The sequence below is a fragment of the Eucalyptus grandis genome, chromosome 8 (assembly GCF_016545825.1).
Source record: "Eucalyptus grandis isolate ANBG69807.140 chromosome 8, ASM1654582v1, whole genome shotgun sequence".
NCBI classification, from domain to species: domain Eukaryota; kingdom Viridiplantae; phylum Streptophyta; class Magnoliopsida; order Myrtales; family Myrtaceae; genus Eucalyptus; species Eucalyptus grandis.
The window spans coordinates 44,292,008-44,364,096 of NC_052619.1; the positions used below are offsets into that span (position 1 = coordinate 44,292,008).

Below are 72,089 nucleotides of genomic sequence, written 5' to 3' on the forward strand. Positions count from 1 at the left end.
ATCATAAAAGAAAAACATGGACGTGTCTAAAACGAAAAGAGACTCATCAACATTCCCTAATAGTAGTAATTCCACAAGAGACGTGTCTAAAACCTGGACAGTGCTCTCCTTCTTCTCCGGCGAAGCAGCAGGCTATACTCTGCTACGGGTGAAGGATGTGGCCGACGGCGACTCAACCAGGATCGGAGCCAAACTCCGGCGATCCCTCTTTGTCTACTCCCGGGGCCAACGTTTCTCTCTGTAAAGTGTGAACCTTTTCTCTCCCTCTCCCTCCGCAATCTCATTCCTCTCTCTGTTCACGATCTGGTTCTTTCTTGTAAAACCCGTCCCGCCCGGCCGAGCCCTGCTCTTTTCTTCAGCGAGAATCCGCTTCTCTCCCCCTCGCGAACCTTTTCGGTTACGCGCCGTTATCCCTCACGGCTTCTAGAAGGTGCGGACTCGCTCCCATCACCCACCCGTCGCTCCTCTCTCGCTCACGGGCTCTTCCTCTTCGGCCTTCATCTTCTTACGTCACAGACCGCCTGCTTTGATGGGAAGGGGGCAGCGCGTGGGAAAGGGCAGGAGAAGAGTTGGGTTCGGGCCTTGTCGCAACTCCGATGGGCTTAATAAGAATAAAAGTTAGAATAAAAGAAATGGGACGATGATTGTCATGAAGGACTTGGAGGCCTCGAATGTGGTGGTAGTAGTGGCATTTGACCACGAGGCCCTCTAAGCAGTTCATCCCTGGAGGTTGTCTAGCCTCAGCCTGAGAGACTCCGACAAGAGCTCCAACAGCAACACGCCTAAGCTCCTCGCTCTCTCGGAGTAGTCCATGAATGTCCCTAAAATTTTCAGAGTCCGAGCCCATCAACATATTTAATTGGATCTACCTTCACTCAAAAGTTTAAATTAATGAGTTATGATTCAACCAATATATATATTGACTGATTTACATCACACGAATTATTCAATGTGGGATTTCTCAAGTAAAACCAAAAAGTTTGCTTTGTCCACGTGAAAAACAACATATTTTAACTTCGCAGGTGAAAAAGGCATTGTCGCCTCCGGGACCGCATTAGTGGAGTTAAATCTTTCTTCCTTGCTCTCTCTTACAACGAAGATTACAAGACTGACAAGCAGGAATACAATGAAGATGTTGCTTGGAGTTGTAGAGGAAGACGCAGCAGAGAAAAGACGAGGACAAGTTATCTTGAAAAGAATGATGCTGGGAATTTCGGGATCCTCGCATTGTTGGAACTCGGAGAAACAACAATGGGAGGATCCTGAAAAATGGAAGCCCGAGAGGATTTCTCAATGAGCAAGTCATGCTGGTATTTGTGCAGCAATTGGAAGACTGGGACAGGGATTCAAATGGTGAGTTAAAGACGACGAGCAAGGAATGTTGATAAGAGGAATCTGATGACTCGTTACCTATATTGAATACAAGCAATAATAAAGCCAAGACGGCGACTACTCCAAGCTTGAAGTGACTGAGAAAAGACATGGAACGAGGAAGCAAGTTAATACAAAGATATGTATTTGCCTCCGAAATAACTGAAACTTCAATTGGAAGTGGCCTTGTATCATCCCCTAAACTATACTTAAAATGAGGGAGAAAGGCATACCCCAATGTTATGTGATCAAAACTGACTAGAAACTCACCAAAGTGGCGATTTAGGCTAGCCAAATGCCCCATGAGAACGCTCCTAAAAAAGGGTTGTTCTACTGTGTCATGCCCCTGCGCATGGCAATCCATCGTGCCCGAGCTGTAGGCTAACATAAAAACATTAGTGATCTAACCATCAAAATTGTTAATGACATTCGACTGCTAATATCGTAGATAAAGCGTTACACTCTTAAGTAAGATAGGAAACCCTGCCACAAGTGTGAAAAATACGTGAAGCATTAAAACACCGATTTCAAAAGAGTAGTCTTCCTTATGATAGTTTATTTGAAATATAATCCAAGTAATTATCCACGACCATCAAAACAAAGCTCACAAATGAGCACTTCCAATTCCCTCCCCCCTCTTCTTCTTCATTCATGATCTAAACATCATAGATCAATCGAACAAGATAATCCTCTACAGAGTTTCACTCTGGATCAGTAAACTCGGCGACTCAGGCAACTCACGGATTGATGGGATCGACAAGAACAAATATGGTAAACCTAACCATGATTCCATTTCTTATTTTTACTTCGAAAGCATAAAGCCTCTTCTAAATGCACAATAGTTACATAAGCACGAGCTTGCCAGGCACTACAAACATATACTCTATTCAATTTAACTACATCTGGATGCTTTGCCGGGGAGCTAATGCTTTGAAAAGCTACACAGATCAAATGTGTCCAACTGTCATTCAAGAGAGAACATCCTTGAATTGTCGTAGACAATATATTTCATAGCTTGAAATGTTCTAGTGCAGATACGCCATTAAGTCCTTTTGCATAGTAGTGAGTGACAAGGTCCTTCACCGTAGTTTCCCAATAAATTGGGGAATTTTCTTCTGATAGCAGCTCCTCAACAGGGCCATACAACCTTGAAGAATTCTCTGGAGGGAGATGCTGCCTCATTAAACACGCCACTGAAATCCTTGGCCCGATTTTCTGGGCTAGAACTCTGTGACTCACGCTAATGAACTTATCATTCGAGATCAGTTGCTGATATTGCTAGTATAAGCACCTAGAGGGGGGGGTGAATAGGCGCACAAACAATTTTTCCCAAATAAGGAAGCAATTCTTAACAAATTGAAATACGATCAAGGTAGAGAGAGAGAGAAATTTGAACACAGGATTTATAGTGGTTCGGCTTATTCCAAGCCTACGTCCACTCTTCCGCACTGACAGCCCACCGGCTGGATTTCACTATGATCAAAAGAGAAGTTACAGCACAGCTTTGCCTTGATTCCACAGTGTAGATGTTCTACCACACCTCCTCAAGGTCTCTCACAAATATAGACTCTCTTTTGTATACAAGTATTTGCTCAAAGAAATTATCTAAACAAATAGGAGCTTCAGATTTTGGAATTCTTCTATCGCGCACACCTCGAACAACTAAGAACGACTTCCTTATATACTCCTTTATGCCATCATACCCGTTGGCACTTACTAAAGGAATTCCTCCAATCTACCCGTTTGGACGGAATCAATTAGGAAGATTGTTCGAGCTATTAAAGGAACGTGTTGATAGCCCATCAATCCCGTTCGCCCATACAATCGGACCTCGGTTTCCATAAGTAGAACCTTCCAATAATATTTAGACAATCATCGAATCTTCAGTCATTGAATCAAACTTGATCAATCAAAGGATTCTGATACGTCTTCTCCAACCACGAGATCTTCTCCAGATGATAAGGTTAAATCCTGAACAAAACATCCAGTTCTGGATAACCTTTCTTCAACGGATTAGAGATTGTCAACGAGGATAGACTTTGAGTCTTGAGTCTGGCTGTCCGTAAGTCTTCAGACTTTAACTAACAGAGTCTGCAGACCTTCAGACTAGACTGATGGAAACGTTTTGTCAACTTCAAAACACTTCATGAGGATTTCTCCAACAGTTGCAAGATGGAGGAGTAAATGGCAAAGTGAAGTAAAAATACTCTGGAATATCAATCACACATAAATATAGCATACGTAATCAAACTTGTTTAAAAGGGCGAAATTTTATCAAGTCATTCTCACATGCACTCCTAGCACAGTCGTCAAAATATTAGCTAAGACCAAAAGATTGTGAAGAAAAACAACAGTCACATAGAAATATCATGAAAACGGAATTGACTTAGCTCAGTTAATGTTGCAAGAGCTAACTGGAAGTTCCACAGTTGTAAACAGGATACTCTACAATCCATCTGTTAGACCTCTACACCGACTTAGGGAAGTATTTGGCATCTCTAACACACTACAAAACAATTAAGATAGAAGAATATAGATAAAAGAGCTATCTTCCATTTCACTTATTCAGATTGTAACACCAGATGTGTGTCCATGGACTATGATAACAAATTGACTGAAGGACCTACTCGCTAGATCAGCCACACAAAAAAGCACAGATTGGGCTAGAAATGCATTGGCTAATGTGAGAACATTGAAACAAGAAACTAACTGATAGAAGTGTAAACTGCAAAAAACTCTGATAAACGGACCTGCATCAAGTCTCCCAAGTTTATTACAAGGGCTCTAGGAATTGGGGAAACGTCGATCCATTGGTTCTGATGGTGGACCTGGAGGCCACCAATTTGATCTTGGAGAAGAAAGGTGAGAAAGCCACTATCAGTATGATCACCAGTGCCAAGGGTTAAGTCCGGTTCTGAGCATGCTGGATAGTAATGGCCGTCAAAGAAGAGTCCCTCCCCACAGTGGATAGTTTTCAGGTAGCTAGGGTCGAGGCCAAGAGCTTCTGACAGTAATTCAAATATGGTATCTGCCAATTCCAGAATTCTGTCTTTGTACTCAATTATTACGTCTCTGCAAGTCGATTGGTTACAGAGAACAGATGATTAGTCAAATGCCGTGGAACATCAGAATATCAATCTTTATCTCACTCTCTCAAAGACCAGGTCTATTTACTCTGCATAAAGAAATCAAGCTTCTAAAATACAAGTTCATGATTCGGGTAACAGAGCAATCGTCCTTGCAGACCAAAGAGGAAAAACAGAAAAAGGAATTAGTTTTTCCATTCAAACCAAATCTATCAGCATTCCGACTCCGAATCCCCTGAAGATCTACGCCCCATTTGACTGTTTGCTTCAACTGAACTATGACTCCAAAACCCTTTGACAAAATCGCAAGAACTTCCAGCACACCGGGCACTTGTTTCACCACGGCCAAGCAGCAGCTCCATCCATTACAAAAGCCCCATTATTACTCAACTATCAGATATTAAATCTTATTTAGGCTAGAGCTTCTTCGCTTTCTTTCTTTTCTTCCACTGAATTGCTATGGGTCGAAGAAAACTATCATGGAACTTTCAATTCGTCTCACACAACACAAGTGGGTATCGCAAAGCTAAATTTGAAAGCCTTTATATTCGCAAGTCCCAAAACTAAAATTAGTTTCAGCCCTTCAAGCACGCACACACAGAGATTACCGACAGACAGCAGGCAATTCCTGAGGATCCGGACTCCGGGAGCCAAGGCGTAGCTCAGCGTGTCCCTCCAGTTCGCCGCCGGGGCCCGGTACAGGTCGAAGTTGCTGTTGTACAGCACCTTCCTCCCGCTGTAATCCTGCGAATACCACTCGCGCTTCGCCTCAAGGTCCTGCTCGTGGAACCTCCAGACCATTTCTGTTGCGATAGGGCAAGCGATCGAACAAAATATAGATGGAAGAAGAAAAATAAATCGGACACCGGATTTACGTGGTTCAGTCGTAAAGACCTACATCCACGGGGAGAGCAGCAGCGAATTTCACTATAGATCAAGTGATATAAGGAGATTACACACTCAAGTCACTCAAACACTCTCTCGGTGTTTCCCAAGCCCCAATTACACCAAATAACGTATGCAGTGTTTAGCCCCGAAATTCCTCAAAAATAATCTCTCAATCTCACGGAGGAATTTCACGCAAATCTTACCTCAAGATTTAATCAACTACAACACTAAACTTCTTGGATGTAATTGCATGAACGAAAAACCCGCCAAGCACTCGCTAGAATAACATCGCTTCAATGCTCGTATCAACAACGATGTTGACCCCAATATTCATGCAAGCAAACCACGAATATATATGCTTGTACGTGCATCGCCTCGATCAAAGAGGAAAGTCCCAAGCCAAGTTAAATTAGGAAGTCCAACTTCCTTTAATCAAGTTTATATTTCCTTTCTTGGCTGATGAAGTTGACGAGTGCATCTCCGCTTGCCAATCTCCGCTTGAATGATAGGAATACTTCCTTATCCGCAAGTTAACTAATTTATTTTCAAAATTCAGCAATTCACTTCGGGCTTAAACTCGAGACATATTTTAACAATTCTCCACCTTGGCTCGATGTTTGAGCTAAGTCACAATCGTTTCGCAAAAATTCAAACTTTGCTGCTACTTTCCCATAGCCCCCGATGGGCTCAACCGCCATAGATATTATTCAAGTCCAAGCTTCGCTTGAATTTCGCTATAACTAAGGACCTCATCAGAATACCAACTCCACATGCACCTTTAACTGCTTCGCAAGGATTTTCTGATGCAACCTCCTCAATCGCAGATAAAGCAAAACCATTGTTACATCCATATCTATCAGGAAATCGAAAACGTACCTTATTAATTTCAGAAGTTACAGCAACCATTGGCTCTATAGGCTCCACCTCGCTATGAGCACCATCTGTGTCGATTACTTTGCTAGTATTCGTACTCACTACCTCAGGAGTTTCTAGTTGCAACTCCACCTCAAGCTGAACACCGTTTAGATCCGTATTAACACTGCTATAATCACTCCTAGCAAGAAGTACTTAAGACTCATCAAGGGTAACTTCTCTACTATTAACAGGAGAATTTATATCTGGGCACCACAACTGATCGCCCCACTCACCTTGTGCATAGCCATGGAATATACACCTTGCCCTCCCATCGAGCTTACCATCACTCACTCGAAAATAACACGGGCAACCAAACATTCTATGAATAGAATAATCAGCAACGTTACCTGACAACACTTCTTCAGGAGTCTGCCATTCAATAACAGTTGATGGGGATCTATTCACCAGGTAGCTTACCGTACTTAGCACACCAGCTAGGATTCTCTTAGCAATACCAGCACTAGAGATAATTTTCCGAGCCGTCTCTAGTAATGTTCTACTCATTAATTCTGCAAATTGTTGTGATTTATTGGCATTAGTGTGGTGTTTCACTATACCCTCTTTCATGCAGAATTTATTTGCCAGCTTTGAGCAAAACTCCATGCTATTGTCAGTCTCTACATGCTTGACCGACTTACCAGTCTCCATCTCGATCAAAGCTCTTGACTGCAAGATTCTGACACTAGCATTAAACTTGTGCCTTGGCACAAACACTCAGGTCTTCCTCAAGTAGTCAATAGACTCTCGAACAGATGCATTCGACGTCTCTGCAGCGAAATTTGTCACTATCTCACCTTGAAGTTTATACAGGCCATCGTGCTTGATTCATTTCATTATCACCAGGGCACCTCGAACAACCTTTAGAACTCCACCTTTTGAAGAATACCTGCAACCAGCTGAATCTAGGGCACCCAAGGAAATTAAGTTCTTTTTCAATTCTGGAACATGCCTCACTCTAGTCAATGTCCTCACGATACCATCATGCATTATGATTTTAACATCACCAACACCCACAACATCGCACTTAGCGTTGTTTCATAACTGGACTTTACCACTACCCGTGCACTGATAAGTGATAAACCAGTTTCTATTTGGTGTGACATGAAAAGAACAACCATAATCCATAATCCATCCATCAAGCGATGAATCATTAGTGACAGACAAGACATAATCAGTATTATCTGCTACAGCTGCAACATTATCTGCAGAATCAACTACAATTCCCTTACCCTTTTCATTCTTCAGCTTAAGGCAATCTCTTCTAAGATGCCCCCTCTTGCCACAGCTCCAACAGACAACATTAGCAGTCCTAGATTGACTATGTCTGTTCATATTACTAATACCATTACCCATTCGTGTTACAGATCTTCCTCTATTTTCACATACTAGAGCAGTAGATGCAGATTCGCTGATTCTCTTCTACGAATGTCCTCGCTCAGAATTAAATCTTGAACCCCATCAAACGTCAATCTTGAACCCCATCAAACGATAGTATTCCAACTATCAGGTAATGAGGATAATAGAATCAAAGCACGTACCTCATCTTCAAAATCAATCTCAACTGAACTCAATTGACTAACAATCACATTGAATTCATTGATATGATATGCAATTAACGCACCTTCTTTCATCTTCAAGTTAAACGGACGTCGCATCAAACAGACCTTGTTGATTGCGAGAGGGCTTCTCGTACATATCCGACGGGGCTTGCATCAAATCAGGTGGTCTTCTCCTTCGGGATGTTAAACGCGACGTTACGAGCCAACGTCAGCCGAATAACACCCATAGCTCGTCTATCCAGCAAATCCAAATCAGCTTGCTTCATCATCTCTAGTTTCTCCCCAAATAAAGGCAAGTGCAGATTCATCTGGTAAAGATAATCTTCAATCTGCATCTTCCAGAAACTAAAATCCTTCCCATCAAATTTGTTGATTTTCACTTTTACTTCTTCTGTTGCCATCGATTCACTTCAACTCAGCCAAACCTAGCTCTGATACCACTTGTTACGATAGGGTGAGCGATCGAACAAAATATAGACGGAAGAAGAAAAATAAATCGGACACCGGATTTACGTGGTTCAGTCGTAAAGACCTACATCCACGGGGAGAGCAAAAGCGAATTTCACTATAGATCAAGCGATACAAGGAGATTACACACTCAAGTCACTCAAACACTCTTTCGGTGTTTCCCAAGCCCCAATTACACCAAATAACGCACGCAGTGTTTAGCCCCGAAATTCCTCAAAAATAATCTCTCAATCTCACGGAGGAATTTCACGCAAATCTTACCTCAAGATTTAATCAACTACAACACTAAACTTCTTGGATGTAATTGCACGAACAAAAAAACCTGCCAAGCACTCGCTAGAATAACAGCGCTTCAATGCTCGTATCAACAACGATGCTGACCCCAATATTCATGAAAGCAAACCACAAATATATATGCTTGTACGTGCACTGCCTCGATCAAAGAGGAAGTCCCAAGCCAAGTTAAATTAGGAAGTCCAACTTCCTTTAATCAAGTTTATATTTCCTTTCTTGGCTGATGAAGTTGACGAGTGCATCTCCGCTTGCCAATCTCCGCTTGAATGATAGGAATATTTCCTTATCCGCAAGTTAACTAATTTATTTTCAAAATTCAGCAATTCGCTTCGGGCTTAAACTCGAGACATATTTTAACAATTTCCACCATCTCCTCCATGAGAGCCACCGGCACGCCGTGGTTCACCACCTGGAAGAACCCCCACGTCTCGCAGGCCTCCCGGACCAAGCCGACCGTCCGCTTCCGCTCACCGGGGCTCCAGCCCCAGCCCGCACCTCCCAAGTCCATGACTAGAACGCTCGGGCTCGGTCCTAGCGACTCCAAAGCGCGGTCGAGCTCGAGGTCAAGGTGGTCATGGACAAGAAATCTTGGTATCTTGGTCAGCCCGGCGTCGGCGAGGCCCTTGACGCCGGCCTTCGAGTCGTTGAAGGACTTCAGCTCGGCTTGCCGGTTGTAACCACCGTCGGGGGCGAGTATCAACTCCGGCGCCATTTCTCTTTTCTTCCGGTACGGGAGTCAGCGACAGCGCAAGCAAGCGAGGCAAAGAGAATGAGAGAAATCTCAAGAAGAAGATATTGGAAGATATTTTCCGACAGTGGAGTGCTTGGATATGCGTCCGCGTCGAGGATCTTGTCGTTTCTGGCGAACATCGGTCGATCCATGGAACTCCATTGTCAACTCAAGCTTGCGTAGTTCAGCCAGCCATGGTGATCTCGAGTAAAGGGAGGGAAAATGATAGAGAATTTTGACTTAATATGTAACATACTCTCTAAATTTTCAATTTATTCAATATAATCTCTGAATTTTAAAATTATTCAATGTGATTTCTAAATTTTTAATATATGTTCAATTTAATTCATGCATTATATGAAAATATTTAATGTTATTTTTCCATCAATTTAATATTGAATATTTTCATGTATTTTAAGAATTAAATTGAACAGGTACAAAATATTCAAAGACTATATTGCATATTAGGGTAAAATCTGTAGACTACATTAAATAAATTAAAAGTTCAATGATCGCATTATACATTAAGCTAAAATTTGAGATCATTTATGTCGTTATCTCGTAATTGTAACCATACATTATGTAGTGGATGTTTCTAGTGCAATGATTATGAGTTTTTTTTTATGTAGTGTGAGTCACTAATACCAATCACCCCTTATCATCTTTTTTATTAATCAAACCGTTGTTGTCGTCGTGCGATATTGAGCACGACAAGATATGCAAAAATTGAGAAATATTAGAAAAGTACAAACACAATTCAAGAAGCCATTGTTGATGAGTACAAGAGACAGCGCTCTTCAATATTCTATTTTTGCAATGATTTGAGAGCATTTGTCACGTTGTAAATTGTAATTCTCGAATTATCTAAGTTGAAATAAGTGGCACGTCTTACTTCCTACTATGAATTTTATGATATATTGAGTAAAATCTCACAAATACTTGTGTTGAACGACTTGATCAGATGACATCATCTCTGTATTGGAAACACTTATATATACCTATCTTGAGGTGAAAAGAAAAAAGAAAAAAAAGAAACGTGAGATATAATTTCTAACATCTAATTTGCATTGTATAACTGAAATTATGCAACACCATTCAGCTATTGTCTTTGCAAGTTCGCGTCAAGTTCCCTGTGCCACTTAAGTTTCGTGGAGAACCATGCACTCAAACAACATTGCTAGGAAATTTTTAAAACTTTTCTAATTCTTATCATTGTCCTATGTTCCATCTACTTTGGAAAACAAAAGACATATTGTTTAACTAATGGATTAGTATCACCCAATAACCCAAACTAGTACCCATGAACCAAATTTATTGTCACAAGAACTCTTGAACCGGTAGTCTTGTGCCATAACTGAGATACCTGTGCCACATTTATTTTAAATCGGTGCATCTTGCCATACTTACCCAGAAACTCAAATTTATCATAAATACCAATTTCAAGTAAATATGAAATGGGTGAACCGGTTTGGAATTTTTTATGGCACGAGTGTGCTAATTTGGAAGTTTTTGCAAGGAGCAGGTGTATCCGTTCGAGATTTTTTGTGACTTAAAAATTAATTTGGAATAAATGTGACGCATATCTATCAGTTTGAGATTTTTAGTAATATTATATGTAACTATTGGTTTCTCAGTTATTTTTATTTTTTTCTTTTATATTTATGCGTGGCTAATCTTGTTCAAAGTATTAAGAGAGGTTGATTCTATTTATTGCCATCAATGACAACAAAGACACGCTAAGTCAGGTTGATTTATTTTTATTTTTTTTTCCTTACCAAAAAAGACACTAAGTCAGGTAAAAACACAACGAAAACGATGCTAGGAATTGTGCAGAATGGCACCATTGGAAGAGGGAAGTAGGGCAGGTGTCACACCCCAAAACCACAAAGAATGGGAATGACACGACCGTCCTTTTTTACAAAGGACGCAGCCTCCAACACAACCAACAAACTGATATTAACTTATATATATCTCAAACCATATATATCAGATAAACCAACAAATTGGTTGCAACATCAGAGTTTCTATAATCCACCAAAAGAGAAAAGAGATATACGTTTAAAACTCAGACGATCCAACTACTAGTAAGTATTATTTGCACCACTTCCTTAAACCATACCAAAAACAGAATAGAACTCCCGAAAAGTTCCCACTGACTACGCACTCGCTCTATTCGCCGCTAGCTGAGGAACCTGAAAAGATTAAATGAGGAATGGGATGAGCAACCACAGCTCAGTGAGTAGTACATATCTTCTAAGCAGATCGAACAACCACTATGCATGTATACAAAGCAATACCAAATTTCATAACACCAATTAAATATATAAAATACATATCGAATCATATAAAAGTTATTTCCTATCATCAAAAATTTATACTAATATGGAAAACTCATTTGAATTGCCATCAAAAGTCAAATATCAATGGTCGAATCCATTGAATAATCTCCATCAATTACACATATCAATGGTCTATCCATTGATCAATCTTTTGCTCAATAACTAACCATGGTCACGACATAACGCCTTGTGACAAGGCGACCAAGATTCTCCCCTTAGTAAGGTCTCCACCTACAAAGCCGGTGGCTAGGCCCGAAGGATATCCTAAACCTGGTATGCATACCCCAAAACCCCTCACTGGGTTCACAGTCATACCCGTTTATCAAATCATCATAAACTTTTTATAAATCAGTCGCAAAGCAATTTCATATATGTTTCTTCACAAACCTTGTATAACGTGCTTTTCAAAGATTCACAATCAACCAAAGGGTAACAATTGCTCGATCTGGCTTTTATGCAATAAAAATGCCATTTTCAATTCAATATATATATATATATATATACTTCAAGACATGATTTTATAAAACCAAGAAGATATAGTACCACTCACCTTGTCGTCTACGACCAAACGACAAACGATACTTGTATCGTCGAACTCAAAGCCCTATCAAATAACCGAAGAATAATGTTAAAATCTAATAAAATCCTATCTCGACTACAAAATGACTAAGTTATGCCTTAACTCTAACAAAAAGACTTTTGCGCGCTAACAAATCGCATAACCAAAGCGATTGTTCAAGCCATTCGCAACATGAAGTTTAAGCGCAAAACTTGATCAAGCCTTAACTTTTTCTTCCGAACCCCGATCTGAACGTACTTATAGTCAATAGAGAGCCCTTGACACATATTACAAGAATCCCAACTTGGCCATCCCAAAATCAAGCCGAAAAATGACAAAATACGGGCCCAAAGCTGCTGGACGCGTACTGTTCACTGCAAGCGGGAAACTTTGAAATTTTGTTTCGGACAAACCATAAGCTCAAATCATGATCCGTAAAATCCCACGGCTCCACAACACCCTAAACTACCATTCTTACAAAAATACGCGGCTCAACGACTTCAAAATTAGACTTCGCCGCTCAGTTTTCCAAAAATTTCGAATTTAAGTCATAAATCCAAAAATTACTTCAATCGGACAAACGAGGGGCTTGATCTCTTACTGAGTGCTGTGTTATGGAGTCGAGTCGGCTTGGCGAGGCATCCGAGACATGCACGTGCCAAAATTCCTTTACTTTTTTTTTTTCATTTTCTCTTCTTCTTCCTCTTCTTCTTCTTTTCTTTTTGGTCGGGGGAACTCTTAGCTTCTATTTAGCCGAGCCTTCTCCCCTCTCCTTTTAGCTTTACTGACTTTTCAGTTTCTTTTTCAGTTTCTTCTTTTGGGGCCCACTAACATAATATTACATTATTGCATAGTATTACAGCAGGAAAGTTCGAGCAAGCTGTAAACCCCTTAAAAGACCTTCAAGGCCACTTCTGTCACTTAAGCAAAAGAAACCTGCGCCCGAAGCTAAGCCGCCGAAATGGCTCTTCCTCAGGGTTAAATCTGCACCCATCTTTCTGCAGTGCGTGAGTACGCATTGCCATCCCGTCTATAATCTCTCGGTGGGTCTTGCGGACTTGCATAACGAGAAGAGGCCTCTGCTGCTTAGAGCTTATGACACCAGAACGTAGCGGCAAAAACAAAGCTCGCTTTGCGCATCTGATGTCTCTTTTCCGGCTATCGAATTTGTAATTGTGCCTTTTACCCACAAAGGTTGGACCTTAGGACACCAGAGCATTGCGGCAAAGGAAGCACACTCTTTCCATTTGAGGTCGTCTTCTGCTTTTTTTTTTTTTTTTCACCTGAAAAGGTTGGAGCTTATGACACCAGAGCATAAACATAGCAGCAAGACTGAAACAAGCTCTTTTGTAATAGAGTCGAAGTACTCCCCACTCCCCTCCCTCAGCCAGCCCACGTCGCCGTTTTTGGTGAAATTCTTGTTTGTTTAGATCATGTAACGTTTTCCTCACCTTTTAACTATAGTTTTGGAGATGATAAGAGAGACCGCTTCCTGCATTATAAGAGATTTTTGCTACTTCTGTGACAAACTCATTGTTTTTATTTAATCCATTGATCTACTCATGCTAGATAACCGTGATCACTCAGTGAGATGAAGAAGAAGAAGCAGGGTAACTAAAGAAAAAACATTGTCCGGGCAAAAAACTGATATTTTTGGAAGAACAAGTTCACACGAATATAGGACTTTCGGGCACTGACGGATGAATAGGATTTGATATTAGGATTTGGATTGAGTTTTCTACTTAAGTACACATCAGGTAGAAATCTAAAATATTGTAGATCGAATCGTTGCTCCAACACATTTCTTTAGTTTAATAGTGCAGGCGCAAATCTGTGCATGAAGGAAGTTATTGCTTGGTAACATGGGATTCACATGATCATCAGTTGAGATGGACTTGACATTGGAACTTCGCGCTCTGATCATATCATAGTCAATTGATGAAGTACTTTGCATATGAAAGCCAAGACACAATATGAATATGAGAAGTTATAAACTAGCCAGCAAACTTGTATCATGCTCGGGTTTATTTTCTGCTAATGTAGGCATTCCCTTTCCAATTTGTAGCACCAGTTGTTTGCCACTGCCAAGCTCACAGCTTGAACTGCCGCAGAGCGGAAGTCCCATCGCTTTTTGTGCTAATGTGGGAAATATACTCCATGACGGTGGTTTCTCTGTACTTTGTCGAATCACCCACAGAAATCAACTCCTTGATGGGACCATACAGTTCTGGCGATGGCAGCATCGCTGTGTAAAAGAAGCACACTGCAGACATTCTCGGCCCCATGTTTGCCACAACTCTCTGCTCAGAGCTCTTGAATATGTCATTGGAGATAAGCTGAAAAAAAATTGGTCTGGTTTGTGATTAGAAGTGCACACTCACCTGCTGGATAAAGAGCTCAGGCATAAGATGCTTTGTTCAGTGATTCATTCATGTGCCTAACAGGGTCTCTGGTGATAAGACGTAGGGAGGGAGAGTAAGGTGAGACTTGCCTGAAGCAGATCTCCAATGTTAACTACCAGCACTCTGGCACAGGGCTCACGTCCATCCACTGATTCTGATGAAGAACTTGGAGGCCTCCTACATGGTCTTGTGGGAGGATGGCGAAGAAGTCACTGTCAATGTGCTTGCTGGCTCCTAGAGTGAGCTCTGGTTGTGGGCATTTGGGGTAGTACTGGCTCAGAAGGATGAGTCCGTCGGTGCATTCCATGTCCTTCAAATAGTTTGGCTTCAACCCGAGCGCCTCCAACTGGACCTGGGATGAGGTAATTCCCAAATTTGTCACTCGCTTCAAGAATTCCAGCATTATGTCACTGGGGTGTTCAAGAAAATTTAGCAGGTCAAATCGTCGTAGAAGCAAAGACTACAAGTAGTTATTGCAACAAATTGTGGTTGAATATTCTGCAGAATCACTTACCAGCATACCACTGGCAAGTCCTCTGCCTCAGGAGCATTAGGTGCCATAACACAGAATAGGGTGTCCCTCCAATTAGCCACCTCTGCTCTATACAGATTGAAATTGCTATGGTACCCAACGCTTCTCGTGAAATCTCACGAGTAGAAATATCTCCTCTCCAGCGCCCCTGCTCATGGAAGCAGCACACTCCATCCAGCATCTCCTACAGAACAGCCATGGGGATCATTGAAAGCCTTTAGCTTGCATTGACAAGGCCCTTGATACCTTTCTTTGATTCATTGAAAGTCTTTAGCTCGCATATCCAAACGTACTTCTGTCTATTTTTATTTGCTTCATCACTGCTGAACATTTCCATTTTTCTTCCTTAGTGAAAACACTTGAGTTCCAAGTTATGATCTTATACTAAATGAAGAACAGTGAGAGGAAAGAACAATTACATACGCTGTGCAACACCATGAAAACGATTGGCATTCAAGAGCAAGGCCAAGAAGCGACAAGCTATTATTGTGCAGCCAGTTCGTCTGACTTTCAAAATTTTAGTTTGGCTTTTTCTTAGTAGTGCTGGTCAAACGCAGGTATATCGGGAAAGCATTTGGGAAACGAATGGCTTCAAATAACAGAAGTGATGAAGTTGAAGAAGCAGTCAGAAAATTGTAAACAGGCTCATCATCTTTGACTGCACAAAGTCATGAGAAAATTATCAATTAGCCAACTCATCTTCTGTACTTGAGTACTTCGAAAACTCAATGAGCATCATCTATATCTATGTCCGACGGGCCATGGCCAGTTCCAAAATTGATGTCCAAGTGCAATCCCCATTTGCAAATTATTATCGAATCAAGTTCTGCAGATTAAAGTATGGTATGTTGGTACGATGGTAGCATGAAAATGAATTTTATTTTATAGACAATCAATACAAAGCTACAGCGACATGGCTAATACACTGCAAGCAAATTGAAAATCTAAAATTTGTAGCGATGCCATTAATTGTTCAAGAAGGATTGCGAATCTCTTCCTTAGAAGAAAAATGTGAAGTTTACAGCTTGAAGTGTCTCAGAGGGGAAGTTCCATCAAGGCCATGTTCCTTGAAGTAGGCAAGGTAAGTCCCTCACTGTGGTCTCTCTGTAGATCGTAGTATTGTCCTCAGATAACAGTTCCCTAATCGGCCCTTAAAGCTTCAACGACGGTTAGAAGCTTGTGCTGAAAAAGCAAGCCATCGAGATTCTCGGCCCCACCGGGTTTGCTAACACTCTGTGCTCCACGCTTTTGAATTTGTCGTTCGTTATAAGCTGAAAGGAAGAAATGAGAGGGACAGACATCATTAGCATCCCCGTTACCAAAATGCTCACCAAGAGCAAGAAATCCCTTTGCAAAAGAGTATCTCCCAGGATCCCCGAGACATCGCCCATGCTGTTCACATAAATTTCAGGTGTTTTGATAATTGACCCGGTACTTTGTATTCGGTGATATCAGACCGTGTGCTGACAATGCATTGTCAATGCCCTTCGAAACTAACTTCTGGCGCTATTTTCCCTAAAGACAATTGACATGGTAATGTTGTTTTCATTGATCCAAGGGGTTGCTTGCAAGTGGCTAAATGTTACGTCTAATCTCGCTAGATATAAAAATGGGTTGAATCAAATCAGACGGCAAGAGAAACTTGAGAGTGCTAGTATGAACACCTAGAGGGGGTGAATAGGTGTGAAGTAAATTTTTCGCAAAGAACAGTAGAAATATTCTTCTTTTGAAACTAAGTCTGAAGAACAACAAACTTTTGAAACTAAGTCTGAAGTACAACAGACTTGGAGTAAGTTCATACTTTAGCAGTTAAATAAAACTATGAATAAAATAAAGAGTTCATGGAAGAGAATAAGAACACAAAGTTTATAGTGGTTCGGCTTAGATCAAACCTATGTTCCCTCTCCCACGCTAACAGCCTCCTAGCTAGATTCCACTATGCAATCAACAAGAGATTACAACTTTGAGTGCAAACACTTAGTAGTAGATCACACTATCTCACTAAGTCACTCTTTTGGTATTTCTCTCACGATCACAAACGTTTAAGCTCACCAAAGACAACTGTATGATCGAAGGTCACTCATACTTTGGAATTATAAATTCTATGCTCCGTCTCTTACTTGCTCATCGATCCTTCATCTCCTTAAATACTCATCCACTTCCAAACTAGCCCTTGTACAATATCTTAGAGGATCATCTTCCAATCTACCTATTGGACAGATCTGTATTTAGAAGATTTGGTAGCCATTGAGTGACAAAAGTAAAATCCCAAATTGATTATGATCGCCCATACAAACAAAATTGTGGTTTCCATAAATAGAGCTTCTTCGTATAGAAAGTTCTTGTCTTCAAGATTTAATTGTCAATAAATTAGATTGAGTCAATCAAATCAATATTGATGTAGAATCCAAACCAGATCACTAGCCGTTATATGTTTAGGGCTTGTGTTACATTCTGTTTCGTTCTGGATATAAAGTCTAAGAGCAATAGACTTTACAATCCGAGTCTGAGTGCAATAGACTTTACAATCTGAACATAAGTCTGAACAGATTTAGCTTCAGCATAGAGTCTGTCTTCTAGTTCTTCCAAGTATAGACTTTGATAATATTATTTACATGTTCTATCATCTACATAGTCTGTGTTACTCGATAATTAATCATGTTAGTAGCCTTTGATTTATTTTGTCATCTTCAAAACATCATAAGAGATTTCCCTAACAATCTTCCCCTTTTTTATGATGATAAAACAATCTTTGAATATGCAGATGTGTAATCACACTTTCTAAAATATTGATAAATCAATCATCAAATTTTAGATTTTCAAAAAATGTGATTTGAATCAAAAGACAGCAAATAGATTGAGCATAACAATATATTGAAAAATAATTGCAGCTTAATATTATAATATCAACTAATCAACACATATGCATATTTATATTCTCTCCCCTTTTTTTATCATAATCAAAAAGTGATAACAATAGAAATAGTATCATGTAGAGAATATAAAATGATAAAAAATATTTTGCATGAAACACAATTTCCAAAAAAATCAGTTTTTACAAAGTAAGTTGAATATTAAAGATATGTAATATATCTCACTTCGATCATATATATCAGCAAATATCCACTAAAAATCACATATGCATTATAAAATTCACTTTACCCATTTTGTCATAATAAAATGATAATATCAATAAGAGATTTGTTGATGACAAAATGTAATAAAAGATGCACTAACCGGATTTTGTAAGTTCTAACACATTTACATTTTCCTTCATTCCATAATAATTAAGATCACGGTCAATTCAAAAAGAATTTTCCATAATTGATCAAAGCTCCCCCTTAATTTGTTGCCTTTTTGAGATTGATCACGATTCTTTTCCTTTTCTTTTGGATTCATTTTCTCCCCTGTCATCATGACAATATTTGCGAATAGAAACAATTGTTGCTTGTGTACGTTGAACAAAATATTTTTCCATTATTTCCTTTGTAGCAACAACATCTGCAACAATCACTTGCATTTTGAAATTCGAGGCAAAAATTTATTTTCTTCAATCAAGCTCGTCTCGAATTCAACCTGCATAAACTTAACAAAATTTTTGCACAAGTAAGCTGTAATAATATCCACGTAATAAATAATATCCTTTCTTCAAATAAATAAATTGAATAGCATATATAAAATTATCAATTATTTAAATACGGAGCTACTCAACTTTTTGTATGACACATTAGAGATTTCCTCAACAATTTGCAAAAACTTTGCACAAAGAAGAAAATCTTTGAGCCTCCAAAAACTAGTGCATAATCTCCATGATTTTCAAATCTAGCTTTCCAAAATCCATAAGAAATATTCCTTTTCCACCTGCAAATTCTTGTATAATGGATAACAATCATTGTAAAATATCACGCAATACCTTCCTCTGATTTACAGATCAAACTTGCTAGATATAAGATATCTTCTAAGAATATAACAAGAATATCTATGAATATGCAATAACATCTTTCAAGATCAAATGGATTTTCAGGAGCATAAATCTCAAAAAATATTATTGATGCATTTCACAAAAAGAAAGATGATATTTCTATCATGTGCCAAATCAAGTTTAAAAAAAAAAAAAAAAATTACAATGCCTTATATTTATGATAAGAGATATTTGCAATATAAATTATAAGCAATCATCCAAAATCATGATAAATGTATGTAGAGATTTGCTAGGCAGGATAAAAAATATTCTTTTACCCAAGGTATACGATTGCAATATACCATTGGAAAAAAGAAGAAGAGATTATTACCAATCTTCGTTTGAGATTCTTTTCTTATTGCACCAAAATTTGCGTAGATTTGCAATCATTCTTGCCTTATTGAATTTCCTACAATCAATTTGATCCGTAAATCAGAAGAAGATATTACGTGATATTTTTACAATGATTGTTATCCATTATACAAGAATTTGCAGGTGGAAAAGGAATCTTTCTTATGACAAAATTAGAGCACATAGGAAATCTCGTTAGATTTTGGTATCCATCAATTTGGATTCTTCCATTTCGTTAGAGTAAAATAGGAAATCTCCATAGATAAACATATATTTTTTTATTAATTCATCATAACAAAGTATTTAAGGAAAGAATATCTTTGCACAATAAATTAATATCACATAAAACAAATTTTCACTTTGCAAAATATGACAAAATTAGAGCACATAAAATTAGAAAAATAATTTGCATTATCTCTAAGAAAGATATTAAATCAATCACACATATTAGATCAAATCGCAACTCACGAATCACAAAAAAAAAAAAAATCATACGATACTTTCTTCAACAAAACTAATCATAGAATACAGTCATTGTAAAGTCTAAATCAATCAAGGCACAAAGAGAATATTAAAATTATGTACTCAAAATTTACCTTACCAAATTTTCTTTCTTCTTTTCCTCTGTTTCCTGCAAAAACAACTCATCTTTTCTTTGGTACCCATATTTTCTTGGATCCATGAGAGTTAGTAGAATATGTTGTTTTTATCCAATCTTTCTTAAAGGTCTCCAGACTTTAGGACATTCTTTCTCAAAGTGTTCTAAGTCTCCACAATTTGAACACTTGATGACATTTCGACCAACAGGTTTTGTAAAGATCTTTTGAAAATGCTTCTTGTACGCAAGTCTAGGAGATCTTTGTCTAAGTCTCTCCTTAACTTTAGCAAAATCTATTAGAGAATCACTTTCCTTTCTGAAACCAAGTTTCGATTTATTATAGTAAGGTACTTATATGGAAAGAATATGCTCTAATGTTTTTGAACCATTTGAAAATTTTGTCAAAATATTTGAAAATTCTTTCTTCAAATAATCATTTTCTTTGACAAGTAAATCTTGACTTTCTTTTGTTTGTAGAAAATCTTTTGCAAAATTTCAAAATTTTCCTTTTGAGAAAGATCATGTTGCCTAAGCCAAGAATTCTCCTTTTAAGTTCGGAAATCCTTTTAAGAGAAAATTTGAGATTTAAGCAAAGCTCATTTATCAACTTTGAAACTTTGAGAGGAATTTTTGAATTGCTTACCTCGATTTTCTCATCGGATTCTGAGTCTGTGTCGGAGTCAGACTCTGATTCTGAGTTTGAGTCTGAGTCAGACTTTGATTCTGATTCCAAATTTGAATCTGAGTCTGAATGTGACATCAAGCATATATCTTCTTTCATGGTACATTTCAGCCCATTCTTCTTGTATTGTTTTCTTCCACTGAATTTCCTTCATTCTCTACTCAGCTTTTTTTCTTGATCATAAAAGCAAATTATTCGTCGTCCATGTCATTTTCTAAATCTGTATCATCGAATCGGTGTTAGATATTAAAGAGATGGACTTCTTACCTTCGGGATCTATTAAAGCGATGGACTTCTTACCTTCGGGATCTTCATCGTTGATTTGCTCCACTTCATAAGATTGAAGAGTGCCAATCAATTCATCAATGAAGAGTGGCATAATCCTTTGAGTATCTTGGATTGAGGTCTTGACATAGTTCCAATCTTTTGAGAGACCTTGCAAAATTTTGTTGACCTTCATTGGGGCAGAAATTTGCTGACCTTGATATGCTAAACCATTTACAATTTATGTAAAACGGCTGAACATATCTCCAATCAACTCTCCTTACTTCATCTTGAAGGATCATATTTGCTGAGCGGGAAGTTTATTTTTGTCTCTTTTACACGATCAGTCCATTCATAAGTGACATGAAGTTATCTCAAACTTCTTTTTGTTTGAGAAAACTTCCTTATTTGTTTTGAAGTTGACAAAACGTTTCCATCAGTCTAGTCTGAAGACTTGCAAACTCTATTGTCAAAGTCTGAAGACCTCAAAACTCAAGATTTAAAGTCTACCCTCACTGATAGTTTCCTGACCGATGAAGAAAAGATTTATCCAATGAAGAAGACCTATCCAGATGCAAGTATATCTTTAAGGATTTGGTTTGTACGATTGAAGAAGAACTCACGGCTAGAGATAGCATTTCGTGATCAATTATTCTAATTGAAATCAATTCGAATAATTAGATCTGTTGATTGGCAAAGTATACTTGGAAGGTTCTACTTATGGAAACCTAGATCCTGATTGTATGGGCGAGCAGGATTGGTGGGCCATCATCATATTCCTTAAATAACTTGAGATCTCCCTAATTGATTCTGTCCAACGGGTAGATTGGAAGAACTCCTTTGAAAGATGCCAACGGTTATAAAGGTATTAAGGAGTATATAAGGATAACGCTCAAGCTATTCGAGTGTGTGCGTGAAAGAAAAATTCCAAAATCTGAAGCTCCTAGTTCTTTGCCGTTTCAATTGTTGAGCTTAAGTTGTACTCAAAAGAGAGATTAAATACTTATGAGACCTTGAGGAAGTGTAGCAAAGTTTCTACACTGTGGAATCAAGGACATGAGACCGTAAAATCTCTTTTGGTTCTTAGTGGAATCCGGCTAGTGGGCTGTCAGTGTGGGAGAGTGGACGTAGGCTTGGTCTAAGCTGAACCACTATAAACCTTGTGTTTCAATTCTCTTTCCCTAAACTCTTTACTTTAATTTGTAGTCTTATATATCTATTTACAGTCTTTTACATCTTCAGTCTACTATCCTTAAAAGACGATTTAATTTGTTAAGTCTTGCAAAAACTTCTTTAACACCTATTCACCTCCCTCTAGGTGTTCTTACTAGCCCTATCAATTGGTATCAGAGCCTGTGTGTCCATTTAATTGAAGTGTTTTTACTTCTAAGTTAAAGATGTATAGATAGTATGTTGGCTCTAGGTTTCGTTGAAGGCCAGAGCAACACCAGACCACCTTACTTCGATGGAAATGAATATAGCATATGGAAAAACCAGATGAAGACATTCCTAAGATCGAAAGATCCTTTGGAATGGGATGTGGTAGAAAAAGGAATCATTCCTAAAGCTACATGAGTTTCAGAGAGGCGAAAAGAAGTTGCAGATGTTAGCGAGATGACTCAATAAGAGATAACTAAAAGATAAGCTCTTGATGCTAAAGCAATTTATTCATTATATTATGCGTTATCTCCTACTGAATATAACATGATATCTTCTTGTGAAACAACCAAAGAAGTCTGGGATAGGCTGCACATTACCTATGAAGGAACTGATTGAGTGAAAGAAACTAGGATCAACATTCTACTCGGACAGTATGAAGACTTCAAGATGAAGTCAGGAGAATCTATCATTAACATGTTTAGTCGTTTTACAGAAATTGTAAACGGTTTAGAGTATCAAGGACAGCCAATCTCAGGACCAATGAAGGTCAACAAATTGCTGCGTGGACTCTCCAAAGACTGGAATCACGTAAAGACTTCAATAAGGGAAACACAAAGGTTCATGCTGCTTTCTGTAGATAAACTAGTTGGCACACTTCAGTTCTATGAAGTGGAACAAATCAACGAGGAAGAAGATCCCAAAGGTAAAAATTCAATTGCCTTAAAATCTAACGATGATTATGATGTTACAGACTCTGAAGAGGGTATGGACGATGAAGAGCTAGCATTTATGATAAGAAGGTTCAAGAAACTAAACAAAAAGGGAATAAGATTTAATTGGAAGAAACAAAACACTCAAAAGTTTCAAAACAAATCAACTAAGGATGATGAAACCAACAAAGATGTGATCTACTTTGAATGCAAGAAAAATGGACACATCAGACCCAATTGTCCTATGTTGAAGAAAAAGAAGGGAAAAGCTGAAAAATACAAAAAGACTCTCAAAGCAGAAACATGGAGTGATACTGAATGCGAAGAAAGTGATGAAAATTATGCCAATATTTGTCTAATGGCAAAATCAAAATCAGACTTAGACTCTGAGACAGATACAGACTCAGACTCAAACAACAAAATCGAGGTAAATAATTTAAAAATTCCTACTAAAGTCTTGAAATACATTGATGAGCTTTGTCTTAGCCTCAAAACCTCTCTTAAAAGGATTTATAAGCTAAAAAGGGAGAATTCTACACTAAAGCAACAAGAAAATTCTTGGAAATAAAATTTTGAAAATTTAGACAAAATTTTTGTCATTTTAAAGGAAAATGAAGACTCTCTTTCAAAAGAAAATACATTTTTGAAAAATGACATTTCAAATATTTCAAAAAGGTTTTTAATAGGATCTGAAAAGTTGGAAAATATTCTTTCAGTACAAAAGATCTTATTTCAACAAATCAGGCTTGGGAATGACTTCAAAAACTATCCCTCTAATTGATTTTCCAAAAGTGAAGGAAAGAATCAAACAAAGACCTACAAATTTTTTTTTTACATAAATCATTTTCAAAAGGTCTTTGTAAAACCCGTTGGCCGAAGTGCTTTCAAATGTTCTAAGTGCAACATGGTTCAGAACATTTTAAGAAAGAATGACTTATGGTTTGGAAACCTGTTAAGAAGGAATGGGCAAAGACTGTATATTGCACTAACTCCACTGGACCCAAGAAAATGTGGGTACCAAAGAAAGCTTGAATTTCTTTTTTAATTGCAGATCACTATCAAGAAAAATGTTAAATGGTATTTGGATAGTGGCTATTCAAGACACATGAATGGAGATTCAAGTTGTTTTACAAAATTGGTTCAAATAAATGGTGGAAAATTCTCTTTTGGTGGAAATAGCAAAGGAAGAATTGTTGGGTGTGAAACTACAAAGATTGGAAGTCTCACAATCAACAATGTCTCCTTGGTGGAAGGACTAAATTACAATCTACTCAGAAAGGTCTTTCTCAATCAAAATCAATTTACAAAAAGGAATATGTTCGAGAACTAGTAAAGATCTTTCTCAATCTTTTACTGGACAAAGACATGGGAACATCTATCTTCTGGATATCAAACCAGAAAGGTCTCAATGTCTAATATCAATTCAAGATGAAGCGAATCTTTAGCATTAAAAACTTGGCCATGTCAACATGAAGCAAATTGCCAAGATTTCTTTCATGAAACTTGTTCGTGGACTACCCAACCTAAAGTTTCAAAAATCTGACTTATGCACACCATGTGTGTTGGGAAAACATGTGAGAAGTTCTTTTAAACCAATAAATTAAGTTTCCACTAATCGCGTTTTGCAGCTTCTGCATATGGATCTCTTTAGACCAACCAAAACTCAAAGCATTGGTGGAAAGAGATATTGCCTAGTAATTGTAGATGATTATTCTCAATTTACCTGGGTTTACTTCCTGGTAAGTAAGTCTGAAACATTTTCCCACTTTTCAAAGTTTGCTAAGAAAGTTCAGAATGAGAAATGATATGCTATCTCGAGCATACGGACAAACCATGGAGGTGAGTTTGAAAATCAAGACTTTACCAAATTCTGTGATGAATATGGTTTTCAGCATGTTTTCTCCTCTCCATACACTCCAGAACAAAATGGAGTTGTGGAAAGAAAAAATATATCTTTGCAAGAAATGGCAAGAACTCTTTTAATATAAAGTAATATTTCTTCTCATTTTTGGGTTGAAGTAGTTTCTACAGCTTGCTATATTATTAATAGAGTATTCTTAAGGCCTATTCTAGAGAAAATTCCCTATGAGTTATTCAAAGGAAAGAAGCCAATTGTTTTTTATTTCCATGTGTTTGGATGCAAATGTTTTGTCTTGAAAAATGCAAATGATCGAATTGGTAAGTTTGAGGAGAAATCAGACGAAGGAATTTTCCTTAGATATTCAACCACTAGCAAAGCCTACAGAATATTTAACAAGAAGACTTAGTCCATGGAAGAATCTATGAACGTCAAATTCCAAGACTCTTTGCAGAATCAACTGATTCATACTCAACATGAAGAATCTGAACCTGCTCCAGACTTTACAAAGTCTACCACCCCTGAAGTAGTTCAAACTCCTGAAGAACAACAACGAACGGATGTTGAAGAATCAACTGTAGTAGAAGATCAGCAATCTGTCAAACCGACCAGCAACTGGAAGCACAAGTCTAGTCATCCCAAAGAACTCATCATCGGTGATATTGATGAAGGGATTCACACCAGATCTAAAAAGCAAGAAGAGTCTAGCGCTGTGGCACTTATTTCTGAAATAGAACCTAAAAGCATAGAAGAAGGTTTAGTTGATAAAAGCTGGATTGAAGCTATGCAAGAAGAACTCAGACGGTTCATCATCAATGATGTTTAGGAATTAACTCCTAAACAAAAAGGTAAATCCATTATTTGAGCTAAATGGGTTTTTAGGAATAAGATGGACGAGAAAGGGAAAGTAGTCAGGAACAAAGCAAGACTCGTGGCCAAAGGATATACGCAAGAAGAAGGGATAGACTATGATGAGACCTATGCTTCAGTAGCAAGATTAGAAGCAATTAGATTATTACTTGCTTTTGCTTGTTATAAAAATTTCAAGTTATTCCAAATGGACGTCAAAAGTGCATTCCTAAATAGATTTATCAAAGAAGAAGTCTATGTGGAACAACCTCCTAGATTTGAAGATCCAAAGAAACCAGACTCAGTATTCAGACTGAAAAATACTCTATATGGATTAAAGCAAGCACCTTGAGCATGGTATGACAGGTTAAGTAAGTTTCTAATTCAAAAATGTTTTGTCAAAGGAAAAGTAGATATTACTTTGTTTATTAAAAGAGAAGGTAAAAATTTTCTACTTGTTCAAATTTATATTGATGATATTATATTTGGATCACCTAATGAAAACCTCTGCAATAAGTTTTCTAAGTCTATGCAGGATGAATTCGAGATGAGCATGATGGGTGAACTATCCTTCTTTCTCGGATTACAAGTGAAACAATTGAAGGAATGAATTTTCATTTACTAAGAAAAATATGCAAAGAGAACTCGTTAAAAAATTCAGATTAGAGAATTGCAAAAAGACTGTGATGCTAATGTCTAGTTCTTCGAAACTGGACAAAAATGAAGGAGGAAAGAAAGTTGACTAGAAGCTCTACAGAAGTATTATTGATTCACCTCTTTATCTTACTGCTTCTAGACTTGACATTTTGTTTAGTGTTTGCATTAGTGCTAGATTTCAATCTGATCCCAAAGAATCTCATGTAAGTGCTGCAAAATGCATCATCAAATACGTTGCAACTACCTCAAAGTTAGGTATGTGGTATCCCAAAGAATGAGACTTTACTCTCCTTAGATATTCAGACGCAGATCTAGTAGGGTGCAGAGTTGATAGAAAGAGTACTTCAAGAACCTGTCAATTGCTGGGAAACAGGACAGTATCATGGTTCTCAAGGAAGCAAAGCACTGTAGCTGTTTCAACAGCAAAAGCAAAATATGTGGCCCTTGGAAGTTGCTATTCTCAAATCTTATGGATAAAACAACAACTGAGAGACTTTGGAATCGAAGATTCATGCACCGAGATCAAATGTGACAACACCAGTGCAATTAATCTCACAAAGAATCCAATTCTTCATTCAAAAGCAAAGCATATAGAGATTCGACATCACTTTATTAGAGATCATGTTTAAAATGGAGAAGTTATGATTCATTTCATTGATTCAAAGAATCAACTGGTGGACATATTCACAAAGCCATTAGAGAAAAGCCTATTTGAGTCTATTCGCACCAGACTAAATATTACATTTATTCAATAAAGTCTGAAGAAGCTCAGACTCTGAGATAAAGTCTGAAGGTGCTCAGACTCAGAAGATCAAGAGTTACGACTGTAATTTATTTCGGAACTAGTAATTCAATTTTTGGTTAAAAACTTAAAAAGGTACGATTACTCATTAATCGCTGATTGATTGAAATTATCTTTCTAAGTTTTTTGAATTTTTAGCATTTATTCATTTTCGAAAAGACATTTATTCTTTTTTAAAAATGTAGTTATTCATTTTCAATAAGGCAGTTATTCTTTTTCGAAAAGGCATTTCTATTTTTTCCTTTATGACGATTCGTTTACTTTGCTTCACTTGCTTTATATACTATTGAAATTTGTCTTCTTCGTTTTCACTCTCAAACCCTAAAATACTTAACTCACACTTGCTCTCACTTACATTGTTGTTTAATCCAAAAAGTTTTCACCTTTTCGAGCAAGTCTGTGAATTTCTCCCTTGAAACGACAATGTCTTCAAGAAAGTCTTCGAGAATCGCAAGCAAGGGACCATGACACATGCTTGAGGGTCCTATGCATTTCGATTTGACTGAGGAAAAAGATTCTTCTCCACCAAAGCGACCAAGTCAACAACAACCTTCTCGGCATAGTCAGTCTCTCCACCGACTCAACCGGAAGAAGAAATTGTGGAGAATGTTGAACCTGTAAGAACGTTAACCCCTTAGGTTGCTTTCAAGCTTTATTTTAGTTTGAAAAGAGGAGGCACTGCTATGTCTTTGATTAATGAATATCTAATAGAGAGAGGCTATAAGAATGAAACTTTATTTCTGCGCAATATAGAGAAGACGGGTATTGCAGAAAAGGGATCGGTTGAAAAAGCTTTTGCTAATTTTCCCAGTGACCCGCGCTTTGGCACTACTAATCAACCATAAGGATAGGATGATGACCACCGTATGTTTACCCATTTTCAACCTAGAACAGGAGTGGCTGCTAATGTTGTTGATGGATTAAATCTATTCAGATTGAAGAACCACAAGAGGGTTTATTTGGATCTACTGAAGAGAGGGGTTATGAACCCTAGGAGTGTCATTTTTTATTTCCTTGACTCGGTGAAAGTAAACCTATGAGAGAAGTTTGCTCTACTGCAATTAGAGCGCTTTTATATTGAATCTACTGCTGCTTATCCAGAACCCATAGCTTACTTTTATTTGAACTTATCTTTCTTGAATGCAAACAGTTTCTCTTTCACAGTAAGGGACAATGAGTTTTTGGTGGATATGGACACTTTGGCTGACATAATTAGGGTGGAAAGAGCAAGTTTTCAACCAATTAGCGTGTCCGTTGCTCATGCTACTCTGTCATTGGTAAAAGATCGGGATGTTGAAGGCAAGATTTCCTACTCTAGGATGAATGCCTCCAACATCTTGCTACATAAGATTGTGATCAACTGCATCCGTCCAAAGTCGACATCGAAGACCAATGTCTCTTGGTTTGAAGCAAAATTGATATATGCCATTAATATTGGCTACAAATTCTCTCTGCCTCATACTATCATGTTTCACATGTACATGACAGTGGTGAAAGATAAGGGACAACTCCCTTATTCTACTCTTATCACGCACATTTTTAGACATTCTAAAATTCACATTCCTGCACAATTATGCTTGACAAATATTTCTCGAATGGTGATTATTTTTAAAATGATCACAAAGATGCATTTGAAGGAGCTAAACAAGGTGTTAAAGCGCATGCAGGAGAAGTCTCTCATCAAAGCAAAACAAGACTTTGCTGTAGCCAAAAGGAAAGGCAAGGAGCCCATGGATGCTCCAGTAAATAGGAAGAGAATTCTCATCTTGCAGGATGAAGAGGATGAGGATGAAATGACTCTTTCAGCCTTAAGAAATTTGAAGAGTTTTGTCAGCTTTCAAGAGACTTGGGAAGAGCCAGAAGAAGGAGAAAAAGAGAGAGAAGAGACAGAAAAGGAAGATGAAGAATAGAGGAGGATGGAGGAAGAAAGAAGAGAAGAGGAAGAAGAGGAGAGAAAGAAGAAGCAGAAATGAGAGAAGAAAGAGAACAAGAAGGAGAAGAAGAGAGAGACCAACTTTGGTTGTCTCCTTATCCAATGACTTGTCCAGTGAATTTGAGATGGCAGGAACTAGAACTGCCGACGCGCATCACTCTGAAGCTGAAGTTGATCAAGAAGACATCTTACCTACTCCACCTGAAGGCAACCAAACAAAGGGAGTTGTTGGACAACAAGGTATTTCTTCACCTACCTTTACTAGTGATGTGAGTTTTTCTGTAGCGGGTCTAGAGGATGTGTATGCCTCTCATTATCCAGAAGCATCCACTCATAGTTATGGTGGACAATCTGCTGAAGTTCCATCCATTCTCAAAATTCCTTGAATCGACTCGGCTGGATCTAGTGCTGAAACAAAACAAACTGTAGACTTTTTGTGGCATCCCAAATTCAAAGTCAAGCCATAAGGTGTGTTAAAGTCTCTAATTAGGAAATAAAATTACTTAAGGTTTATGCTTTAGCCATTAGTCTTTTTAAGAATAGATGATTTGTGCATATGTTTGTGAGAATTTAAATTTGATAGATTAATGATAATAATCTATGCTTGGCCATACACTTTATAAATTAAATTTCAATAAATAAAATGTCACAAGAATTTGGCCATGTTGAAAATTAAAATTTAAAAATATTTATAGAAGAAATTCAAAAAAAAAAAAAAAAAAAGAAGAGGAAAAAGTCAATTTTTAGGTTGGGCCTTAGGTCCATTGGCCGAAGCCTTGATGGGCCAAGCTAGTCGGCCCAATTAGGCCCACTAAAGGGGGCTGTTGACCAGCCCAAGGGGGAGGCCCAAGAAGTGGCCGGATGGCCCAAGCCCAAGCCCAAAAGCCCAAGCCCATTATGCATGCAATGAGACAAGTGGCACAAAGGAGGATGCCATGCATTGGCTAATTTGAAGGCAAACAATCATTGCTAATGATGAGAATTAGGGGGGGATAAAAGGGAAGAGAGAGAGAAGGGTGGCCGGTTCATTCGGCCGAGAGAGAGAGAGAGAGAGAGAGAGAGAAATTTGGAGAGAGAGGGAGAGAGAGATTTGAGAGAGAGGGAGAGTGACCGAGAGAGAGGAGGAACCGAGGAGGAGCCCCCGTCCGACCGCCGTGTTCGCCACCATGTACCGCCGTTCATGTGGTCTAGAGGCAAGTGGGAGTCCTCTATCTGCTCTTGCATGTGTGTATGTTACTTGTATGTTGAATTTTTGGGTGTTTAGGTGAGGAAAACCGAAGTATTGATGGCTTGTTCTTGAATGGTATGGCTGTTTTCGCTTGAACATTTTGAGTCATAATTTTGTGTGAGATTGCATGCATGTTTAGAGTCCGATTTTGGCTTTTATTTCTTCATTAAAGTTGTAGCTAACATCTTAAAATACAACATAATGAAATTTCGTGGAAAATTATGGATATTTGAGGGGTTAAAATCTCATCCTACGGAGACCTCAGATCTGGAACGATTTTACTGACCTCTTGTTGAATTTGTGGTTGCATGTTGGTTTGTGCTAAGAATATCTCTTCTATTTCTTCATAAAAGTTGTAGGGGACATATTAAAATACAACATACTAAAATTTGAAGTGAAATGAACAAGTATAGCCTAGTAAATCGACTAGATCTTGAAGACGGTAATTCTGGAGATGTATTTTGGGACACCCGAGACTTCATGGACCTAAATGACGACTATAATCTGGTTATTTGACTTGGATATCTTCATGAAAATTGTATAGGACATATTTATGTATAACATATCCAAATTTCATAGTAAACTAAAGAGAATAAGTAGGTAAAAACTCAGTATTTCGGAGAAGCATGCACTGGACGATGCGGTAATGGATCCAGCAGCTTCGTGAGACTCTAGAAAATAATATAAAAATAATCTGGCTTGTAAGTCTTCATGAAAGATGTGCAAACATGTCTTGGCTATAACTCGGTAAAATTTCGTAATTTTTGGAGGTTTTATGGATATTTTAATCGAATTTCTTTAGAAACCGTGCATTCTGATTTCACCCGAAAATGACATGCCATTTTCCGAGAATTTGTGAAATTGTGTGAAAGTCTATTTGGCCATGTATTTTGCATGAAATTATTATCCTATTGGCTAGTTTATTACTTGCCTTAATTTTTATAATTTTTGGGAATTTATAGATATTAAATTTAATATTTTTGAAAATGACAAAAGTTGAAATTTAAATAAATGAAAAATGGATTATTTTATTGGCCATAAATTCCATTAAATTTATTAATAAATAATTATACCATGTTACATGTATGATGAGGTCTTGATGTATGCATGACATTGATTTGAGATGCATGTGTGAATTCCATGCAAAGTATGACTTGTTTGATGTCACGTCATATGCCATGCTAAATTAAGACCGAAATTGGTAAACATGGATAATGATAAGTGAGGAGGTGGTTGTGGTGGAGGACGATGCTCGGAATGTATAGAGATGCATTGCCGGATGGCCTTGAGAGATTCAGGATGCCCGGAACGTGGGGGTGCCGAAAGCCCTGTCGGAGGTTTCTGCCCGAGGGGAATACCTCGTGATGCCAGGATTGGGGTGCGGGATGCCCGGCCAAGGAGTGTAAATGCCGGAAGCCCTGTCGGAGGTTTCGCCCGAGGGAATGCCTCGTGATGCCGGTTGGGATGCGAGATGCCCGGAATGTGGGGGTCCGGATGCCCGGTGGCCTGGAATGGCTGAATGCCGGAAGCCTCGGAGGTCTTTGCCCGAGGGGATGATGAAATTGATGATTTGAGGAATGGGTGATGTGGTGATCAAATTGAAAGTTAAAAGTGGAAATTAAACCATGGCATGATGATATGCATGATGATATGTGATGTGATATGATGATGATCACCCATGGCATGATGATATGCATGATGATGATGATCACCCATGGCATGATGATATGCATGATGATGATGATAATATGTGATGAGATATGATGATGATCACCCATGGCATGATGATATGCATGATGATGACATGTAAGATATGATGATGCCATGATAATGATGACATGCGTGATGTGATGAGGTCACGATGATGATGATGATATATGATATGCATGATGATGACGATGATACATGATATGGCATGATGACATGTATGATATGATGATGCCATGATGATGATGACATGTGTGATGTGATGATGGCATGATGATGACGACATGTATATAATATGATGATGATACACATGTATGTGTTGTGATTGTGATGATGATGCATGATAGTATGCGTATGGCTTCAAGGTAAGTAATGTTGGAGAAATCTTCTTGAAGTGTGTTGAAGTTGACAAAACATTTCTATCAGCCTAGTCTGAAGGCTTGCAGACTCTGCTATTTAAAGTCTGAAGACCTTCGGACAGCCAGACTCAAGATTCAAAGTCTATCCTCATTGATAGTCTCTAATCCATTGAAGAAAGGTTATCCAGAACTGTATGTTTCGTTAAGGATTTGACCTTATCAACTGGAGAAGATCTCGTGGCTGGAGAAGACTTAACGGAGTTATTTGATTGATCGAAGATTGACTCGATAATTGAAGATCTGGTAATTGCCTAAGTATTATTGGAAGGTTCTGCTTATGGAAACCGAGATCCTGATTGTATGGGCGAACATGATTGATGGGCTATCAACACGTTCCTTTAATAGCTTGAACAATCTTCCTAATTGATTTCGTCCAACGGGTAGATTGGAGGAATTCCTTTGGTAAGTGCCAACGGGTATGATGGCATAAAGGAGTATATAAGGAAGACTGTCTTAGTTGTTCAAGGTGTGCGCGATAGAAGAATTCCAAAGTCCGAAGCTTCTTTTGTTTAGACAAATCCTTTGAGCGAACACTTGTATACAAAAGAGAGTCTATATTTGTGAGAAACCTTGAAGAGGTGTGGTAGAACATCTACACTTTGTGGAATCAAGGCAAAGCTGTGCTGTAACTTCTCTTTTGATCATAGTGAAATCCAGGTGGGGCTGTCGGTGCGGAAGAGTGGACGTAGGCTTGGAATAAGCCGAACCACTATAAATCCTGTGTTCAATTTTCTCTTCCTCTCTCTCTACATCGATCGTATTTCATTTTGTTAATTAAGAGAGAATTTCCTTTCTATCATATGCTAAGAATCGCTTCCGTATTTCGATAAATTGTTTATGCACCTATTCACCCCCCTCTAGGTACTCATACTAGCAATATCAAGTAACGCCTGCAATGCATGTATGACTTGTATGATGCCTTGAGTGGTTATTGGATTCTTTTACCTGTTGAGTGGTTGTACTCACCCCTTTTGGGGACCAACATTCCATATTAGCAACATGCCGCTTCTTGCCATCGCGCAGGGTGCATTTTACGGTTTACCATCCGACGTCGAGGTAGAGTGTGAGGAGTTCAGCTGTCCTTCTGTGCCTGGACTGACATACATACGTGTGTGTTGTTTTGTCACGTACGACATAGACCTGGCTGGGGGCCCAGTCGTCCAGGAGTTCGTCTCCGTCCACGTTTGTCGCGACGGGGTGATGAGAGGGATGCTGCCACTGCCACCGCCTGACGCACCGGACTAGGTGTGAGGCCCGTGCGTGATGAGTAGGAGCTGTTTTTTTTTTGGGATAGTTAGCCGACACTTATGATAGGGGTTGTGCACGTGTGATGTAGAGGGTCGAGGGTTCTTTTTGAGGTTTTAGGCTGGACATAGCGGAGTCCTAGCTTTTGCTTTTGATGTGTCGACCCAAAAGAAGTCCCATCTTGAAAATATATGTAAATAAAGTGTCGTGGCTTGTCTATAAAATCATGATGATTAGTGGTGTGTATTTGTATCATGGTTGGTAGGGGGAGAGATGATGATATTTTGCTTCCGCTAATAAGTCACGCTGGGACCGCTTTAAAAAAAAAAAAACCTGTGAATAATGACGCTTCTTCTAAGTGTAAGACAAAAGGGTAATTAGATGTAACATTGGTGCTTGTGGCGACCTATGAAGGGTTCGGGGTGCTACACTTTTCAAGATTGGTAGAGATTCTATTGGATGTAAGGAAACGGCAATATGCTATGGGGTATGAGATGCAGGATCTCAAGAACGCTTTCATGGCCACTTTAGTGTCTTTGCACGATCAGTTAACCGCCTTAAAGAATCAAGTGCGATCTACTGTGCAGGGTGAAGATTTCCAGTCACTAAAGCAGAATTTTGCAAGGCTTGAGAAGACAGTGAATTCTATGGGAGAGTTCGAGCTTGTTCGTCTTCCAAAACAGCCATGATTCTGACTCTATTTTCAACAACTCTTTTTATTCGCTCTCCACTTTTTACTATTGACAAAAATGGGGAGAAGTTTGATGCAGATTTGACTTATTTGACTTTTGGTTTGAATTTTTTGAACTTATCTTTCGTTTGGTAATGGTTTGGACTGGTTTGGATTGTTTGATTTGATCTTTCAATGCTTGCAGTAACTTAAGATATAAACATGATTATGGAAAGGATAGTCATTTTGCAGGACTAACATGTTTTCTGTGGTTACGGAATCGTTACTATCCACATCCTAACCTACTTATCTTTTATGAGATATTTTGGTCTGCTTAAATGTTGTTTTGCAGGACAAAAGTGTTCAGATCTGCTGGAAAGTTTTGTCACCATCAAAAAAGGGGAGATTGTTGGAAAAAAAAAAACTTTCTTATTTGTTTTGAAGTTGACAAAACGTTTCCATCAGTCTAGTCTGAAGACTTGCAAACTCTATCGTCAAAGTCTGAAGACCTCCGGACTCAAGATTTAAAGTCTACCCTCACTGATAGTTTCCAGACCGACGAAGAAAAGATTTATCCAATGAAGAAGACCTATCTAGATGCAAGTATATCTTTAATGATTTGATTCGTACAATTGAAGAAGATCTCATAGATGGAGATAGCATTTCGTGATCAATTATTCTACTTGAAATCAATTCGAATAATTAGATCTATTGATTGGCAAAGTATACTTGGAAGGTTCTACTTATGGAAACCTAGATCCTGATTGTATGAGTGAGCATGATTGATGGGCTATCATCACATTCCTTAAAAAACTCGAGATCTCCTTAATTGATTCTATCCAACGGGTAGATTGGAATAACTCCTTTGGAAGGTGCCAATGGTTATAAAGGCATTGAGAAGTATATAAGGAGAACACTTAAGTTATTCAAGTGTGTGTGTGAAAGAAAAATTCCAAAGTCTAAAGCTCCTAGTTCATTGATGTTTCAATTGTTGAGCTTAAGTTGTACTCAAAAGAGAGATTAAATACTTGTTAGACCTTGAGGAAGTGAAACAGAGTTTCTACACTGTGGAATCAATGACGTGAGACTGTAAAATCTCTTTTGGTTCTTAGTGGAATCCAGCCAGTGGGCTGTCAGTGCAGGAGAGTGGACATAGGCTTGGTCTAAGCCGAACCGTTATAAACCTTGTGTTTCAATTCTCTTTCCCTAAACTCTTTACTTTAATTTGTAGTCTTATATATTTGTTTACAGTCTTTTACATCTTTAGTCTATTATCCTTAAAAGACGATTTAATTTGTCAAGTCTTGCAAAAACTTCTTTAACACCTATTCACCCCCTCTCTTAGGTGTTCTTACTAGCCCTATCAATTTTTTTGTATCACATGAAGAGATTTTATTATATTCACATGAGACAAAGCGCAATATAAAGAATAAATGGCTTTTACATCAAGAGCTTCTCTTTTGGACATCTTCGTCTGAGACATCGGCACAAGGGGTTTGGTTTCTTTGTCTTTGTCATTCTTATTTGATGTAGACGTAGGAGTGTGATTGATTCCTTTTTCCACAACATCTCATTGCAAGGGATCTTTGGATCTTAAGAATGCTTTCATTTTGTTCTTCCACACGTTATATTCCTTTCTATCAAAATATGGTGGCCTGGTGTTGCGTTACCCTTCCATAAGTCCCGGTGCCAAGATACTAGCCATAGAAGATCTTTAGCTCAAAAGTAAAAACACTTTTATAAACCTAGCACTTGGCTCTGATACCAATTAAAAGTGCTAGTATAAACACCTAGAGGGTGGTGAAAAGGTGTGAAGTAAATTTTTTGCAAAGAACAGTAGAAATATTTTTCTTTTGAAACTGAGTCTGAAGAACAACAGACTTTTAAAACTAAGTCTGAAGTACAACAGACTTGGAGTAAGTTTAGACTTTAGCAGTTAAGTAGAACTATGAATAAAATAAAGAGATCAGGGAAGAGAATAAGAACACAAAGTTTATTGTGGTTCGACTTAGATCAAGTCTACGTCCACTCTCTCACGCTAACAGCCTCCTGGCTAGATTCCACTATGTAATAAACAAGAGATTACAACTTTGAGTGCAAACACTTAGTAGTAAATGACACTATCTCACTAAGTCACTCTTTTAGTATTTTTCTCACAATCACAAACGTTTAAGCTCACCAAAGACAATTGTATGATTGAAGGTCACTCAGACTTTGGAATTATAAATTCTATACTCCGTCTTTTACTTGCTCATCAGTCCTTCATCTCCTTAAATACTCCTCCACTTCCAAACTAGCCGTTGGACAATATCTTAGAGGATCTTCTTCCAATCTACCCATTAGACATATCTATATCTAGAAAATTTGGTAGCCGTTGAGTGATAAAAGTAGAATCCCAAATTGATTTTGATCGCCCATACAAACAAAATCTTGGTTTCTATAAGTAGAGCTTCTTCATATAGAAAGTTATTGTCTTCAAGATTTAATTGTCAATCAATTAAACTGAGTCAATCAAATCAGTCTTGATGTAGAATCCAAACCAGATCACTAGCCGTTATATGTTTAGGGCTTGTGTTATATTCTGTCTCGTTCTAGATATAAAGTCTGAGAGCAATAGACTTTACAATTTGGACGTAAGTCTGAACAGATTTAGCTTCAACATAGAGTCTGTCTTCTGGTTCAGCTTCAGCATAGAGTTTGTCTTCTGGTTCTTCCAAGTATAGACTTTGATAATATTATTTACATGTTCTATCATCTGCATAGTCTGTTACTCAACAATTAAACACATTAGTAGCCTTTAATTTATTTTGTCACTTCAAAATATGATAAGGGATTTCCCTAACGAAACTTGCCTGTAGGAGGTCACCAACATTGACCACCAGAGCTCCAGGGACCGGAGGAACATCGACCCAGTAGTTTTCGTGGAGGATGTGGGGGCCTCCAATGTGGTTTTGCAAGAGCACCATGAGGAAGTCATTGTCGGAGTGCTTGCTCGTCCCCATTGTCAACTCGGGCCTTGGGCACACCGGGTAGTAGTGGCATATGACCACAAGGCCCTCCGCGCAGTCTGCAGTACATCTCCTGGAGGCGGTCCAATCTCAACCCAGGAGACTTCGACTAGAGCTCAAACAACAACTCGCCTAAGCTCATCACTTGCTTGGAGTAATCTATCAATATGTCCCTACAATTTTATTCATGAAAGTCCATTAGATTAGATCCACTTATAAAACTATGGAATAAGTGAATTGAAAGGCATAACACTAATTATAAAAGTACAAAAAATTTCAAAAAATACTATTAAGTTTAATCTAAAATTTTATTGTGATCAACACGTATTTATAAGGAGAAATTTGGGTGTGAACGTGGGGGAAATTTTTCTCTGTAACGTTTCTTCCAAAAGTTTTCATGGAGAGCCCTGTGTTTGTACGTTGATTGCAGAAGCAAATCTCAAAATGATTTTAGCATTTTATGTCCAGTTGCCCTCTCTGTGGTTTTGTATCGCAAATTATATATTGCTTGAGACTTCAAATAAAGTCTCGGTAGCACAAATGAATGTCGCCTTCGAAAAATCAAACCTTACAAGATCTTGGGACACTGGGCATATCTACTGGGGTTGATGCAATCGCAACTTTTTAGGTCTTTCTTGCCTGAAACAAACACCCGTGAGTAGCTAGAGGATACCTATAGAGCGCAAGACTAATCTCTCTAGAGAACTCGCGTCGTCGCAAATGGAGGCACGGTAAAGTTGACCACTGAAAGTAGAACAACGGACGGACGAGGTAATCCGGATGGGATGAGAAAATATTGGGTGGGTTTTACATTCCATGTAGGCGAAATGTAAAACCATTCAGAAGTCGACACATGGAGCCATGTTTAAATGGAGTCAGCGAATCAAAATTTGCGTCTTCCCCCTCCTCTGCTCTTTCTCCTGTAAACCTGGCCCACCTCTCTACACACTCTAACGCTCTCTCTCCTCTGCTCTCCTCTGCAGACCATCTCCCTCCCTCTCTCTCTCTCTCTCTCTCTCTCTCTCTCTCTCTCTCTCTCTCTCTCTCTCCCTCTCTCTCCCTATTCTCCGTTTCGTTGCAATGAGAACAAAAATCGTAGATCTGCTTCCATATGCTCTTCCCCCTCCTCTGCTAGTTGTTTCCATCTCCCCCCACTTTGATGCCGACGCTGCTAATGCTCCTCCGCACGATGCTGACGCCCCTCCACCTCCGCCTCCACAGGTTGCCTCCATTGCCCCTGACTCCAACGCCTCTGCCTTTGCCTCCGCCTCCGCCCCCGATGTCGTCGCCAACGCCCTTTCGCCTCCCTCTCATGTGACATCCTGATTTTTAAGTTCTGATTTCGATTGGATAAGTCAGGCCTTTCATCAACGTGACTATAGTGTTTTTCTCTGAGATTGCCACTCAGGAGATAACTGGCCTAGTTCGTGAAGCCATTAAGAGATTTTAAATGTAATAGACTTAAGAATTCGACCAAGAATTAACTTCTCGACCGTGCTCATCTTTAAAAGTCATTACGGCACAGTTAAAAATCGAATTAAGATCAGAGATAAGTTGGTTCGACTGAGATTTGTGGCCGATCGTGGGTGACTCCACTAAATTGGAAAATTCTCGTCGACTGGCACTGGTTTGATTTTACTGTCGTTTTGGTACCCTGTGTCCGTATTTGGATTCTCGAGATTTTCACGACAACCAAGAGTCCCCAATGTGTCGAAGAGGTACGTATGGCTCAAAGAAAATCAACCATGGGTCATTTGCACAAAAAATTCCTAAAAGCTACCCAGTAGGCAAAGTCACACTAAAAGCGCGTTTGATTGAAAATAACCGCGAATTTGAATTTAATTTCAGAAATTGGAAGTCCTATCGTGTTATGAGTCAATCTAAGAATGTTGACTCACCTTTTGAGAAAATTATGGAGAGTTCAGGATTTTTCGGGAAATCGAGATGGACGATTCGGAAAATGAACGGAAATACGGATGGGCCAATTTGAAGAGACTTTTGGCATATGGTGTAAGTGAATCGGTGAATGGAAGTTGTATGGGCTTTTTCTCGCGTTCGAATTAGACCTAACCAGATTTGTTTGTTCGTAAAATCGAACGAGAAAAATGAAATAAAAGTTAGTTTCGAAAGAAATTCGTGGGTTTAAGGGACTGTCTTATTCTAGTCATCTTTTAGACTTCAGATTGTGCGAGTGGTGAAGAAATCCAAGTTGAGTAGAATATGGTTTGTTTTGATTAGATTTCTTTTCTCTCTTTATTGGTCCCTTCTATTTCTGCATGTTTTTCCTTGGCTGATAATTTATCTCTCTCCTCCCCATCCACTCACGCGGCTACTGCCCCAATTTCCTTTGACCTTGGTTGTTTCTATCTTCCACTTTATTTCTTTGTTATCTGATAATTTGATTTTCTTTTTATTTGACCCCTCTCTCGCACGGTTTGCTTTTCCCCCAAGAACGACAACCCACATTTTTTCATTGAATTCTTGCAACTTCTTTGACCGGTGGACCCAATCCTATCCATTTCTTTCCCCCCTCTTCCTCATGTGTCTCTTTCCTTCCTTTTTCTTTAATTGTTCCGCACGTATTCCTTCCTTTCTTTGACTGGGACGCTGCCACCAAGACCGACGAAGCTGCTTCTTTCTGTTTTGTTGCTATCCATCCCTTTCACATTTTCTGCCCACCGAACCTGCTGCCCCATTTTTCTCTCTTGTTTATTTATGTCTTCCGCACGTCTACCCCACAGAAACCCCACCGAATCTTCATGCTTTCAGCCCTTTAATCTTCACGAGTCAATCCAACAACTTCCCCTGCTTGTGTGTTGACTTTGGTGGCCGCGGAATTGGCTCATCGAGCGGCCCAACACCACCCAAGCCCGGTGACATCTTCAACTCATCCCTCTCCCGTTTGTGTTCTTCCTGGTTAGCCCATTAGACCAGCCCGTGTCTCCATCCGTGAGCTCTAAAATTGGACCGAGCCACAGCTCGCATCACTTGCGACCACCAAGCGTAGCCCAAGCCGGGTTCAAATCAGCCCCTCAGCAGCCTATTTCTTCATTTTTTTTTTTTTTGCAACAAGGGTTTGCAGGTTATGTGATTCGTTTTGGGCCCGTCTCGACCCCGGTTGTTGGAACCGCTTTGGAGAGGATCGAGCTTTGTTGCGTGCTCGTCAATTTGATCCGAGTGAATCTTCAATCAAGTGAGTTTTACTCGCTAATCCTTGCTTAGTTTGCTAATTATGCTTAAAGGTTGATTAATGTTAATTAATGTTAATTAAGTAGGATTAAGTGGTTAGATTAAAGTAGATTAGTGATTATTAATTAATTGCGATGCATGTTAGGCATCTGACTAGTGTTATTAACTAGAGGATAGCCTATATTATTTATGGAATGCATCCTAGGACTTTTCCCGACCCTTTTCGAGCTTCAATTAGGCATTACGGGCCTAAATTGGATTTTGTATTTAATTATTAATTTTCGAAATTTATTTATTTATTTATTTATTTTTCGGAAATTTGGCAGGGATAGTAAACGACCAAAATTTCATGCTGATTGTCATGGTGCAGTCCGTTTATTTATTTGAGCTCTACGTTGCGTGGAATTGAATTAATTGTGATATTTTAGGAATTTATCCTAAATTGAGTGAAATCGAATGATTGATTGGTAGATGGCCGAGTATGGTTATTTAACATTTATAATGCTTTGACGAGTTGTGAAGTGGAGAGAATTGTGAGAGTGAACTAGGAATACTCTTGGCTAAAGTCAATCAGGTTTGATGTAATTGGACATACGTGGTTCGATGATGGGAAATATCACTGGTGAAAACGGCACATTAAAGAACGCATGTAAAAATATATCACGTTGGCGAAAATGGCGCCAAAGAGAAAGAATGTACCTAACTTATAGACAGGCATAGTTCGGTGATTAAGGATATCACTGTGCGAAAACGGCACCTTAAAGAATGCACGTAAATTGTCTATGACTTATGGGTAGGCGTGATTCGGTGATTAAGGATATCACTGTGCGAAAACGACGCCTTAAAGAACACACGTAGACTGTCTATTACATACATCACTTTGGCGAAAACGGTGCCCTCGAAAAGACACGTGGTTCGGTGATTGAGGACATCACTAGTGAAAATGACGCCTTAAAGAACGCACGGGGTTGGTGATGGTATGTCATTTGGCGAACACGGCGCCCGAGGGAGTACATGTGATTTGGTGATTGGAAATGACCTAGGGATGGTCCAACTGACATGTAATCGACTAAGTCGATTAATCGATGGTTCGATCTGAGTGTGGATTTAATGTGATTCAATGATTTGATCTGATGTTATGAATTGACTAATTGAGTGGAAATGACTTTGAGATGGTTCGAATGACATATAATCGACTAGGTCGATTGATTGAGATATCGATCTGTGATGTAATTGCTTGGGTGCCAATTGAACTATGCTAATATGCAGGTGTGAATCTGAGGCCAAGGTAAGTCATCTGACCCATGCGTGCATAGGCAGCCCGGATAGTGTATTGGTTTACTAATCAGGTCTTAAGAAGTAGAACTTGTTGAGACGTAGTCTCATCTCGGTTGTGGGACAACATTTTAGGTCCCTAGGTGCAGCAAACCTGAATTTTGAAGATCTCGAAAGTCTGATGCAGTCTGCTGAAGGTTCCAATTGGGGTATGGAGGATGAAGAAGAAGAGGACGAGGACCTGTAGTTTGTGGAACCCCCACCCCTACTTGCGGACTTTGATTCTAAACTTGTCTAAGTTGAATCCGTCTTGGTAGCATGCTTTATATATATGTGCACTGGTTTGCAATGTATATAAGTGTGGTTGTTTTTGAAAGTCTGGAACTTGGTCCTACTTTCCTATCCCATTGTTTTATTGTCTAGGGATTTTTATCTGCTTCAGTATGCGTATTAAAAAGAAAGGATTGGCAATGCATCCTGAGACGTCGCTATAAATCGACCAAGGTGAGGGATGGGTGCATGCTCGAGGATCGGGGTGTGACATCTCGCAACCTCCGCTCCGCTCTCTCCCTCTTTCCTCGCAGAGCGCCTTTGCTGGCTAACCCTAACGCCGACGAACCCCTGCTCGCGTTTTGGCCTCCATCTTCACGAACGAAGGTCGCTCTACTTGCTCTCTCTCTCTCTCTCTCTCTTTCCTCCGTGAAGCGTCCCCTGCTCCTGAACGTGGACACCGCTGACGCCGTAGCCTCCCTCCGTCGCCTTCCTAAGCCCCACCGATAGGCACCCCATTGGCAACTCCCGTACGTCCGAAGGTTTGTTTTTTTTTTTTTTTTTGAATTCTACTTAGTAAAATTCGGTGCCATGTTAATGTTTATGTTTACAGATACATCTGCATTAGGTATTGCTTTATCTATGAAAACAAACAAAAAGAATTTCCCTAACATATGACTTTGGAGATCTCTTTTAACTTGGAAGTTCCATAGCTCTTTTACAGATCAACTTCCAGGGAGTTAAGAAGGCTGGACAGCGTTGCTCTTTCTCCTATCTATGCATCTTTCTCTGAGACTCTTGATGGATCATCAACTATATGTGCATTCAAGTCTCAGGTAGACATTGGATGTTCTCATCAAATCCTTTTTATAGCAGAGTATCTCTATCTTTAGAAGACATGCATGATTTTTTACAGTATTGATGCTTAAAGGATATTACTAGTTGCAGACCATGACTTGACTGTTCTTCTGTGGTAAAACTTTGATGACTTGATGATAAATTAAGATAATTAAGAAACTAGTTGAGCAGTTTGAGATTATAGAAGAGACAATTATCCTTGATTGAGTAGCTCAGTATCAACCCGTTGACACCTAAATTTTGGGCAACCCATAATGGCACAAAAATTAGGGATTAATTTTTAACCCATAAAAAATAAAAATAAAAATTGCATAGCATATAATTTTAGGTGCATTTATTTTTAATTTATATTTACATTAGACCGGTGACGGATGGGTATGACTTGGTGGTTCTAAAATTTAATTTGGCAAGCCCGAAGAGAGTAAATTGGCCCAAGCTCGTATCCTCGAGGAGATTTTACGGACTCATATTCGCGAGATTTCAAATTTGAAGAAATCCTATTGTAATTTTGAAAGTCGGTGGAGAATATTCATTTTTGCAAAGGAATATTACATTCAAGGGGTTATAAACGATTCTCGTTCATATTGAAAAGAGATGAAATATTCCACGAATATTACATTTGTTTTCCCTATAAAAGGATTATGTAGGGAGGTCGATGGGGGCTTTTCTCTTGATTGCTTAGTCAAAAAAATTCAAGCCAAACAAAGGAAAATTTCTCTTCATTTTTTAGGTTTTTGTGGGAGTAAAAGAAGGTCTTGCTTTTGCTGAAGAAAGGAAAAAAGGGAGCAGAAAGTCTTCTGCTGACAACAGGAACAGGGAAACAGCAGAGTGAGGGAGATGTGAGGAGAGAGGGAGAGAGAAAAAAATAAAAATAAAAGAAGAAGAAAACAGAGCTTCTACTTGTCGACTCCTCTGTCATTGCTGCTTGTCCCCCATGCAGAGCCGCCGACCACTGCCGCTCATCGTTCTGCCGGCAACCGCCACTCACCCGTAAGCCCCCAGCCACCAACGCTTGAGCCGCTCTTGCTCTACTCCGTCTCACTAGAAACCGCCACCTCCGCACGACCCGACGTCGGCAACGCCGTGCGACGCCGCTCCACCCACCACCTCTACTCGACCTAGCACACACACCCATCCGCTGCGCCAAAGCCAGCCACCACACCCGCACTCGCTCGCCTCCGCCCATCTCCAAGCTACGACCCATCACAACCGCAACCCGAGTGACTCCTGCAGAGCCCACCGACCCAGCAATGCCTTTGACACCCACGATTCTGTACTAGTCCGTTGGCTGCCGCCCTTTGCTAGAGCTCCGATGCCGCCGCCGCCCCTCACCGGAACGCCGGCGACCAACCTCCTTCGCGACCCACCACGAGCTACCAAACCTTGGGTGGAAAAAAAGAAAAAAGTCAAATTAGGTAGTTTTTCTATTTACTTTATTTTATTTTATTTTATTTTACTTTATTTGTTTTTTTAGTGGAATTATTCCTTAATGTAAGATTGAGATTTCCCGACATGAAATAGTCTCTCAAATTAGGGATTGACAGTCTGATTTTCGTGCCCGAAATCCGACTCGCAATCACCTAAAAATCACCAATCCTATCTCACGCTCGAGATTCGATTCACGATTTATTCAAAATTGACCAACACAATCTCATGCTTGAGATATCAATCTTATCCTGCTCTAATTTGCCGTCATGTGTTTTGAGTCGATTTTGTTTTCATAGAAAAAAAAATCTAAAATAGATTAGGTTTGTTTTAGAATATTTTTCGTCTTAGGGTTATCTTGCATATTTATAATAGGAAATTTATTTATTTCAAATTTTTTAAAAAAATCAAAAGAAATCAATTAATTTAGGATGCTAGTTTTTTTACATACTTAGGTTGCACATTTAATTACTTGGCAATTTTAATTTCGAATTTTATAAAAAAGCACAAAAATCATCATGCATATGTCATGTAGAATTAGGGCATTCTTTGCACGTCATTGCATATTAGGGTAAGATTGCATGTTTAATTTTATTTTCTAATTGATTATAGGTTTAGATAATTTCTCCTAGATAGATTGCATTTTAATAGTACTTGTTTAAGATAAATGTTCTAGTTCAAATTAGGATTTGACTTAACCTAATTTCTAATACAAATTGGATGATATCTTAATTTAGGTAGATAATTTTCACATTTTTCTAATTTCAAAGTTCATGGAAAATACCAAAAAATTGTCTTAGAATAAATCAATTTCATTTTTTTAGGATAGATTGCATGTTTATTTTATTTATGTCATGTAATTTAGGTCATGTTGTCACGTCATGTCATTTCAGGTTAGATTAATAGCATGCATGGCATAAATCATGATTTTTATTAAATAAGTGAAAACAAAGATTGAGTAATTTAGTGTTAATTAGAAATCATATCTAGGATTGTCAATGTGAATTCTGATCTAACATTGCAGATGATTTCATTATTATGTGGTAAGTCCTGTAATTTATTCATTACTTTTCTTGGATGTTAAATTGGTGGTTTGCGCGCCCGCATAAACACCTCACATGTTAGAGAGGTAAATTAAAATCAATTCAAGCTACTTGCCCAACATTTCTTTCAAAATAGAAGAGAAAGGTATTGAATGGGCGTTAGAGAAATCTAGCGTAACCAAGTCCCCGAGCTCACAATCTCTAGTTTGTAGGAGTAAAATAATTCTCCCATTATTTTACTTGGATTTTTAATCGACCCACCAAAAAATAGATTAGTGGCGACTCCTAATTGAAAATCAATTGTATGTTAAGAACTTGAACCTAAGTCGCGAATTGGTATGTGCTTGGGATAACCCGAGTTAAGTTTAGGCTTAGTAATCCATTAGCCAAACCCTAAGTGGTTCGCCCAAAAATTTGGTCGTGACAACTTGGCGACTCCACTAGGGACTTGAATTAAAGCTCTTAGTGAACTTAGGCCAATTTTCTTTTTTGAAAAATGTTTTTGTTTTGCAACAAGAATCCCAAGTACGTTTCTAACGTTTAAGGTGTTAAACATTCTTGTAGGAAGAGAAAGTGTTTGATGACCTTTGTTTTGCAGGGAGGTGTAGGGATGTATGGTTTACTTTCATATATGAAGTGTTGTTTGATATAAACTGTCATGCATGCCCTACATTTAGCATTACACTATTGAACACACAACTTGCTGCCAGACCTAGGCCGCATAGAATCATCTAGGATGGTATTAAGATGGATACCACTTCGACCGCATGCTTGCGGTATGAATCGTCCATCTCAATCCCGAAGTTTTTTTTTTAGTGTCAAGAGTACCCACCTTGGTTCGCATGCCCGCAACCCAGGTCGGCTCCTTGACCAAGCTGGAGTCATGAGGACCCGACTTAGTCCGCACGCTCGTGGCTTGTTTGATCATCCTGTGGCTTCATTTTGCTAAACCTGTTTAGAGTAGAAATCGAGCCTCACATCTTATGTGCATGTCTATGTGATTGCCATTGATTTTCCTTTGTGAAGTAAGTCTTCTATCCCTATATTATGCAATTTACTTACTTTGTCATGCTTTTGGTCCGTCCATGACAATTCGGGTTAGTTATTTGAGCTAATTCCTTTGTCAATTAGAAATGAAATGAGGAAATTGCCGTGGAATGAGTCATTTGAAAAACAATACAAAAAAAATTTGGAGAATTTATTCTCTATTCATGTCCTTATTGTTTTAATTAGGGAGTTTCAAACTTTTGTTTTTCCTAGTTCATGTTCAGGAATTCGATATCCTGATTTTCTAGTCCATGCTAGGGCGTCCCATGTCTTTATCTTCTTAGTCCATTTTTAGGAAATTCTCTTCATGTGTGGACTTTTCGTGACTAAAAATCGATTATATCATCGTCATGGATTGACTCTCTATTTACACCACATGCTTACATGTTCCCGTTCATTTGAATTAGGTGATTATGGAGCGATCCCACTCACCCATCCGTATACGGTCGAGAGCTAAAAGGGTGGATCAAAACGAGTGAGAAATTGCGATTAGAAGAAAGCCAAGAGACTTTTGAACCATCTCATTTTCCTGAGGATCAAGGAGGGTGAATAACTCAAGCACACATGATTAATGAGCATTATTTTCTTGGCCTGATGAGGAAGCATCTGGAAAAGGCGCATTGGGTTGCGACGATAGATCAATTAGCTCAACTGTTACTCAACAAGATTGAGAACACAATTCTAAAAACTTAATATAGGTCACATCTCGATATCACTTGAGATATCCATCTTGAAGAGCCAAGTAAAGTGTTTTACATTTCTATGCTTGATGGAATTTTCATCCTTGCACATTAATAAGAAAATGAGGGGCAAGTAAAAGAGGACCATCATTCTCTGGTGGAAGAAATGATAAATTAGGGGCATGACAGATTTTGGTAGTGACCCAACTAAGACAAAATCTCCACCCAAACCAAAATGGATATTCCATGTGCATTTACTTTGATGTTGCATAGTATCCTATTCATGCACATTGTTTTGTGCATGGGCAAAAGCAAGAATGGCGTATTCATCAAATCAAAAAGCGGATTTTCAATCTTGATTGATAGGACAATATAAGGACATTCATTGCTAAGGCAATCCCTTTGTGGGGCAATTCCCTGAATGAATGCTTAAAATCATGCTTTGAGTGTTGTAAATTGTTTGTTTTCAAGTCACAAAAGCTTTTCATGCTTAAAGTTGCTAGACTCTTTTGAAAAGAAAATTTCCATAGTGATTTTACCTATTTAGCTCACTAATTTCATGTGGAGATTTGTCAAGATGAACAATTCAATGGAGTGACATTAAATGCTTAAGCATACTAAATGAGATGAGTCGGAATGATGAAAGGCAAACCCTATCTTATATACAGTCCCCTACTCATACACTTGTGAGATGAGTGTAGGAAGGTTCATATCCACAAGGTAAAGAGTTCTCTCACAAAAGGTACAACAACTTAAATGATGAGGGACAATTCATTTCTCTATCCCAAACACTACAGGTGATCCATTGGTTAATTTCTTTGAGCCCCATACACTTGTGGAAATTCTTTTCAAATTATCCCTGTCAAGAACCACCCCACATCGGGGCAAATTGGAGGTAAGATAGCATCATGAGATGAGGAAAATGAAAAGAAATTTTATTGTTCTCACTTGCATCAATATTCAAATCGTGCTATTATATTGAATTCATGTGGTAATTTAAGTGTCTTAGGATGATGAAAAGCATTTCTTTCTCTATCCTATACACTTATATTCTTTGCATAGCCCACTTGAGCTTGCAATTTCATTTGTTTAAACCTAGTTGGTGATCATCCCCTACACTGGGGAAAGGCAAAAGACAGATGAAGACCCTTGAAAGTTTGAGTGTCATTCAAAGTGCAATTGCTTGATGCATGCATTGTGTGCAAGAATTGAAATCAAAATAGAACTAAGGGGCATAAAAAAAGCAGTGTGCCTGGTAAAAGTAAAGCCGATGTCTATAGATGAAAAAAAAATAGAGTCAAGATAGATGACTATCAATTGCAAAAAAAATTGAATCCCAATGGAGCAGTAATCAAAGAGCACAAATACCGAGCCTTTACAGTTAGTAGAGCACATTGCCAATCCCTAGTGAAGAAGAAAACTGGTGGCAATGCCAAGATGATCATCAGCTCTCACCCTCTGCACATATTTTGAGCCTAATGATCATTTCCTTTCTCAACCTATGAACCCAGCCTATGTTACATCCCTTACAAAGTCTTTTCAGATTATGACACTTGAATTAACATAGGAGTTCATATGGTTATAAGCATTGCTCGAAGAAATGCGAGTAAGATTATTTCTTTCTCATTTTGCAAGGTTCTTGACTTGTAAACCCAGAGATGATTATAGAATTATTCTGACTCAAATAGTCCCTTTGTTAAGCCGTTGACCAAGCCCACATTACGGTCCCTATTGAAGACCTCTCAAATTGGTAAGATCGTACTGCTTGCAAGAATACTCGGACCCTTGTAAGTATGATGATAGTGAGATGGAGTGATTATCCTAAAATAGCCCTTTTGAATGAGAATGAGTGAAAGTCATTTCTAACTGAAGGTATCTCATTTAGTATTCTTAGGAAATCCACGTCATTGTCTTGAACGATAATTCTCTCCCGTGGAAATTTGGGTGATGCAAATATGGTAAAGTTATTATGCATAAACCTTCAGTAAATTGATAAAAACCTCATTGAACTTTTAGGTGTGCATTATCCACCTCTTTAATGAATGAATATCAGTTTTTGCTCTGATCATGTCTGACAGGTAATATTTCCTTGAAGACCGAGTAATACTTGACGTTCAAGTTGCTCCTTGAAGCCTTGAGACTCGACGTTCTTTCGTAGCCCGATGTCTCTTTTTATCGACCTAGCATGCTTTCGTAGCCCAGAGTCCCTTTCATTGACTCTGCATGCTTCCGTAGCCCGGTGTCATTTTTATCAACCCGGCGTGCTTCCATAGCTTAGAGTCTTTTATATTAATCTAGCGTGCTTTCGTAGCCTAGAGTCCCTTTTATCAAACCGGTGTGTTTTCGTAGCAAGGATTTCTTTTATTGACCTAGCGTGTTTTCGTAGCCCAGAGTCCTTTTAATCAACGTGGTGTGAGTCCCTCTATCAAATCGGCATGCTTCTGTAGCTCGAAGTTCCTCTTAATTGACACTCAATTGAGCAGTCCCCCAAATCTTTTTCTCCAAGTTCATTCTGATTGAAGCGACCGAAGAATGGTTCGAGTCCTGGTCAGATGATCCATACCGCAATTCTAGGCGACCGTAGAAAGGTACGGGGTCCTAGAAAAATAGTTTCCCCATTCAGGCGATCGTAGAAAGGTACGAGTCCTGGAAAGTGATTTTCTATTCAAGCGATCATAGAAATGTACGAGTCCTAGAAAGTAATCCCCATTTAGGCAACCGTAGAAAGGTATGGGTCCTAAACAATATTTGTTGCTCTAACAAGCGACCGTAGAAAGGTATGAGTTCAAGAAAAGTAGTTTCTCATTCAGGCGACCATAGAAAGGTACGGATCCTAGGAAAACAATTTCCTTACAAAATCTTGCTGCCATACTAGGTGACCATAGAAAGGTACGAGTCCTAGGAAAGCAATCTCCTTACAAAGCCTCATTACTATTTTAGGCGACGTAGAAAGGTACGGGTCCTGGACATCTAACGTCAACTATGTTAAATTACTCTACCCTCCTTAAAGGTAAGTTATTCTAGCTAAGTTCTAATATCATTTGCATTAGCATTTCCATGCATCATAAAAATTACATTTTAAAATGAAATTCATTTTCTAAAATAAAAATAAAAAAATCAAATCAATCAAAAGTCATTCATTCCATATGCATGACCAAAATTTAGGTCTCAATTTGTCTTTGAAGGCAACCTCTACGAGCTCACCTTTAAAGAGGGGCAGCTGTTGACACCTAAATTTCGGGCAACCCATTTAGTCATTTATAGCACAAAAATTAGGATTAATTTTTAACCCATAAAAAAATAAAAATAAAAATTGCATAACATATAATTTTAGGTGTATTTATTTTTAATTTGTACTTACATTGGACCGGTGACGGATGGGTTCGACTTGGTGGTTCTGAACTTTAATTTGCCAAGCCCGAAGAGAGTAAATTGGCCCAAGCCTGTATCCTCGAGGAGATTTTACAGACTCATAATCGCGAGATTTCAATTTTGAAGAAATCCTATTGCAATTTTGAAAATCGGTGGAGAATATTCATTTTTGCAAAGGAATATTACGTTCAAGGGGTTATAGACAATCCTCGTCCATATTGAAAAGAGATTAAATATTCCACGAATATTACATTTTTTTTCCCTATAAAAGGGTTATGTAGCGAAGTCGATGGGGGCTTTTCTCTCAATTGCCCGGTCAAAAAAATTCAAGCCATAAAGAGGAAAATTTCTCTTCGTTTTTTAGGGTTTTGTGGGAGTAAAAGAAGGTCTTGCTTTTGCTGAAGAAAGGAAAAAAGGGAGCATAAAGTCTTCTGCTAACAACAGGAACAGGGAAATAGCAAAGTGAGAGAGACGTGAGGAGAGAGGGAGAGAAAAGAAATAAATAAATCAACAGAGCTTTTGCTCGTCGACTCCTCTGCCATTGCCGCTCGTCCCCTGTGCAAAGTCGCCAACCATCGCCGCTCGTTGCTCCACCGGCAACTGCCGCTTGCCTGCGAGCCCCCGGCACCAATGCCCGAGCCGCTCCTGATCTACTTCGTCTCACCAAAACTGCCACCGTCGCACGACCCAACGTCGCAACGCCGCACGACGCCACTACACCCACCGCCTCTACTCGACCCAGCACGCATACCCGTCCGCTACGCTAGAGCCAGTCACCACGCTTGCACTCGCGCGCCTCCGCCCCTCTCCGAGCTACAACCCATCACAACCGCAACCCGAGCAACTCCCGCAGCAGCCCGTCGACCCAGCAACTCTTTTGACACCCACGATTCCGCCCTCTCGCCGTCGTTGGTCCATTGGCTACCGCCTTTCGCCGCAGCTCCAACCCTACCGCCGCCCCTCACTGGAATGCCAACAACCAACCCCTTGGCGACCCGCCACGAGCTGCTAAACCCGGGTGGAAAAAAGAAAAGAAAAAAAGAAAAACTCAAATTAGGTAGTTTTTTCTATTTATTTATTTATTTTTATTTTTATTATTTTACTTTATTTGTTTTTTAGTGGAATTATTCCTTAATGTAAGATTGAGATTTCCCGACATGAAATAGCCTCTCAAATTAGGGATAGACAGTTTGATTTTCGCACCGAAATCCGACTCACAATCGCCTAAAAAATCGCCAATACAATCTCACGCTCGAGGTTCGATTCGCGATTTATTTAAAATGGACCAACCCGATCTCATGCGCAAGATATGGTTAGTCAATTTTTGGATATCAATCTTATCCTGCTCTAATTGGCCGTCATGTGGTTTGAGTCAATTTTGTTTTCGTAAAAAAAAAAAAAATCTGAAATAGATTAGGTTCGTTTTAGAATATTTCTCATCTTAGGGTTATCTTGCATATTTAGAATAGGAAATTTATTTATTTCAAGTTTTTAAAAAAATAAAAGATCAAAAGAAATTAATCAATTTAGGATGCTAGTTTTTTACTTACTTAGGTTAAACGTTTAATTACTTGGCAATTTTAATTTCGAATTTTATATATATATAAAAACACAAAAATCATCATGCATATCTCATATAGAATTAGGGCATTCTTTACACGTCTTTACACATCATTGCACTCGTGCGCCTCCGCCCCTCTCCGAGCTACAACCCATCACAACCGCAACCCGAGCAACTCTTGCAAAAGAGCTCCGCCGACCCAGCAACACCTTTGACACCCACGATTCCGCCCTCGCCGTCGCTGGTCCGTTAGCTACCGCCCTTCGCGAGCTCCGACGCCTACCGCCGCCCCTCATCGGAATGCCAACGACCAACCCCCTTGGCAACCCACCACGAGTTGCCAAACCTTGGGTGGAAAAAGAAAAGGAAAAAGAAAAAACCCAAATTAGGCAGTTTTTTCTATTTATTTATTTATTTTTATTTTTATTATTTTACTTTATTTGTTTTTTAGTGGAATTATTCCTTAATGTAAGATTGAGATTTCCCGACATGAAATAGCCTCTCAAATTAGGGATAGACAGTCTGATTTTCGCGCCGAAAATCCGCCTCACAATCGCCTAAAAAATCGCCAATCCAATCTCACGCTCGAGGTTCGATTCGCGATTTATTTAAAATGGACCAACCCGATCTCACGCGCGAGATATGGTTAGTCAATTTTTGGATATCAATCTTATCCTGCTCTAATTGGCCGTCATGTGGTTTGAGTCAATTTTGTTTTCGTAAAAAAAAAAAAAAAAAATCTGAAATAGATTAGGTTCGTTTTAGAATATTTCTCATCTTAGGGTTATCTTGCATATTTAGAATAGGAAATTTATTTATTTCAAGTTTTTAAAAAAATAAAAGATCAAAAGAAATTAATCAATTTAGGATGCTAGTTTTTTTACTTACTTAGGTTAAACGTTTAATTACTTGGCAATTTTAATTTCGAATTTTATATATATATAAAAAAACACAAAAATCATCATGCATATCTCATATAGAATTAGGGCATTCTTTACACGTCTTTACACATCATTGCACTTGTGCGCCTCCGCCCCTCTCCGAGCTACAACCCATCACAACTGCAACCCGAGCAACTCTTGCAGTAGCCCGCCGACCCAGCAACACCTTTGACACCCACGATTCCGCCCTCTGCTGTCGCTGGTCCGTTAGCTACCGCCCTTCGCCAAAGCTCCGATGCCTACCGCCACCCCTCACCGGAATGCCAACGACCAACCCCTTGGCAACCCACCACGAGTTGCCAAACCTTGGGTGGAAAAAAGAAAAGGAAAAAGAAAAACCCAAATTAGGCAGTTTTTTCTATTTATTTATTTATTTTTATTTTTATTATTTTACTTTATTTGTTTTTTAGTGGAATTATTCCTTAATGTAAGATTGAGATTTCCCGACATGAAATAGCCTCTCAAATTAGGGATAGACAGTCTGATTTTCGCGCCGAAAATCCGACTCTGTCGCCTAAAAATCGCCAATCCAATCTCACGCTCGAGGTTCAATTCGCGATTTATTTAAAATGGACCAACCCGATCTCACGCGCGAGATATGGTTAGTCAATTTTTGGATATCAATCTTATCCTGCTCTAATTGGCCGTCATGTGGTTTGAGTCAATTTTGTTTTCGTAAAAAAAAAAAAAAAAATCTGAAATAGATTAGGTTCGTTTTAGAATATTTCTCATCTTAGGGTTATCTTGCATATTTAGAATAGGAAATTTATTTATTTCAAGTTTTTAAAAAAATAAAAGATCAAAAGAAATTAATCAATTTAGGATGCTAGTTTTTTTACTTACTTAGGTTAAACGTTTAATTACTTGGCAATTTTAATTTCGAATTTATATATATAAAAAAAACACAAAAATCATCATGCATATCTCATATAGAATTAGGGCATTCTTTACATGTCTTTACAAGTCATTGCACTCGCGCGCCTCCGCCCCTCTCCGAGCTACAACCCATCACAACTGCAACCCGAGCGACTCTTGCAGCAGCCCGCCGACCCAGCAACGCCTTTGACACCCACGATTCCGCCCTCTGTCGTCGTTGGTCCGTTGGCTACTGCCCTTCGCCAGAGCTCCGATGCCTACTGCCACCCCTCACCGGAATGCCGACGACCAACCCCTTGGCGACCCACCACGAGCTGCCAAACCTTGGATGGAAAAAAAGAAAAGGAAAAAGAAAAACTCAAATTAGGTAGTTTTTTTCTATTTATTTATTTATTTATTTATTTTTATTATTTTACTTTATGTGTTTTTTAGTGGAATTATTCCTTAATGTAAGATTGAGATTTCCCGACATGAAATAGCCTCTCAAATTAGGGATTGACAGTCTGATTTTCGCGCCCAAAATCCGACTCACAATCGCCTAAAAACTGCCAATTCAATCTCACGCTAGGTTCGATTCGCGATTTATATAAAAAGGACCAACCCGATCTCATGCGCAAGATATGGTTAGTCAATTTTTGGATATCAATCTTATCCTGCTCTAATTGGCCGTCATGTGGTTTGAGTCAATTTTGTTTTCGTAAAAAAAAAAAAATCTGAAATAGATTAGGTTCGTTTTAGAATATTTCTCATCTTAGGGTTATCTTGCATATTTAGAATAGGAAATTTATTTATTTCAAATTTTTAAAAAAATAAAAATCAAAAGAAATTAATCAATTTAGGATGCTAGTTTTTTTTTTACTTACTTAGGTTGCATGTTTAATTACTTGGCAATTTTAATTTTGAATTTTATAAAAAAACACAAAAATCATCATGCATATGTCATGTAGAATTAGGGCATTCTTTACACGTCATTGCATATTAGGGTAAGATTGCATGTTTAATTTTATTTTCTAATTGATTATAGGTTTAGATAATTTCTCCTAGATAGATTGCATTTTAGGATTACTTGGTTAAGATAAATGTTCTAGTTTAAATTAGGATTTGGCTTAACCTAATTCCTAATACAAATTGGATGATATCTTAATCTAGGTAGATAATTTTCACATTTTTCTAATTTCGAATTTCATGGAAAAAACCAAAAAATTGTCTTAGAATAAATCAATTTCATTACTTATGTCATGTACTTTAGGTCATGTTGCACCGTCATATCATTTCATGTTAGATTAATAGCATGCATTGCATATGTTGGAGAAAACTTCCTTGCATGTTTTGAAGCTGACAAAACGTTTACATTAGTCTAGTCTGAAGACTTGCAGACTCTTTCATCAAAGTCTAAAGACTGCCTAACCACTAGACTCAAGATTCAAAGTCTATCCCCATTGACAGTTTCTAGACCGTCGAAGAAGACTTATCCAGAATTAAGTATTTCTTTAAGGATTTGATTCTTTTGACTAAAGAAGATCTCTCGGCTGGACACAGCATCATGGAATCCATTATTCATCTTGAGATTGATTCAGCCATTTTGGATCCGTTGATTGGCGAACTATACTTGGAAGGTTCTACTTATGGAAACCTAGATCCTGATTGTATGGGTGAGTAGGATTAGTGGGCTATCGTCATATTCCTTAAATAACTCGAAATCTCCCTAATTGATTCTGTCGAACGGGTAGATTGGAAGAGCTCCTTTGGTAAGTGCCAACGGTTGTGATGGCATGGAGGAGTATATGAGGAAGGCGTTCTAGTTATTCGAGTGTGTGCGCGATAAAGAAATTCCAAAGTCTGAAGCTCCTTATTCTTTGTCAATTCAATTGTTAAGCATGAACTTGTACTCAAAAGAGAGTTTATACTTCTATGAGACCTTGAGGAAATGTAGCAGAGTCTCTACACAGTAGAATTAAGGAAGAGCCATACTGTAACAACTCTTTTGATTCTTAGTGAAATCTAGCCGATGGGCTGTCAGTGTGAAAGAGTGGACATAGGCTTGGATTAAGTTGAGCCACTATAAACATTGTGTTCTTATTCTCTTCCCTGAGCTCTTTTACTCTGATCGTAACTCTATTTGATTATTAGAGTCTAATTTCCTTTTCATAGTCTATTGCTAAACAAAGTGGGTTTAAAAGCAAAATTTTATGCTTTACTCTACAAAATTTGTTTTCGCACCTATTCACCCCCTCTAGGTGCTCGTACTAACTTTCACAATTGATATCAGAGTCTGTGTACTCATTTAAGTTAAAGTGTTTCTACTTCAGAGTTAACGATCCATGGCTAGTATGTTGGCTCCAAGTCTGGTTGAAGGGCAAGCAACATCAGACCGCCTTATTTTGAAGGAAAGGAATACAACATATGGAAAAACAAGATGAAAGCATTCCTATGATCAAAAGATCCTCTGGAATAGGACATGGTAGACAAAGGAATCATTCCTAAAGCTGCAACAATCTCAGAAAGAGGAAAAGAAGCTGTTGAGTCTAGTGAAATGACTCAATAATAGATAACCAAAAGACAAGCTCTTGATGCAAAAGCAATTTATTCCTTATATTGTGCATTATCTCCTACTGAATATAACATAATATCTTCTTGTGAATAAATAAGTCTAGGATAGATTGCACATCACCTATGAAGGAACCAATCGAGTGAAATAAACCAGAATCAATATTTTGCTCAGTCAATATGAAGCATTCAAGATGAAACCAGGAGAATCTATCACTGACATGTTTATTCATTTTACAGAAATCGTGAATGGTCTTGAGTATCAAGATCAACCAATCTCTGGACCTATGAAGGTTAACAAGTTACTGCGTGGACTTTTCAAAGATTGAAATCACATAAAGACCTCAATAAGAAAGACACAAAGAATCATGCCACTCTCTGTTGATGAATTGGTTGCACTCTTCAGTCTTATGAAGTGGAGCAAATCAACGAAGATGAAGATCCCAAAGGTGAAAAATCCATTGCATTAAAATCTAATGATGATTTTGATGTCATGGATTATGAAGATGATATGAACGATGAAGAGCTTGCTCTCATGATAAGAAGGTTCAGAAAATTGAATAGAAAAGGAAGAATATTCAATCCAAAGAAATAGAGTTCTCAAAAGTTACAAAATAAATCAGCTGAGGATGATGAATCCAACAAGGATGTAATCTGCTTTGAATGCAAGAAAAAGGGACACATCAGACCCAACTGTCCCTTACTGAAGAAAAAGAAAGGAAAAGCTGAGAAATACCAAAAAGCTCTTAAAGCCGAAACTTAGAGTGACACCGAATGTGAAGAATGTGATGATGATTATGCCAACATTTGTTATGGCACAATCAGAATCAGATTAAGACTCTAAGACAGACTCATACTCAGACAGTGAAATCGAGGTAAGTAATTTAAAAATTCCTACTAAAGTCTCTAAGTATATTGATGAATTGTGTCTTAGTCTGAAAACCTCTCTCAAGAGGATTTCCGAACTAAAAAGAGAAAATTCTGCACTTAAACAACAGGAGATTATTTGGAAAGAAAAGGTTGAAAATTTAGATAAAAGTGTTATTACTTTGAAAGAAAATGCAGATTGTCTTTCAAAAGAAAATGCATTTTGAAAAAGATATTTCAAGTATTTCCAAAAAGTTTTCTATAGGATCTAAGAAATTAGAAAAGATTCTTTCAGCATAAAGACCTTACTTTAACAAATCAGGTTTGGGAATGACTGCTGAAACCTGTAGGCCGCAGTGCTCTTAAATGTTCTAAGCGCAACAGCTCATAACATTTTGAAAAAGATTGTCCTATGGTTTGGAAACCCGTGAGGAAGGTTTGGGCAAAGACCGTATATCACACTAACTCCATTGGACCTAAGAAAGTATGGGTACCAAAGAAAGCTTAAGTTTCTTTTTTGAATACAAGTCACTATCAAGAAAAAGGTTAAATGGTACTTGGATAGTAGATGCTCAAAACACATGACAGGAGACTTAAGTTGTTTCATAAAGCTTGTGCAAATTAATGATGGAAAAGTTTCTTTTGGAGGAAATAGCAAAGGCAGAATTGTGGGATACGGAACCGTAAAGATTGGAAGTCTCACGATCAGTAACGTTTCCTTAGTAGAATGACTCAACTACAACCTGCTGAGTATCAGCCAGTTGTGCGACACGGGTTTCAAAATCAACTTTCAAGAAGGAATATGTTCAGGAACCAGTAAAGACTCCTCTCAAACTTTCACGGGGCGAAGACATGTGAATATCTATCTCTTGGATATCAAATCAGAAAAAATCCCAATGTCCAATCTCAATTAAAGAGGAAGCGAATCTATTGCACAAAAAACTTGGGCACATCAACATGAAGCAAATAGCCAAGATCTAAGCAAAGAAACTTGTTCGTAGACTACTTAAACTGACATATCAAAAATCAGATCTATGCACATCATGCGTGTTGGGAAAACAGGTAAGAAATTCCTTCAAACCAATAAATCAAGTGTCCATTAATCGTGTACATATGGATCTCTTTGGACCAACCAGAACTTAGAGCATTGGGGGTAAGAAATATTGTCTAGTAATAGTGGATGATTATTCACGATTCACTTAGGTATATTTTCTGGCAAGTAAGTCTGAAACCTTTTCATATTTTATAAAATTTGCTAAGAATGTTCAAAATGAGAAAGGGTATGTTATTTCAAGTATACGGACAGACCATGGAGGTGAGTTTGAAAATCAAGACTTTGCTAAATTCTGTGATGAATCTAGCTTTCAACATGTGTTCTCCTCATTATATACTCCAGAGCAGAATGGAGTTGTGGAAATGAAGAATAGATCGTTGCAAAAAAAGCTAGAACTCTTTTAATTGAAAGTAACATTTCTTCTCGTTTTTGGGCTGAAGCAGTTTCTACAGCGTGCTATATTATCAATAGAGTCTTCTTAAGGCCTATTATGGAGAAAACTCCCTATGAGTTGTTCAAAGGAAAGAAGTCAATTATTTTCTATTTTCATGTGTTTGGATGCAAATGTTTTACATTGAAAAATATAAATGATCAAGTTAGTAAGTTTGAAGAGAAATCAGATGAAGGCATCTTCCTTGGATATTCAACCACCAACAAAGCTTACAAAGTATACAACAAAAAGACTCAATCTGTAGAAGAATCGATAAATGTCAAATTTCAAGAATTTATATAAAATCATTTGATTCAGACCAAACCAGAAGAATCTGAACCTGCTCCAAACTCTACAAGGTCTAAACCTCAAAAGGCAGCTTAGACTTCAGAGGACCAGCATCAAATAATCATTGAAGAATCAAATGAAGAAAAAGATCAACAGTCTGATAAGCCAACCAGCAACTGGAAGCACAAGTCTAGTCATCCCAAAGAACTCATTATTGGTAACATTAATGAAGGAATTCGTACTAGATCCAAAAGGCGTGAAGAGGCTAGTGCTGTGGCTCTTATTTCTGAAATAGAACCCAAGAGCATAAAAAAAAGCTTTAACTGATGAAAGCTGGATTGAAACTATGCAAGAAGAACTCAAGCAATTCAGTATCAATGATGTATGGGAATTGACTCCTAAACCAAAAGGTAAATCTATCATTGGAGCAAAATGGGTTTTCAGGAACAAGATGAACAAGAAAGGAAAAGTCATAAGAAACAAAGCAAGACTCGTGGCCAAAGGATATACGCGAGAAGAAGGGACAGACTATGATGAGACTTACACACCAGTAGCAAGGTTAGAAGCAATTAGATTATTACTTGCTTTTGCTTGTTATAAGAATTTTAGGTTATTCCAAATGGACGTCAAAAGCGCTTTCCTAAATGGATTTATCCAAGAGGAAGTCTATGTGAAACAACCTCCCGATTTTGAAGACCCAAGGAAACCAGACTCTGTATTCAGACTAAAAAATGCACTATATGGTTTAAAGCAAGCACCTCGAGCTTGGTACGACAAGTTAAGTAAGTTTTTAATTCAAAATAATTTTTTTAAAGGTAAAGTAAACACTACCCTGTTTATCAAAAGAGAAAGCAAAAACTTCTTGCTTGTTCAAATTTATGTTGATGATATTATTTTTGGATCTTCTAATGAAAATTTGTGCAAGAAATTCTCTAAGTCTATGCAGGATGAATTTGAAATGAGCGTGATGGGTGAACTAACCTTCTTTCTTGGGCTTTAAATGAAACAACTAAAGGATGGAACTTTCATTCATCAAGAAAAATATGCTAAAGAACTTGTCAAAAAGTTTGGACCGGAGAATTGCAAAAAGACTAATATACCAATGTCAAGTTCCTTGAAGCTGGACAAAGATGAAGGAGGAAAGAAAGTAGACCAGAAGCTATACAGGAGTATCATTGGTTCACTTCTTTATCTTACTACTTCTAGACCTGACATTCTGTTTAGTATTTGTATTTGTGCTAGATTTCAATCAAACCCTAAAGAATCTCATTTGAGTGCTGCTAAACGTATCATCAAATACGTTGCATCAACCTCTAATTTAGGTCTATGGTATCCTAAAGAAGAAGACTTTACTCTCCTTGGATATTCAGACGTAGACCTAGCAGGTTGCAGAGTTGATAGAAAGAGCACCTCGGGTACCTGTCAATTGCTTGTTTTCAAGGAAGCAAAGTACCATAGCTCTTTCTACAGCAGAAGCAGAATATGTGGCTCTTGGAAGTTATTATTCACAAATTCTATGGACAAAACAACAGCTAAGAGATTATGGAATTGAAGATTCATGCACTGAAATTAAATGCGACAACACTAGCACAATCAATCTTACTAAGAATCAAATTCTTTATTCAAGAACAAAGCATATAGAGATTCGACATCATTTCATTAGAGATCATGTGCAAAATGGAGAAGTCTCCATTCAGTTTATTGATTCAAAGAATCAACTAGCAGACATTTTTACAAAGCCTTTGGAGAAAAGTCAATTCGAATTTATTCGTTCCAGACTCAATATCTTAAAGTCTGAAGAAGTTCAAACTCAGGGCTAAAAGTCTAAAGATACTCAGACTCAGAAGATTAATAATCTAATCACGATTGTAAGTTATTTCTGTTTTAGAAATTTATCTCTCGGATAAAATCTTGTAAAGGTACATTCATCTATTAATCTATAATTGATTGATGTTATCTTCCCCAATTTTCGTGATTATTGCAACCATTCCTTTTTGAAAAAGAAGTTATCTTTTGAAATGACGGTTATCTTTTTTTTTTTAAAGACAGTTATTTTTAAAAGGCATTTTTCTATTTTCCTTTTGCGTCGTTCCGTATGCCTCGTTTCAACTGCTTTATATACTGTTGGTTTTTCTCTGTTTTACTCACAAAACCCTAAGAAAGCACAGATCTTCAACTACTCTTTTCTTTTCTTGTTTAATCCTAAAAAAGTTCTTATATTTCTTACGAAACAAGCTTGGAATCTCTCAAAAACTGTGAAGAATTTCATTCCAAAGAAAGTCTTCAAGGATCGCGAACAGAGGACCACAACAAATGCGTGAGGGTCCTACGCATTTTGACCTCACTGAGGAAGAAGAATCTCCTAGACAGCAGCAGAGCCCACAACATTCTCAACAACGTCAACCTCTTCCATCTCAACCTCAGGATATTGATAATCGAGCAGAGGAAGAAATCATTGAAGATGCATAACCCATAAGAACTCAAAAGCCCGCTTTTATTTTTAAGCTTTACTCTGCTTTGAAGAAGGGTGGTACTCCCTTGAACAATATTGATGAATTTTTGAAAGAGAAGGGTATAGAAATGACACCCACTTTTTACGCACAATTGAACGATTGGGAATTGCCCCTGCGAGGTCAGCAAAAGAAGCATTTGCAAATATCCCAAGCGATCCACATGTTGGATGGCTGAGTCAACCTGATGGGAATGATGATGATAAGATGTACACTCAGTTTAAGCCTAAAATGGGTGTTGCAGCACATATTCGAAGCAATAGGACGGATTTGTTTCGCTCGGAGGAACACACGTGACTTTATTCTAAGTTGCTAAAGTGGGGGGTGATCAGCCCTAGAAGTGTGGATTTTGCTTGATTCTCTAAATGTTAAGCTACGAGAGAAATTCATTATTCTTCAACTAGAATGGTTTTGTTCTAAGACAACAGAGGCTCATGCTGAACTCACTGCTTACTTCTATTCTAATCTAAGTTTCTTGGATGCAAATAGATTCTCATTCAGTGTTCGAGATCAAGACTATGTAGTTGACATGGACACATTAGCTGATGTGATTGGGGTAGAAAGAGGAAAATTCCAATTAATTAATGTGTCTGTTGGACGTGCAACGGTAGAGCTTGTTCGAGATGGCGGAAGGACGAATTTCATATACGAGGATGAATGCCTCGAATATATTACTTCACAAGATAGTGATCAACTACCTCAGACCCAAATCGACTTCGAAGACCGATGTTTCAAACTCAGAGGCAAAGCTAATGTATGCCATTAACGTTGGCAAAAGTTCTCTCTTCCCCACACTATCATGTTCCAAATGTACAGAACAGTGGTGAAAGACAAGGGCCAACTTCCTTACTCAGTACTTGTCACTAAGTTATTCAAACATTTGAATATTCAGCCTCCCAGGATTCTATGTATTTGAACCTGTGATCAAATGGTGGTGGGATTGAAAATAGTTTTAAAAATGCGTCTGAAGGAACTTAACAAGGCTTTGGAGCGATTTAAGGAAATGCGTCTGAAGGAACTTAACAAGGCTTTGGAGCGATTCAAGGAGAAAACCCCTGTCAAGACTCACCCAGTCTCTTCGACTGCAAAACGGAAAGGGAAGGAGCCCATGAATGCTCCATCTAGGAAAAGAAGAGCGCTCATCTTGGAGGATAAAGAAGATGAGGAAGATATTACCATTTCTGCACTTAAAAAGCTTACATCGTTTCGTTCCAGAGACAAAGGAGAGACAGGATCAAGACAGAGAAGAGTCAGAGCAAAGAAGTGGAGAAAGAGAATCATTGAGAAAAGAAGCAGCGAAAGAAAGGACTGCAGAAGAAGAAGAAGGCAAAGTTGAACAAGAGGAAACATAGCATGAAGAGTACTTCTCACCACCTGAAGGCAATGAAACAAGGGGAGTTACTGAGAAAAGAGGTACATCTTTAATTGCTTTTACTAGTGAAGATATTAGTCGTTCACCTACAGATCCAGAAGACATCTATGCCTCTCAATTCCCTGAGGAAGGTCATGAGGTTTCATCGCCAAGTCTAGGTGCTCATACAAAAATTCCATCATCTGCCAATACACCTCAGACTGATTATGCAGAGGCTAGTACTCAGACTGATAATTCAACAGACTTTCGAAGACTGCTTGATATTCTCTTGGAGATGTGAGGCCAAATTTATGCCCTGGGATGCGAAGTTCAGAACTTTCAGAATGCAGGTCAAGCCTCTTCAGTTTCCTTGCATGATCAAATTCATGCCCTTGCTCTTCAAGTTCAAGCAAATGCCAAGGGTGAAGAAGTGGCTCAACTGAAGGAGGATTTGAAAAAGCTAGAAGGAATTGTCCAGTCAATGGGAGATTTCCAGCTTGTTCGCGTTCCAAAACAATCCTAATTTCACTCTCTTTTCGTCTCTACCTTTTTTAAGCTGACAAAAAGGGAGAGAGATGTTGCAGATTTGAGCCTTAACTCTTGATTTTTTTTTTTATTGACTTTACTTTTGTTTGGTTTGATTGTGGTTATGACTGGATTTGAATTTGGATTGTTTGATCGTTTATTTATCTTAAGCACTATGGGTATTTCATGGCAGAGATAGTTATTTATTTATAGGACTAACTTATTTTCTGTGGATGCAGATTTAATGATATCTTTACTAAGCTAATTATCTTTTGTAAGATATCCATGTTTGCATGAGTATTGTTTTGCAGGTCAAAGATATCAAAATCTGCAGGAAAGTTTTGTCACCATCAAAAATGGGGGAGATTGTTGGAGAAAACTTCCTTGCGTGTTTTGAAGCTGACAAAACATTTCCATCAGTATAGTCTGAAGACTTGTAGACTCTTTCGTCAAAATCTGAAGACTGCCGGATCACCAGACTCAAGATTCAAAGTCTATCCCCATTGACAGTTTTTAGACCGTCGAAGAAGACTTATTCAGAATTAAGTATTTCTTTAAGGATTTGATTCTATCGACTAAAGAAGATCTATCGGTTGGACATAGCATCTCGAAATCCATTATTCATCTTGAGATTGATTCAGCCATTTTGGATCCGTTGATTGGCGAAGTATACTTGAAAGGTTCTACTTATGGAAACCTAGATCCTGATTGTATGGGCGAGTAGGATTGGTAGGCTGTCATATTCCTTAAATAACTCGAAAGCTCCCTAATTGATTCTGTCCAACGGGTAGATTAGAAAAGCTCATTTGGTAAGTGCCAACAGTTGTGATGGCATGGAGGAGTATATAAGGAAGACGTTCTAGTTATTCGAGTGTGTGTGCAATAGAGAAATTCCAAAGTCTGAAGCTCTTTGTTCTTTGTCAATTCAATTGTTGAGCGTGAACTTATACTCAAAAGAGAGTTTATACTTCTGTGAGACCTTGAGGAAGTGTAGCAGAGTCTCTACACTGTGGAATCAAGGAAGAGCCATCTGTAACAACTCTTTTGATTCTTAGTGAAATCTAACCGGTGGGCTGTCAGTACGGAAGAATGGACGTAAACTTGGATTAAGCCGAACCACTATAAACCTTGTGTTCTTATTCTCTTCCCTAAGCTCTTTTACTTTGATCATAACTCTATTTGATTATTAGAGTCTAATTTCCTTTTCATAGTCTATTGCTAAACAAAGTTGGTTTAAAAGCAAAATTTTATTCTTTACTCTACAAAATTTGTTTTCGCACCTATTCACCCCATCTAGGTACTCGTACTAGCTTTCATAGCATAAAGCATGATTTTTATTAAATAAGTGAAAAAAAAGATTGAGTAATTGCGTGTTAATTAGAAATCCTATCTAGGACTGTCGATGTGAATTTGGATCTAACATTGCGGATACTTTCGTTGTTATGAGGTAAGTCTTGTAATTTATTCATTACTTTTCTTAGATGTTAAATTAGTAGTTTGCACATGCGCATGAACACCTCACATGTTAGGAATGTAAACTAAAATCAATTCAAGCTGCTTGCCAAACATTTCTTTCAAAATAGAAGAGAAAGGTACCGAAAGGACGTTAGAGAAATCTAGTGTGATTAAGTCCCTGAGCTCACAATCTCTGGTTCGTAGGAGTAAAATAATTATCTCATTATTTTACTTGGGTTTCTAATCGACCCACTAAAAAATAGATTAGTGGCGACTCCTAAATGAAAATCAATTGTATGTTAAGAATTTAAACCTAAGTCGCGTATTGGTATGGCCTTGTGAGAGCCCGAGCTAAGTTTAGATTTAGGAATCCATTAGCCAAACCCTAGGTGGTTCACCCGAAAATTTGGTCACGACACAACCTAAAGTGTATACAAAAAACCAAGTCTTACTATGGTAAGGAAAATCATTGAATCTCTCTGAAATCAGCTGCCTACAATGTAACTAGGACAACATCCTTGTTCTCGACCATGGGACACTGGTATGGTTCTTGTTTCTCCCCATATCCTGATAGGAGGCATTCTTTTGATTTACTTTTCCTCGTAAAATATTTCAAAAGAAACTCGATAACTATTCTTCAACAATTTGTTACGTGTAAGAGTATTTAAAAGTATTTATTTTAGAATGGCATTAGTAGTTGTCTAAGTCTCCTGATTTTCGATTTGGCCTAATTTGTGTACCTCATTGTCCATTTTAGGTTGAACAAGGAAACCCTCGTGTTATTCCGGAAGACATGTTCTCGAGATTCTCAAGTTTTGCGGAAGCTTCTACAATGTGAAATCTGATTTCTACTTCACAACCTCAGCAGCTTGACACCATCATGCACACAGTACTTCCAGTTTCCATCATGAAAGATCAACCTCAAGTGAATAGTTGTTCTTACTCCATAACTTTGAGCAAGACTTTTGAAGACATCTCGGTGCTCCGATTAGCTCAATATGATTAACAAAGATGCTATATTGGGCAAGTTTGGAGTTCCCTTATTCATTCATCGTCATTGACAAAACCTGTTTTGGTAACAGGTTTTCTTTTTCCATTTTAGCAACTCTGGCGGTGCAAACCTGCTGAGCAAAGGTCTACTTGTTGATCTGGAAAGGGAGGAGTCAATTGGTTTGCAATCGATTACGGGCAAACCTTCCCCAAGCTAAAACCTTTATTGTCAATTCAAGGCACAAACTACCTGTAATCGACATACATAATGCGAATATGTTAACAAATTTCTTTACATATGATCACCATTCTAAAACAAGTTTCTAACCTTTTGAAGTTACTAGAACCAATCTAACATAATTCAGCTAGATTAGTTAGGAAGAATCGGCTCCAAAAGGCATTAGTTAAGGGGTTAGATTGAGAAGTAGGCAACATCAACCCATTTGAGCCGTGTTACACATCGATCGAATTTCCATAATTACACCTCCCCAAAAGTCACTAATGATTTCCAGCTTGCATTCATATGAGCCTCAACATGAATAGAAGAAAGTAAAGTTCAGGTTCTAAAGCGTTTGAGCATCACATAACTTAAAGCTCGACCTGCATTTCTCGAGAAAAACACGGCACGTCCTAAATAAGCACAAAAAAATGGAAAAAGAAAACAAAAAAACATATTCAAAATTGAATGTGGTTGTATTGTGGCGTATGGAATTGTGTTTAGATGAAATGGACTAATCAATTTTTCTCCCGAAAGGTTAATGAAGTAAGAGGGAGCAAACAGTCTGAATCAAACGACCAAATTTATTCAAATATAAAAGCCAACCAAGCATTGTTATATAATGTCACATTGCTGCTCTTCACACTTGGCAACCCCGGTATCTAGGTTGTCTTCTCTCTATCTCCGTGGGGGAACTCAAAGCACCATGGAGGATAACTAATTGTCTCCTTTCTTAAGAAATGACCCAAGTATCAGTTACACCTCGTGGGTTGCAGCTCTTGAGAAACCTTGATCCTTTCCTGCTTGGAAATCATCCGATACGACATCGGCAGGAGAGCACATGCGAAAAACATACGAGATGGACTTGGATACCACCATCGGATTCTTGGAGGGTATACAATCTGACAATTTCCCAAAGCACTGCTCATCGAAAGGAAATGACCCACTGAGAAAGAAGCTGCTGCTCCTTCCCAGCTTCTCCACCTGGAACAATAATCACAAAGGCGTCAAAACAACATCAGGGGCTTAGGACGGATAAATACATAAGACGGTTTGAATGCACTATTATGAACTTTTAAAGCCGCTACTCAAAACTGAGCTGAAAAATTCATCAGTGTAACTACCGATTAGGAAAGAAACACTCCATAACAAAAATGAAAATCTAGATTACTGGCCATGCATGGAACCGGTATGCTCTCTGCCGTGCACATGCAATTGCCTCACGATCACAGATTCTTTACAAGACCCTATGATCAAGCAAACAAAGCGATGAGAAAACATGATACCATGTTCTAGTAGCAGTAATTACCTGCAGTTGTGAAAACCTAAGGTTATTCATGGTAAGAATAACTGGCACTTCATATAAAGCGTCGGCAAGTAACCGAATCGCCAAATACTCGAAGAAGTTCTTCACAAAACTTCTCTGTCCCTCCAAATCGACAAATACTCAAAGAAGTTCTACAAAAATTCTCTGTCCCTCCAAATTTTTTCCATATCCATCAATTTCAAAATCAGGAAACCACAAGATGCATTTTACTGACTTCCACAAAACTTGCCGTTCCGCCCCGATCCTCGAACGCATGACCATTCCTCACATAGTCGATTAATAGCAACGTTCCAAGACACATCGCCGACCCATTTATTTTAATACGCATGCAAAAGCAAATAATAATCCCCAGATAATAAAACATTGGGATAGAAAAGTAGGCCATAATTTTCACATCTGAAAACACATAACCACACTTTTATATAAGGCAAACTATAGTATAATACAATACTATTCACAAATCCGATCTACTATACGTCGGATCAAAACCCAAAGTTTGCAAAACAGGATGGGATCTCAGTCCTCATCTGGGTCGTACTTAGGATCCTCCTTGAGGTCATCATCCTCCTCAGAATCCTCTCCACTAAGCTCATTTTCTTCTAGCTCCTCGTCTTCTTCTGGTTCGTCCTCAAGCTCTTCTTCTTCAAAATTCACTCATCCTCAGCTTCCTCTGCTGCAGGCTCCACCTCTAGCCATTCCCACTCCTAATCCTCCTCCTGTCCCTCCTCTTGCTCGACTATCTCCCATTCTTCTGGCATGCTCCAATTAGATATTGCTGCTGAATATACAGGTGACTCAGGCTCGCTCTCGAGCTTAGGATCCTTGGCATCCACTACCGACCCATCCTTATGGTCAGATGTCCCCTTCCCGAATGCTTCCTCCAGGATGAACATAAGCACCTCGGTTTCTGGCATGGGACCCAATCTTCGCCTATCATAATACTCACGATACCATGACTGATACTTGTGGGGCCTTAGGGCATCTTTTCCCACGTCAACCCAGATGGTCAACTGAACTAGGACGTACTCCAGTTCTTCAAGGTGGGGATGTATCGGGAAGTGAGTCTCCATCTCTGTGACCTCCACTAGAACACCAAAATGCATGGGAGGACGAGGAGGTGGAGGTGCTACCATTTAGGGACCTGAAATGGTTATACAATAACCATTGAGACCACGTCTCAACAAGTTCTACCCCCTAAAACTCGATTAGTAAACCAATACGCTAACCAGGCTGCCTATGCACACACGAGTCAGAGGACTTACCTTGGCCTCAGATTCCACCTGCATATCAGCACAGTTCAATAAGCACCCAAGCAATCACAGATTGATAACTCGATCAATCGACCTAGTCGATTAAATGTCAATCGGACCATTCACCGGTCAATTCCATTCATACTATACAATTTCTAGTATAATATACCTAGTCGTCAAGCCACGTGCATTCTTTAAGGTGCCAAATCACCAAGGCGGTGTACTTAATCACCGAGCCACGTGCATTCTCTAAGGTGCCATATCACCAAGGCAACGTACTAATCACCGAGCCCCGTGCATTCTCTAAGGCGACTTATATGCTAAGGTAATGTACTAATTACCAAGCCACGTGCATTCTCTAAGGCACCGTTTTCGCCAAGGTAACGTACTAACAACCGAGCCACGTGCTTTTTCAGGTGATATATACTCAACAACTCACATGCATTCTCTCAGACAACCTATACACCAAAGCAATGTAATAATCACCGAGCCACATCACACAACATTTATTCTCATCTTTTATCATACCCGGTATAATATCATGCGTGGGCACATGGGTGGCCCTAGCCAAAATATAATATTTTCCTTTCCATAACTCCCACATTTTCTATAGTCCACTAAAATATTTTTGGGATTATCAACCGATGCCCAATTATTTTTCAATTAATAACCAACACTAATTAATTTAGGAATAATTCCAAAATTCACAGATAATTCAATTCAGCACAAAATAAAGCTCAATTTAGTAAACGGACCGCGCCACGGCAATCAACATAAATTTCCGGTCGCCGACTATCACTTTGCCTAATTTTTGAAAAATAAATAATTAATTAAATAATTCCGAAAATTAATAAATAAATACAACAAATCCAATTTAGGCCTGTAATGCCTAATTGAACGCGTAACGGATCGGGAAAAATCCCGAGATGCATTCAATAAATAGGAGTACGTCTCTACTTGCTAATTACACTAACCAAACTTCTAACATGCATCATTAAGTCACTAATTAAATTACTCTAAACTAATATAACCACCTAATCATGCTCGATTAACACTAATCAACCCTTAAGCATAATTAACAAACTAAGCAAGGATTAGTGAGCTAAACTCACCCATTTAACAATCCGCTCAAATTGAAATGTCGGGAACATTGCGGGGGACATTTATCGACAAAGCGGGCCTTGGGTTTGGGACTTTGAACCACTTCAAAACGGCCCTAGAACCCTACTGGAAACCCAGTTTTCTGCCCTCTGATCTTGCTACAAAATAGAAGGGATTAAGGTTGGATCATGACATCCTGAATTTTTCAACCTATTTTCTACTAAATTAATCGGGCATTTCATTGACGCGTCTATAGGGCTATTCTCAGAGCCGATCACTCTTGAGATAACTAAAATTTATGTTCCAAAAATAATTTTTCTGTTCTAGACTTGTTTCTCGAAGAAAAATCCGTTTGATAAACCTATTTAGTTTTTCTATTTCTGAAATAGATTTCTATTCTAGAAATAGGTTTTGAAGAGAAATCAGAAGCTAAAATTTTCTACTTCTCTATTTACGGAATAGAAATCGAAATAAAAATTATTCTCATCGTTCATCAATCGGTCCTTCATTCGTCACCGCTGACCACCGTCCGTTGGTCACGCGCCGCCGCCGCCGCCGCCGCCACCCACCACCACCGTCCGACCGGCCGCCACTGCTCGCCGCCGCCGCCGGTCACCGATTGCCGACCGCCGCCACCACCAGTTGCCAGTCGCCCCCCGCCGCCGCCGGCTGCCAGTCGCCGGTCGCCGGCCGTCAGCTACCGGCCCCACCGCCGCCGCCACCGCTGGCCACCGGCCATCCATCCCTACCGATCGCCAATCCACCGCCGTCCAAAAGGAAGAAATTTTGTGTCATTATCAAACGAAATTCTATTTTTAGAGTAGAAATTTTGTGTCGTTATCAAACAGTTATTTTTCTTAGAAACTCTTCTAAAAATAGAAATAAAAAAATCTATTTCTGTTCCAGAAACTATTTCTGAAACAGAATGGTTGTCATGCACCCCCTAGGGACTTTAAAGCAAATAGACTTGAGAATTCAATCAGAAATCGGCTTCTTGACCGTGCTTATCTTTAGAGGCCATTATGGCACAGTTAAAAATCGAATTAAGATCAGAGATAGGTCAGTTCGATTGAGATGTGTGGCCGATCATGGATGACTCCACTAAATTGGAAAATTCTCGTTGACTGACACTAATTTGATTTTACTATCGTTTTGGTACCTTGTATCCGTAATTGAATCCTCGAGATTTTCACGACAATCGAGAGTTGCCATTGAGTCGAGTGGGTTCATAGTGGCTCGAAGAAAATCGACCACAGGTCATTTTCCCTAAAAAATTCTAAAAACTACCTGGTAGTCTAGGTCACGCTAAAAACACACCGAATGGAAATTAACCGCCGATTCAAGTCCGATTTTAGAAATTGAAGATTCTGTCATGTTATAATATATTCTAGGACCCACTACTCAGGCTCAGAAGATTTTTTTGACAACCGAGACTTTTTGGGAAAAAGTCAGTTTAAGGCCGTTTTCGTTCAGTTAAAGCCAGGATTAATTCTGGTCGCAAAATTGAGAAGCATGAGGGATTCTTAGATGAGGAAAATTATCAATGTGATAAATGGGACATCAATTGATTTTATGATAGTCAATTGAGAGATAATCAAGAGGGAATTGAAGCCAATGGAAGCCAAAATTCGTATGCCCCATTCTCCCTAGCCAAATGGACCACTTGAGAAGTTGTGTTAAGGTGTAAGTGTGGCTAAATGACAGCCATAGAACTTGGCTTCTTGGGCAAGCCTTAAGGGGGACAAACCATTGGAAAATAAGGCCAAGTGCCCATCCCTCTCATCTCTATCTCTTCTCTCCCTCTCTCTATTTGGCCAACCCATTCTCTTTTCCTCACCCTCCCTTTGTGTGATGTCAGCCAACAGAGGAAGAGCAGGAGCAGCTCGCCGTCGCTAGCAAGCCGCCTGGACACCGCACGCCACTCGCCATTCCACCGTTCACGCGTGCACCACCACCACCGAACTTCCGTCCGTCTCCCTCATGCCATTCCAACGTCATCCAAGCAGGTGTCGCCGTCCAGCAGCCAAGCCAAAGCCGTTTGGCCACTGTCGGCCTTCGTCCGGCCACCGTTCGGCCTCACCGAAGCCTTGCTCACCCTCCACCAGCCTTGCCTCGCAATCTCAGCCACTGGATCAACTTCAACTAGCCAAGAACTACAGCTGGAAAAATGGGTTT

The 72,089-nt window shown here is 38.7% G+C and overlaps 3 pseudogenes; all 3 read right to left on the reverse strand.

Moving 5' to 3' along the window:
- Positions 1-2,379: 2,379 nt before the first annotated feature.
- On the reverse strand, positions 2,380-9,293 carry LOC108953887 (annotated as a pseudogene).
- A 5,006-nt stretch (positions 9,294-14,299) lies between these two features.
- On the reverse strand, positions 14,300-15,172 carry LOC104417241 (annotated as a pseudogene).
- Positions 15,173-16,003: 831 nt separating this feature from the next.
- On the reverse strand, positions 16,004-37,664 carry LOC120286754 (annotated as a pseudogene).
- Between the last annotated feature and the right edge of the window lie 34,425 nt (positions 37,665-72,089).